This window comes from Podarcis pityusensis (genome assembly GCF_964106645.2).
Source record: "Podarcis pityusensis genome assembly, chromosome: 15".
NCBI lineage: Eukaryota > Metazoa > Chordata > Lepidosauria > Squamata > Lacertidae > Podarcis > Podarcis pityusensis.
This window is the reverse complement of record NC_138040.1, coordinates 20,790,019-20,862,107: the sequence shown is the minus strand read 5'-3', so window position 1 is coordinate 20,862,107 and position 72,089 is coordinate 20,790,019. Positions and strand designations below refer to the sequence as shown.

The following is a 72,089-nucleotide window of genomic DNA, read 5'->3' as shown; positions in this document are numbered from 1 at the left end:
AAAACAAAAAACAAACTGCCTTGCTGAACCCACCAGGTTAAATCTCCAACTACAGCTGGCCAGATGCTCCGAAAGCTCATTAGCAAGGCATGTGGGCAACAGGCGCTACACCAGCCTCATCTGACTCTCCTTTTGCAAGCAGAAACTCCTCTATCAGCATATCTTGTACTGTCCACCCTCCTTTTTTTGCTTTTTTTTATTTTGTTAATGCTACTGCCTCCTTTCCTCCCCCACCCATGCACTAGGGTTGCTGATGGGAAGCAGGAGGGATTGGGCAGATGGCAACAATAAGGGTCAGCGGCCGGAAACATCAAGGGAGACAATGGATTTCCCCCCAGTTTTGTTTAGTTTTCTCACACACAAACACAGCATTCCCCTAACCGGGCTCGCTGGTTTCTTTTTGTACTCTGGGGTGAAAAAAATCTGAACATCCAGGATCAGGAGAAAGGAAAATTCCAATTACATGCAAGAGAAATCGACCAGGTGAGTGTCAGTTTTGGGTCACACCTGACAGGATCTGAAACGGGGCTAGTAGCTCTTGGTGGAAATCTGCAGTGGGGGGGGTATTTGGGGAGGGGCTTATTTCACTCTTCAGACGCCCAGCCAGTGAAGAACCTGGGGGGGGGGGGGACAAAGATAATGGGGGCACTTCCACCCTTTTTGCGGGTTCACACACATACATGTCAATTCCTTGTGGTTTACAACATCCAGTGGTGCCTTGTATATGTAAACAAGCCATCCCTGTGGTGTAGTGGTAAATTTCCAACTGCTCATCATGCCAGCCCCCACAGCCAGGCCGTTAAAGAGAGTCCAAAAAAAAATTAGGCAGATGTGCTGATATGTTGATGCATGCACACAAACAAGATACACACCTAAAGCACAGCAGCACATAGCACAATATCCAGTTTATTAGGGTCAGTAGACTGCAATCTTAAACACAGCGGTGCTTACTTCTGGGCTGCCATAGGTTCAACTTGAAAAAACACATGGAGCTTCAAATGTAACCTTTAGCTTTTAATTGGAAATGCAAACCATCTTGCAAAGACTGTTACTATTTAAGTTGGTAGCACGAAAGGAAATAAATGTACAGCCTCCGATTACTATTTTCTCCATTCTCCCAATATCTTCTATGCTCATCTCACAAACAACAGTAAAACTTGAAAGCCTCAATATCACCTCACTCATTTTCCAGGGCCCAAAAACTCTGTAAATCATCCCAATATTCCAGAAGATGCTCTGAAAGGTCATATAATCACTCCTGCTCTGAAAAAAACACATCCTGGAATCAGTGCCCCCCGCCCCCAGTCTTGCGATTGCAATCCAATATACCATTGGCTATCACAGTTCAGACACCATAAACGAAACGAAACTTTCATGTTACCTTCTAAGCAAGGCTTTTCGATTAAGGTAGCTTATACATTCATCTGCCAATCACCAAATGCATCATGAAGGACAGAGAAATCAAGTGTGAACTGACTTTCAGTCTATAAAAAGCAAAGGTAGCCATGTTGCCCCATAAGGGGCGGGGGGGACGGACCAAAATCAACAGTGGGGCAATGTTTTCTTGCCCAATTGCGGATTTTGGAAGTTTTATCCATTATAAACTGCAAAAGATGTCATTAGTCTGCTTCAGCTCAGATGGGCAAAATGCATTCCTGCCTGTGCCAGCATTTCCCAGGATAAACTCTCTCACACACAACAAAATGCGAAAGCGGAATGTCTTCAGTTCAAGGACAATGATCCTGTACACTTCTGGCCTCTCAATATTCGTTAGTGGGTGCCTGAGTTCCAAGCAATAACGAAGGACTAAAATGTCAACGTTTAATCCCCAATTCCTATGCGTACTAACCTCCTGCATCCCTATTTCTACCCATCACAATGATGGAATCGCAAAGTGTCAGTGCCGGGCTGCAAGGCTGCAACTTCTCCCTCTCTGGGGTAAAATACAAGATGCAAAGCTTAAAGGGGTCAGCATTCTTGGGCATCTGCCAATGCCTGCCCCGAACCCCCCTCTCGTTACATTTTTCTAACCCTTAAATCCAATCAGCGTGAGGCAGCTGGGTCTAGCCACCTTTCCATTTCCCACAATGTCCCTGTCCTAGCATCACTCTGGTACATTAGTAAAGCTGCCACCCCCTACAGGTAAGGCTACGAAAGATAAGTTTACCCAGAGTCCGCAGCATTATTATTACTTTAAATCAAGAGTGGCAATACTCACTGGCATTAATCATGTTCAAATAACTGTGCACACATGCACATACACATTTTGTAGTGTGGGAATCAAAGCTGGCCCATTCTCACGTGAGGTGGTAAAAAACACAGGTCTTGGGGTTTGCACTGCAAAATTACATGCCCCTCCCCCAAGCTTTCCGCAAATACAGTGGTACCTCGGGTTAAGAACTTAATTCGTTCTGGAGGTCCATTCTTAACTTGAAACTGTTCTTAACCTGAAGCACCACTTTAGCTAATGGGGCCTCCTGCTGCCATTGCACCGCCGGAGCACAATTTCTGTTCTCATCCTGAAGCAAAGTTCTTAACCCGAGGTACTATTTCTGGGTTAGCGGAGTCTGTAACCTGAAGTGTATGTAACCTGAAGCGTATGTAACCTGAAGCGTATGTAACCTGAGGTACCACTGTACAAAATCATATTGAAGGGAAGAGAAAGGGCTGTAGTGTGTGTGTGTGTGTGTGTGTGTGTGTGTGTGTGTATACACACACGCATGCAAAGATCTTTTCTGGGCTCTTTTGTTGTCTGGAAAATATTACAAATCAGATATTCATGCCAAGAACCAGAAATCCATCAGAATAATCTATGATAGGAACACCAACAGCAGGAAAAGAAATTGTTAGGAAACAAAAAGAGCTTTCAAACTGAAAGAACTTGGGAAAATGAAAAGTATTTCCTACTCAGTTGTGGACCCCACCCCGCCTGACACTCCTATATTAGGGCTGTGTTCCCTGCCAGAAATCCCATAATTAGTCTAGCATGAAAGGAGTTAAAAACTGCCTCACCAAAGCGAAGTCAAAACAGAGCATTTAGCAATAGAGACAAATTCTTCCAAATCCTCAAGCTCCTTGTCCCCTTGCTCTCTCCTGCTATTTTTAGCCTAGTGTTTTCCAAATGTGCCAAGTGTTCCTTATGTTATCACTGTCAGAGGCCCCCTTTTCCCACAGTCACTCGGCTCGCGCCCTGGGATGAAGCAAAACTACCCCTGCATTCATGGTTCGGCCTCAAATGTTGAGGTGCCGTCATTCCTTCATTGTGAGCAAAGGGCATTTCAGCAAATCCACATCAGCGATTTGATCACGTTTATTTGACAGTTAATTCTAAATGCATGCATAACCCCAGTCAGCAACTAATTATTAACCTGGCCACGTTTTGAATTGTAAAGGGATCGTAGGAAGCTGAATTATACTGAGCAAGACCACTGATCTATCTAGATCAGTACTGCCAACACTGACTGGCAGCAGCCCTCCAGGATTTCAGGCAAGGGACCTTCCCATTCCTATCTTATTAATTTATTGCATTGCATTGCACCTTTTTCTCCAAAGACCTCAAGGCGATGTACGTGGTCCCTCCCTCCTCATTTAATCCCCACAACAACCCTGTGACGTAAGTTAGGCTGAGAGACAGTGAGTGACCCAAGGTTACCCGCTGAGCTTCGTGGCCAATGTGGAGATCTGAGCTCTGGTCTCCCAGGACTTTAACGACTACATCACACCAGATCTCTGGAGATGCCAGAGATCAAACCTGGGACTTCCTGCATGCAAAGCACTAAGTTGTAGCCTTCCTCAGGACAGCTGAAGAGCAGACACAGCTGCCAACTGAGTCATTCTCACACAAACTGAAGTGGCACAAAGGACTCTTCAACTCCCACCACGAACAGCAACGGTGGTTTTGGCACAGAGGCCTGCCTCCCTGCTTTGTGCATCACAGCTACGGAGGCTTGTAAACAGCATCTTGTTCTCACAGCGGCCAACCAGATGCCTGTGGCAAAACCTGCAAGCAGGACCAGAGCACAAGAGTCCTCTCCCATCATTTCCAGCAACTGGTCTTCATAAGCATTGCTGCCTCCCAACTGTGGAGGCAGGAGGCAGAGTATAGCTACTGTGGCTAGTAGCCATTGATATCCTTCTCCTTTGTGACATTTGACTCATCTCCTTTTAAAGCCATCCAAGTTGGTGGCCATCACTGCTTCCCATGGGAGCTTGAAGGAAGCTTGAAGCATCTCCACCTCCATCGTTCTGCCCGGAAACTAAGGTCCAGCGCCGAGGGCCTTCTGGCGGTTCCCTCGCTACGAGAAGCCAAGTTACAGGGAACCAGGCAGAGGCACCTGCCCTGTGGAATGCCCTCCCACCAGATGTCAAAGAGAAAAATAACTACCAAACTTTGAGAAGACACCTGAAGGCAGCCTGTTTAGGGAAGCTTTTAATGTTTAATAGGTTATTGTATTTTAGTGTTCTGTTGGAAGCCGCCCAGAGTGGCTGGGGAAACCCAGCCAGATAGGCGGGGTATAAATAATAAATTATTATTATTATTATTATTATTATTATTATTATTATTTCTTTGATCCGTCCTGAATCTTACAACTTTCATCTTCATTGGATGTCCATTGAGTTCCAGTGCTATGAGAAAGGGAGAAAAACTATTCTCAATTCACTTTCTCCATTCCTTGCATAATTTTATAGGACTGTGTTCTATAAAACGTGTTGGATATGACTGTTTTAATAAAATAAGATAAGATAACATAAGATAAGATAAGATAAAAATAATAAAATAAAATAAAATAAAATAAAATAAAATAAAATAAAATAAGAAGACAATGCAGCACGGTCGAAGCCTTGTTTGCAGTCCACGCTGGGAGCGATCGCTTTGACAGGGCTGGGCCTGCCCTTGCTCTCTCTCACAGCATCAAGTTCAGCAGAGGTCTCGACCATGTGAAATCACCACGCAATATTTGACATCTGTCTTTGACGGCAGAGATGCACGCAGCTGGGAATGTGGGCACCTCTCCCTTTCGGTTTCCTTTGCAGCCTCCGCAGCTGCGAGGCTTGAAGGACTGGCATGTCCTTCTTCTCTGTGGCGTTTTCTGCAATCTAACACAAAGGGATGCCCTTATGCCACATCTCCCTTGGCCAAGGAACTAAGGACAACAATGGGTCCTTCTATCTGGCGTCGGATCATAACGTCACTTCCGCCTCACAGGGTGGTGTGAGAGAGTTTAGCAGTTTTGCGGAGATGGCAACGTGCACTGTGTGGGGAATCACGGTCCTCTTGGGCCTCATAAAGAAGAACATTTCACCACAAGTTCTGCCACATGGCTGCACCTGCTGTGTGGTAACATTCAGGGTGGTGATTCAGACAACCAAGTTAACCCTGGAGGTAACCAGATCGATTGTCTGTATGGGTTCTCTGACAACAAGATCAACAAGAAGGCATTGTTTGGGCAGGCTCAGCTTTTCCCATGAGTGCAGCTCTCCATGGTGAGAAGTGGCACGTGCCAACATTCTCACTTCTGCTCCACTGAGCGATCTTTGTCCCATATGGAAGATGACATTCCAAACAGTCTGAGCTCAGATGCTACTGGACAGAATCCACTGTCGGCATCACCAAAGATACACTCCAAAGTGAAATGGGTGAAGCAGGCCATGTGAATAATGTATGAGCTCATCTGGTAAGGGACATCCTCTCCTTCCGATGGCCTGTCACATGTCAGAGCTCTCCTCTACTTGGAGCCCTCCTAGGAAAGCGAGCAGATCTGGGAAGCTCAATCTAATTATGAGGAGCTAATGAGAACCGACCTGCCCTTAAGATACCCAAGGCCGACTCCACGGCACTCGCGGTACAATCAGGGCACCTGACCTGGAATAGCAGGACAGCTCAGCAGGTCATATGGCCAAGGAGCCCAACTTGATTAGCGCTAATTCAATTGTGCCTGGGTGCCTTTCTTAGGCCCACCAAGGTAGTAGTTCTCATCCCCTCCCTTCTTTCTCCCCCCCCAAAATTATAATAGCAGTAATGTTTCAAGGTGCCAAAGCACTTCACATACTTTAAAGCGATCTGCACAACAACCCTGTAATGTACAAACTAGTATTATGATCTCCACATTGCAAGAGGGAGGATCATGGCTTACTCAAGGCCATTTAGCGAGTTTGTGGGTAAGGAAGGGCTGCCAGGTTTTAACTGTTCCAGTTCCAGGGCCTTCAACACTTGCTCAACACACAAAAATTAAGGAACTTTAAGCTTTCCTTATTATTTTATCCTCATGCCAGGAAAAGCTTTGTTCTATAAACTTCTATGTTGCTGTTAAAAACCGAGTTGAAGAGCTAGGAAAATGTTGGCAACCCTTCCTTTGCTGGAACAGGAGTTCCTCCTAGCACTAACACAGAAATTATGTCAAAACAGCTGCATTCTCACTACATAAAATAACTGCATGCCAGTGCAATGCAGCTACTGGCCGTATCTGGCGAAATAAAAGGGAAATTTGGGGTTAGGTGGCACAAAGCAGGGCAGGGCATTGAAGGAGTAGCAAGGGGCTGCCACAGAGGATTTAGCAGCAGATCCTACATTCCATTGCTCATGGGAAAATATGAAAGTGGGTGATAGGGCAAGTCTTTATTTTGAAAAAATAACCATCTCCAGAATGCAGATGGTGCGATGGGAATGTTTCAGCTGCTGCCTTTCTCCCAGTCAGGCAGCTGTTCAAATGTACAGGAGCCCAGTTAGGAAAGGGGTGGGAATATTGCAGTCAAATGGCAAAGGGATCGTGGTGGCAGAATTAAGCGATGCAGTTAGGTGGCAACATTCCACCATCTTCCTTTCGCAGTGGATGCTGTGAGGCTCCATTATACAGAAACAATGCAATGACTCAAGGAATCACTGCTCTATACCGGGTGTCCCTCTCTTAGCCACCCACCAGCTGCCCATTGGAGATGTCAATGAGATAAGTAACTACACAACTTTCAGAAGACATCTGGAGGCAGCCCTGTATAGGGAAGTGTTTAATGTTCGATGTTTCATTGTGCTCTTATATCTGTTGGAAACAGCCCAGAATGGCTGGGGAAATCCAATCAGATGGGTGGGGTACAAATAATAAAATTATTATTATTATTATTATTATTATTATTATTATTATTATTCCCTAGGTAGGGCTCGGAAAGGCTTATCTATGAAGCCCTAGAAAGCCTGCCTGCCTGCCAATTTACATAATTCTGAGTTAGATGGATAAGCAAACAGACTCCGTATGAAGGCAACTTCCTATTTTGCTTGCGACAAGGGCTGCAGCTCAGTGGCACACGCTGATGGTCCCAGGTTTGGGCCCTGGCAGCATCTCCAGGTAGCACTGAAACCCTGGGGAGCTGCTACTAGTCAGTGCACACAATACTGGGCAAAATGGACCAATGGTCTGGCAGCTTTCTATGTTCCTATCTCCACCTTAGTGGTGTGGCCGTTTTTAGACTGAAATGCGGTGTACACACACTTTAAATAAAATAAGAATGGCCTCTTTGGTTAAGAGGCCATCTGGCAGAGAGGAATAAGTAAGGGGTTTTTGTAATGCTTCGCATCCACCCCTTGCTTATCTCAGGGCTAGTAACCAAACCACAAGCAAAGGAAGTCTAGAGTAGGAAGAACGGTGAAAAAGTAGCCCACAGATACCAAATCGCAGCTTGAGGGAATGCAGTACAAAGTGTTCTGTACCAGACACAGAAAAGCAGAAGTGTGTGCATTTTATTTTTTTAAAAAAATTCTCCAGCTTTCCCCCCTTTCTTTTAAGAAAACTTCAAAGGGCTTATCCACCCCCCTTCTCCCAACCCCAAGTGGGAGAGAAGCTTATTAAATCACGCTGGGACTTTGGGTGAGGACAGCTGGCCTTGAGTCTGGCATATCAGAAGAGCCTTTATAGAGAGAGGAGGAAAAGAACACGTTAGCAACCAGCATCAAACACGCACAGAGAGTCATGCACAACACACCCACAGAAGGGAGGCATGCTCTGGCCCCAGGCAGGCAACGCACAGAAGGCTACCTCAGCAGCCAAGTGAGATAATCTAGCCTGGTATTCCTCTACACCTCCTTGATGGCAGAACGAAAGCATTACATTGTAAAGTCAAGGCTTTCCAAAGATAAACAGCCTCCATCTGGAAGGATTACAAAGGGCCTGGGCCACAGAAGGCTTAGAGGACATACCAGTCAGCAAGCTAGAGAAGAACTTCCGTTGCTTTCCTCAAAACAAGAGCAGAACAGGAGCAGGGAAAACTCCTGATTTCACCTCAATAAAATTAAGTCCAGCGGCAGCTAAGGTGCTTCCACTCTAGTGGGATTGCTATCCGCCGTTCACCTTCCTTTCTTTTTTGGGTGACTCCAGGATGCAGAACCTGCGACCCTCCATCTGCTATTGTCCTTCAGTTCCCATCAGTTCTGACCGCTGGCCAGGCTGGCTGGTGCTGATGGAAGTTGGGAGGATCACAAGGTGTCCATCATCCCTGACAAGATACCGTCATACAGTCATTGCTATTGTGGATTTTCTGTTCTCAGACCACCTAAAGCCCAACTATTTTTTTCAAAAGAACAGAAGGCCACAACCACCATGGGTATAAAAGCCCTTAGGGTTACTCTTCCAACTGTTTAAGAGGTAGAGGTTTTTGATTTGGCTTGGTAAATCTGAAGAGGCAACATTTTCCAGGTCAGGCCACTTGGGAATAAGGATCTATTCAGTGCTATTTTTCTAGAAAAAAGAGGTGCCAAAACTCACCATAAACATCTCCTTTTTTTCCTCTTATAATAGCAATGGCACCTACCTGAGAGGTGCTAGAACTCAGTTCCAGTGAGTTCTGGCTGGGTGAAAAACCTCTGGATTTACTCCAGAGTTGAAATTGATCTTCCAATTTGTTTTCTCATTAGTGATTAGGCTTTATGGTTATCAGTGGTGTTGGCCTGTAGTTTAAAAGAGCAATATATGTGGGTCACCATGACCTGAATCAAGCCTTTGCAGTCTTCACTAGTTCCCTCTGCTGTCCCGTTTGCTTGAGAATAGTGAGGGTTACGGTCTGGGGCCCCACGTGCATAAGCAAAAACCGTGTAAGTGGGGAACAGCCTCTAAAAAGCATCCAAAACACCAATTTTCTCCTGCTCTCCGACTTTCTCTCCATACAACTCTCTAGAGTTCAAGTTCTGGGGCTGGCTGGAGGACTCATGGAAAAGAGGCTGCTGCTGCGCTACCCCACAAGCCAGCTGCTAGGCAGGGAGGCTTAGCAGCCTAAACAAAGCCCTGCTGTACCTCCAGTCTCTCTGGGGCTTCCTTTGCCCTCACTGAAGTCCTCCTAAGGCTACAGGGAGGGTCTCCTCATGATCCATGAAGACTCTCCAGCTGTCTCCCGCCATTTCCTGGTTTGAATCTATCAATTTGTTTGCTTCCTGGCGTCACACGTATACGCGGTCACGCGTGAGTCGGTTGTGCATAAGTGGGGGGGGGGACGCCTGTATAAGGTTGTTTTTAAAAACAAATAAATGTCCACAGTCACTAAAAAATTTTTTGTTACTAGAGCAGCATCCCAGAATGCAGAAATTAAGCACAAGATGCTCCTCACCTTCATCTGCATGCCTGATGTCTTGGGGTAATTTGTGAGTCTTAAGTTAATAGTTTCCCTTTGAGATTAACTTGTATGACTAACTGTGGCATATGTTCTTAAGCACCTGCAGGATCAAGGCCTTGTTTCCTAGAGTTGACAACCCAGCTATGAAATCTTTCCCCAGGCTAAACTTGCTCTGTTATATATAAATACAGCTTTGTTAATTTTAAAATACCTGTCTGCCTAGAGGATATATATATATTGGACAGAGTTCTGGTGCTCTTTTTATTTTAAGAGAGGCAAATAAAATATAATTAGTTTTATGCCGCCACTCCTCTGTTCCAGGATGGGAAATTATTCCAGAAATCTGATCTTTTGCAAGAGATAATGAGAGGCCAAGGTATTATTATGGAAAATAAAAGAAAACCACACCTACCCACATGAAATATCACACTAAAAAAGCCTGTTTGTTCACACATTGCAGGAGGTCACAAATGTAAGAATTGCCTTGATGAATCGGACCAAAGTCCATCAATGGGTATGTTCACACATCATGCGATAAGTCAGGGTTGCTGGCTTCTTGTGAATGACAGTGATTTGGGGAAGAAAATTTTCCATTGCTTGAATTTTGACACAGAAGATTTGCTATGTCTTAAGTTCATTCATAACAATGAATGGCTGTCAATTACAAATACAATTATTAGGAAAGATTAACATTTCCAAAGCTGTAATTAATGTTTTTTTCCCAGGTGATTATCACAAGAAGGATGTGAGTCAGCGTATATGCACAATTCTTCAGGTTGCTAAAACATATTGGTGTGCCAACAATTTTCAATTATTTGTATTTTCTTAAATATGAACAATGGAAGATTTTCCAAAAATCCCCTCACACATCACTAGTAAATGAGCACTACGGTTGTACACATAGTCCAATCGTTCCTGCTTTTTTTCTCCCCAGCACAAGCAGGAGAAATAAACCAGGAAACTGCATTTAAGATAGAGTCACTAGGATGTTCACATTTTGTTATTCCTTTAACAAGTCAGGAAGGATCTCCAGCCAGCCTTGAGCCACGGTTTGTTATTGGCTTACAAATCCTAGCTTGATGGGGAGAAGCAAATCATGACATCAGGTCCAGATGTGACAGGAAGCCAAACTTAACTGCAACTTCTGGTTTTGTTTCTCTTGCTCATTCTAAGCAGCAAAGTGGGTATGATTTCAAGGAATCATAGGGCTGGAAGGCACCCCAAAGGCCATCTAATCCAACCCCCAGCTAAAGAATCCCAGGCAGATGGTCATCCAATGCTTGTTTAAAAACTACCACCTTCCAAGGGAGTACGTTCCACTGTCAAACAGTGCTTGATATCAGAAAGTCCTTCCTATTGAGTCAAAATCTCATTTCTTGTCATTTGAATCCATTGGTTTACACCCAATGGATGTAAGTATTTTCTGTTTTCTGGATGTTTTCTGGAGCAGCAGAAAACAAGCATGCTCTGTCTTCTATGTGACAGCCTTTCAGATATTTGAAAATGGCTGTCGTATCAGCTCCAGTCTTCTCTTCACCAGCCTAAGCACACCCAACTCCCATTGGGTTTCATGTTCACAATAAACCAGGGTAAGCCAGTACCGTATTTTTCGCACCATAGGACGCACCGGACAATAGGACGCACTTTGTTTTAGAGGGGGGAGAACAAGAAAAAAAATTTCTCCCCCTCTCTGCCCAGCGCCCCTTCAGCGAAGTGGCAGGAGGCGCTGCGCAGAGAGGGGGAGAACTTTCCCCCTCTTGTTTTCCCGCTCTAAAACAAGGTGCCGTTTAAGGTGCGTTCAGGCGGCTACCTTGGAAGCCTGGAGAGCGAGAGGGGGCGGTGTGCACTGACCCCTCTCGCTCTCCAGGCTTCAGGTTCATTTCGACCTGCTCTTTGGGGCTGGCGGGGGGAAGCCCACCACCAGCCCCAAAGAGCAGGTCAGGGAGCAGCGGAAAGGCGCAGCAGAGAGGCTCCTGCCATAGCCGCCCATCACCTCTCCAGCCGGGAGAGCGCGCGCGGGGCTAAAGCAGCCCCCCGCGACCCTCTCCCGGCTGGAGAGGTGACGGGCGGCTATGGCAGGAGCTTCTATAGCCGCCCGTCACCTCTCCAGCAGCCCCACGCGTGCTCTCCCGGCTGGAGAGGTGACGGGCGGCTATGGCAGGAGCTTCTATAGCCGCCGGTCACCTCTCCAGCAGCCCCGCGCGCGCTCTCCCGGCTGGAGAGGTGACGGCCGGCTATGGCAAGAGCCTCAATAGCCGCCCGTCACCTCTCCAGCCGGGAGAGCGCGCACAGGGCTAAAGCAGCCCCCCGCGACCCTCTCCTGGCTGGAGAGGTGACGGGCGGCTATTGAGGCTCTTGCCATAGCCGCCCGTCACCTCTCCAGCTGGGAGAGCGTGCGCGGGGCTAAAGCAGCCCCCCACGACCCTCTCCCGGCTGGAGAGGTGACGGGCGGCTATGGCAGGAGCTTCTATAGCCGCCCACCACCTCTCCAGCAGCCCCACGCGCGCTCTCCCGGCTGGAGAGGTGACGGGCGGCTATGGCAGGAGCTTCTATAGCCGCCCATCACCTCTCCAGCAGCCCTGCGACCCTCTCCCGGCTGGAGAGGTGACGGGCGGCTATGGCAAGAGCCTCAATAGCCGCCCGTCACCTCTCCAGCCGGGAGAGCGCGCGCAGGGCTAAAGCAGCCCCCCGCGACCCTCTCCCGGCTGGAGAGGTGACGGGCGGCTATTGAGGCTCTTGCCATAGCCGCCCGTCACCTCTCCAGCCGGGAGAGGGTCGCGGGGCTATGGCGTCTTCGCTCCATAGGACGCACACACATTTTCCCTTCATTTTTGAAGGGAAAAAAGTGCGTCCTATAGAGCGAAAAATACGGTAATTCTGGTTTAGCGTAATGTGCAAATGTGGCAGTTCTGTATTCAACAGTAGATGCCAAATATATCTGAACACCTACAACCAGGACAGGAAGGCAACAGCCCTCTCCTATTGGCTGTCTCTGCACCTAGTATGCAGAGGTTTTTGCTGCCTCTAGATCTGGACATTCCATATTGCTAGATTTTGGCTGCAAAACACAATAAAGGAACAGATAATGGGATGTGGCCATAGCTAACATCTAAGTATAATACTCAGTAGATCTTTTAGAGGAAAACGACTGGGAGGCAATTATATGCATGTTGAAAAGGTTGTCATTTTTCCGAGATGAAGGATAAAAACAGCCGCTACTGATTTGCAAATGTTAAAGGGGTGTTTATTTTGAAATGCTAATTTTAACCACTGCTGTGGATGAGTTGCCAGCACACTGCACACACAGCATGAGGCAGGGTGTAGCTCAGTAGCAAAGCATCTGTTTTGGATGGGGATGGTCCCAGGTTCAGCCCCCAACTTCTCCAGGAACCACTGGAATCGATTCCTGCTTGAAGACCTGGAGAGCAGCAGTCGGACAGCGGAGCAAGTCGCATTTAATTAAATGGAACTCACCTCCGAGCAGACCCTTACAACATTGCATTGTAAGCCCCCCCCCCATGTGTGCATTGTTAAGCAAACTAATAATTTGCTCCGGAGAAGAGAAGCAAGGAACGTCCAGCACGCATTGTCATTTCCTGACATTGAAATCCCAACTAGGGAGTGGGGGCTTTGCGCCTACATCTGCCATTGGCAGGACTTAAGAAATTCTGCTTGTAACCATATGTCTGATTGTTTAAATGTCCCCAAGCTGAGCCTATCAGTCTTTTTTTTTTTTTTCAAGCTCTGGAGGATTATACTTTGGGGACTCAAAAACGGCAGGGGAAGATGTGTAGAAACACGACAGCCTTAGAGGTGGGAGAAGAAAAGTATTTCCCCAAAAAACTTCGCAGTAGGGATGGTTTTGCAGTACCTTTAGTCACTGTGCAGGAAATAATACTTGGGAAGTCTGAGTAGACTTTGACTGGAGATCCCTTCAATAGAGGACGTGAAAACATAAGAAGAGCCTGCTGGATCAGGCCAGGGGTCCATGCAGTCCAAATCCTGTTCTCCGAGAGGCCAACCTGATGCTTCTGAGAAACCTGCAAGCAGGTTCTGAGCACAAGGGCACTCCCTGCTCCTGTGGCTTCCAGCAACTGGTATTCAGAAGCATACCTGCTTCCGACTTGGAGGTAGAGCATTGCCACTGTGGCTAGTAGGTACGGACAGCCTTTATCCTTCATCAATTTGTCTAACCTCCTTTCAAAGCCATCCAAGTTGGTGGTCATCACTGTCTCTTGCGTGAGGAACTTCCATAGTTTAACTATGAGCTGCATTAATAAGTACATTCCTTTGTCTGTTCTGAACCTTCCAACATTTGGCCTCGCCGGATGTCCCCAAGTTCTAGCATTGCATTATGGGAGAGGGAGAAAAACTTTTCCCTATCCGTTTTCTCCATGCCATGAAGAATTTCCCTAAATAATAGGTTAAAAACTTCTCGTTTTTGGAAGTGGGGAGGCAGAGAAGGTCCTCCTCTGCAGTTTTAATATGAAATCTTAGGCGCAGTATCACGCCCAGAGCTCAGAAACGGCTCAAGCTAATGATATTCCCTGTCGCAAAGTGCGCCTAGCAAAATGGGAGTTTTGAACACTAACTGGGCAGCGGTGATGCTTGGGCATACATTTCTGATGCAGTTATGGCAGGGAAACAAAGTACAGACAACTTATGCTTTCTTGTCCTCTTGATCAGCAAGGAACAGCCGAAGCCACTCTCCATGCCTCTGAAAGCTCAGCTGCCACCTGCTTCTACATTCTACCAATCACCCATATTTCAGAAGCTTTGACCATAATAATCAGAAAGCATTATGGGAAGTGTTTTGTCCGTCACAATGAACAAAAGGAGCTTCACATGAATGGCAAATCTGAGATGATGTATTTTTGCCACTTAGTAGCCTGAATTAATCAGTACATCCTCGTTCAGTATTCTGCAACGCATCTCGCTATCGGCCTATGTTGTACTTTGGCAATAGTGCGTTGACATTGTCTTTTCCAGAAGTGCTTGTGCTGGCTTTGGCTTAAACAAATAAGATACCTAAGTGTAATTATTTCAATGGAATGATGTACCTATGATTAAATTACAGTTACAATAAGCCCCTTGCTATTCTACTTGTTTTGTTCGTCTGATAGGTCAAACGGCTGTGGCACCCATAATCTGTGAAGACAAGTGGCGGCAATCTCTTGTGAAGATTGTTTGGGTTGGGGATAACCTATGACAGAGTTGTTGTTTTCCCCTCCAACAGAAATATGCCTTATGCTTTTAATCTTCCTGCTGGAAGAGGAAACAGATTGAGAATGGAACCACGTTAATTAATTTTGTGTCTTTGCTTCATCAGCTTTTATGGGATGCGACTTCTAAACAAGCCTCCAGACAGCATTAAATGTTCAGCATCTCAGGCAGAGAGAGATTTAGTTTACCCCAAACCATTTTGCAACAAATGGTTTCGCATAATGGGAAGACGGGAGATGTGGGGGATTCTGAATCAGCACTTACTGGCCTATGGGAATCGAGTGTCCTATCTCTTCCCCCCACCCCAACCCCACACTACAGCTCACCCCTGCTTTGCGGGGTGGGGGTGGGAATGATTCACTGACATTCCTTGGATTAGTGGGGATGGGTGCAATCAGCTGTGAAACATTACTTCTAAATTTACAGCAGCATCCAGTTCTGCCTCAACACACATGCACAAAAATAAAGGGGGTTTGCAAAGAATGCCAAAGAAAAGATGTGGTTTGCTAAAGAGCAAAAGTTAGTACAAACAACTCACCATTGTTCTACCCCAGTGGTTTTTCAAACCGTGTTCCAGAGAATGTTGGTGTTGCTTGGCAGTGTATCAAGGGTTACTCAACAAGAAGATTAGTGATGGTAGACACTCTCCCACCACTGACTACAACGACTCATGCTCATTGTTACCAACCTGTCCCAATACAGTGGTACCTTGGTTTTCGAGCATCTTGGAAGCCAAACATTTCCGTTTTTGAACACGCCTCGGAAGTCAAATGGCTTCCGCTGCATGTTTTTCAATTTTCTCAATGGACATTGCAGACAGCCCTTTGCACCTTGGTTGTCGAACGTTTCAGAAGTCGAACGGTCTTCTGGAACAGATTACGTTCGACAACCGAGGTTCCACTGTACACAGTGGTTTGGCAGTGTTGGGTGCCTTCTAGGTGCACTATTAGTTTGATGAGATCAATGAGGCCCGAAGGGAAACAGCGCCGGTTGTGACAAATACAGATCAGAATGGAAACTGCTGCCTTCTTACATCCCTCATGGCAACCCTTTGCTGCATCATCACAAAGGACAGCTGTGAACAGAACTGGGGATTTCTAGTACTATCCAGAGAAACTCTTGACTGGGATGTGATGTGGGGAAAGTTGCCTTGAAAAGAGAAAATCTGAAAACCACTTTTAAAACTTGAAAATGGGACGGCTAAATGGACAGCAGAAGAGCCTTAAGTGAACCACAAGTGACCCGAATGAACTTGGAAATTGGAAAGAAGTATATTTATACTTCAAAACCTCACAGACTTTGTTTTGTTTTGTAAGCAAAGCAGCAGTTATTTATAGCTCAAATTATAAGCATGCCAATGAAATTGTCAACGAGGTAAACCCACCACCACTGGTATCCATCCAGACAATGCAACATTAATCCTGGGCAATATTAATAAAGACGGGTCAAAAAAAGAGAAAGGAATCAAAGTTCATAGCTGGGTCACTTGACTTTCAGCACAGAGAAGGAAAGAGACATGGGCGGTGTTTGCACACACTTACGCACACCTCTCCACGAATTGAGGCGTATTTGAGCAACAAAAAACAGTTGCGATAAATGTCAAGAGGGAGAGGCAGCTTGCTAGTATCACACATTCTTTGCCAACAGCTGTAGAGTGGACCCAGGCAAGAGGAACGCACAGATGCTTCTCTTACTGTTTGACGAAATTGCTGGTTATTTACTGCTGGATGAAAAACACCAAATCCTGCCTAAAGGATGTTACTGAACTTGCCATTTGAAACGCCCAATTTTGGCTCAGCTTGATGAGTTTGTATTTGCATGCAACTGCCCTGGTTACTGCACATTAATGATGCATGCAGCTCCTTGCCCTAATGACATTCTTGGCATTCAAGTCCCCCTTCCCAATTGAGAAGTCTGAAAGTCTAAATCTACAACCCCACAAAAGCTTCCACGGGCCTAGACAGCTGGCTTGGAGCATTTGCTTGCTTGAACGACAGCTGGATGTTACTTTTTTAAAAAAGGGGGTGGTTGCAGGGACTCTCAAGATATTCTTACTACAACGCTACAAAAAGATCTTTGTGGGCACAAAACCCACTTGTGACTCTGGAGAATTTCATGACTCTCAACTATCTTAGCACACCATAGGATGCAAATCCTCACTGACGATTCTGTCCCAAGGTTGAGGAGTTGGTGGGGTTATAAGAAATTAGGAGTGCAGGGCAGTGGCCAAACAGCTGGTTTTAAGTATAGGACACCCCATAAAAATCACTACTTCATTTAGAAGTTGTATGGAATGGGCTATAGCAAGTCACACACTTTTTGGCTTGAATTATCTGTCTTGCGGTTATAAAGAAGCAAAGAACAGTAAAGCACTTTGAACATTGCGCATGTTGACTTGGAGATCAGTCTCACGGATTCAGTAAAATTTACTCCCATGGAGAAGAGGATGTAGTATTTCTAGTAGTATGCAACATTTTTAAAGAATCTTGACAGAGGAGAGACAGAATTTAGGTAAAATTCCAAAACCCACATTAGGGCTGTACTTTTTTGTCTGGCTGACCAAACTGTGACAGAATAATATATGCAAGCTTTCAAGTTCTCCAGAACTCTTAATTTGGCTAGGTGCTATATAAAACAAGGGTGAGATGCTGGAAAAGAATGTGACAATTGGAGCCATGGATGGCGTCTGCATTTAGTCACAAGATGGAATGTGGGAGAGGTAGCAGACATTCAACTGAGGCTCTGTTCATCGCTTTGCAGAACCTGCTGGAAATGAGGAGCATACACTGGCTGATCCCCCATATGGGAGGAAATATATAAACCAGCTTCATCAGATCTAGCCTGATAACCCAGAATTCCTCTTGGACACGGGGACACAAACCCCTCCTCCACTTGATTGTTTTTATGGTTTAATATGGTTGTGATGGTTATGTATATGGTTATGTCTCTCTGTTCCCTCAAATCCCTCCTCAAAATCTGTTTTTTCTGTGAATCCATAATCTCTACCCCAAACTGAACCCAAAAGCCTGACATATGCATGGACCTTCTTCTATGTGAACTCATCTGATCCACTGAGATCTGAAACAAAATGCCTTCTTCAGGAGCCCCCACCTCAATAATAATAATAATAATAATAATAATAATAATAATAATTTATTTATACCCTGTCCATCTGGGCTGGGTTTCCCCAGCCACTCTGGGTGGCTTACAGCATATCTAAAAACAAAAAAAAGCAAGCATTAAAGTAAGTGACTACACTAGTATCCTAATTAAAAAATAATTATTTCACCTATTATTTTTAATGGTTTTGCTGGCTGTACGTATTTAAATTTTTTTCAATTGTTTTTATCAAGCTTCTATGTAAAGGCCTGCTGCAGCTATAGATTTTTAGATGATGTTGGCTACCTTATTGTATAAGATTCCACTATTAGAGTACTATTTGTTTTATTGTTGTGAACTGGTTTTTAGACTGGTAAGCAGAAAATTAGTATATATCTATTTCAATTTATTAATTTTCTTGGGTTCATCCCTTATCTTCTCTTTCCTCTCTATCACTGTCCTTTGTTGGGAATGTAGATGTTTTATTTAAAATACATACATGTATAGTATACATATAGATAATGTACACAGACCAGCATTTCTTGTCTTTTTGTCAGATTCAGTCTTCAAGGCAGCTAACAAAAAAGAATCCTAAATTCCAGAATTAACAAACTAAAAACCATTCAGTAATGTGGCATAGAATTATTGAGGGGGGGTATCCCTCCAGTCCTTTCTTTTTCCATGGATTCCCCCCCCCCCCCCCCATTTCATAAGGTCAGTAGTGACAAGGAAGGGCTTCAAATACAGTATTAGACAACCGTGGTATCAGAAACTGTTTTGATGCAAACTGAAAATATTTTGCTGCAAATTACCCTAGGCAAATCATTCTAATTTATGTACACAGAGATAACCCCCCCCCCCCCCAGACTTTTTTCCAATTAAAATTGGAAGATTCAGGGAATGCTCTGTCTCCAATATCCTCCAGGGCAGGAGCGATGATTCTAGCAAAATGCAAGTTTTATGGGAGAAGGTAGTTGTTTAGAAAAACTGGTTTTAGATTTATTTAGAGCTGTATTGGTTTTATTTTTATTTATTTTATTTATTAAATTTGTATACTGCCCTTCATCTGAAGATCATGGGGGCAGTTAAAACTAGCACCTTTAATTCTGTCCAGAAAAAAAAGCTAGTGAAGATCTTCAAATAATGGCAAATGTGGGTCCCATGTTCAGTAACCTGCCTGACAGTTACTGATGTTTGCAATTCACATTGTGAAGAGCTTAGGGCAGGAACCTTTTAATGCCACTCTGTAAAAAAACTATGAGTGCTGAATGCTATATGCGCCAATCTGGTATCAGTCAGAATTTTTATAACTTGTTCCACAATCTGTAACAGACACATTTTGGTATTTCACAGCTGTTTTGCAAATAAGCTCAGATGTGTTATTTAAACTGTTGTTACTGTCCCAGACCAATGGCATAATAGACTGTAGAAACTGAAATAAAGTTTGGAAAAGTAGTATCAGAAGATCTTGGAGAGCTACCCTTCAAAATGCCCACTCCAGAGGGAAATTTCTTTGTAGAAAGAAACCTATGTGAGATTGTATATTTTTCCGGCAGTTGCAAGAGAAGATGCACATTTGTGTGTGGTTATCGCAAGCAATAATTTACACAGGAGGTAAGTATTACTTCCTACACTGAATGATTTCGATGTAAGAAGCAGGATTAAAAACACCACATTTATCTCTATTTTGCCTGTCTGTCTGGGGGTGAGGACACAAATGGTTGAGAGAGACCCCCCCTCCCCCAAACTGTGACTGCCACTCTCCAACTCCCTCCCTGGGGCCTTTATTAATAGCCAGACGACAAGCAAGTCCCAACTCATTCGTGAATGGAATTAACAAATGTTTTTGCAATTAAAGCTGCAAACATTTGCGTGGGGCTCCAGGAACAATGGGTGTCTCTGTTGCCAAGTGAATAGGATCCAGTATCAACTCTGCCTGCCTGGCCAACCATCACATTCCTGATTCCCTCATCCTCTGGAAAGGTGGGGGTGGTGCTTGAGTTATGGAAAGAGTTTTAGGGAAGCAAGGTCCCTTATTTCTTATTGGGGTGGGGTTCACTGTCATATTCTTCAAGGGTACCAAGACAAAAAACAAGTCATTGGATTGGGGAGGGGGGGAAACACGCCTTTCCCTCTTGTTTTATAATTAAATCTTGGGGTTGGGGTATTTGTGTGTGTGCATATATTCTGAATACACATACACATTACATGCAGATGGGAGTAATGAGTGCTAATGCCAATTTTTAAAAGGGACACGAAACTTTTATAAAAATGGTGACCCACAATTTCCATTTTTCTACCTGTATTGTACTAAAACAAAGTCTACTCACTTCCATCAAAACTCCTACCCCAACCCTAAAATAACTACAGGTAAGTAGCTGTGTTGTTCTGCTGTAGGCGAAACAAAATAAAAAAATTCCTTCCAGTAGCACCTTAAAGACCAACTAAGTTAGTTATTGGTATGAGCTTTCGTGTGCATGCACACTTCTTCAGATATCTGTTTACTTGGATGGGATAGACTGAGCTAGGGAGAATCTTCATTAGTACTTTATTGTAAGTGCAGGGAACCCCCCTCCCCCCCCCAAAAAAACCCTTTCCCTTTTGTCTCAGTGTTTTTCAGTTTATAAACCCAAGGGCAGGGACTATCTCATCCTTGACATTTGTAAGCAGCTATGGGAGCCTTTTGGGGGCTGAAAAGCAGGATCAAAACACTTTAAATAGATAAACACATTTTTAAGTGTAATAAATATGCGGAGGGACAGGGGACTCTCAGCTGCGGAAATGTTTCCAAACCTTACACCCCGTTCACTTTTAAATACTTTGTTAGTACAATGTCTTTTACTCCAAGGCTGCTGTGAGGTTCCATACCACACAGACATCAACATCTTATTTTTAAGTACGGTCTTATCAGCACAGAGCACCACCAAAAAAAAGGGGAAAGACTTTCTCTCATCACTTTAAAAAAGTGGGTTAAAACTTTCCCTTTCATCCCTCCCTTCTAGTTTGAATAAATGTTGCTGCCCTCTCCGTTGCAAAACTCAACATCCCCCCCACCTAAAAAAAAAAACCCTCCCCAAGCCACACATTTGTGAATGCAAAAGCCACCCTCAATAGCCTCTATTGTCCCAGGCAGCCTTCGCTCCTGGATGATGGGAAGGGTGCAAAGCTCACGCATGACCCCCGCCCTGCTTGCACAGCAGCCAGGCACCCCCGCCCCTTCAAATTTCCAACTCGTGGCTGCTGAAAACAATGATGGGCGGAGGAGGGGGCTGAAGTATAATCGCCCCACTCCGCGGCAAATCGCTCAGCCTCGTTATCCCCCCCGCAAATAAAAACCGGGGTCCCTCTAGGCAAAGCCCGCGCGACCCGCCTCCCCCAAACCCCGGACCTCTCCCGCTCCCCAGCCGGGCGAGACTCACGGAACATGGGAAGCAACAGCAGGAGAAGGAGCGCCCGCCGCCTGAGCGCCATGATGGGGATGCAACTAAGCCGTCCGCCTGGCCGGGCCGGAGCTTGCGCATTCCCCGTCTGGCCAGGTCCCAGCGCCGGGTGGGAGGAGAGAAAGGGAAGGAGGGAAGGAGGGAGCGAGCGGGAGATGCCCGCCTTAGCAGCGCTCGGCAGCTCGGGCAACGGTTGCTAGGAGACGAGAGATGCTGGGGCTCCGTTGCCTCGGCAACCGCATCCACAGTCGTGCGGAGGGGCAGGAGAAGCCTGGAAAGGATGGATGCGGCGGTTAGCTCCATGGGTTGGTTTGTTTCTTCCAAAGCCTCCCACGTCCCACAAGGAAACAGTTTGGGAACCTGGGCCCCGGGGTCGCGGGGAGTAACGGAGTCGAAGCGAGTGGTTGAAGGTACCATCGAAACAGTATCCAGGTGACAAGAAATGCTAGGTCCGTCCCAGAAAGTGACCAGGAACTTAGGGAAAGTAGACTGTGAGAACTGGTTAGGGCGCTTTTACTATTTGTTATTACAGCTATTAATATTAATCATGCATGTGTAGAGTTAAAAAATACATCACACACATGCATATTTAGAATAACACAAACAAGCTTGTGTACTTGAAATTGTTTAAATTGTTTTTATATGTAAAATGGTTGTTGCCCCCTCTATGTTTCATTGTCCTTTATTGTGGCATTGCTTTGAGATGCTTCATAGAAAGCAACTTATAATTGTAATAAATTAGTTTGAATATCATTCTAAAACTTATTCCAGAGCATCACAGGACCCTTTTCAGAAGAAATGAGATGTTTAATGTGGTTTAGTTAATTACTTTTATCTCACTTCTCTACACAAAGGGTGTTTCCAATGAGGAGCTTAATACTGCAAACAGGCCATTCAGATGTTGCAAACAGGTTGCTGTCAACAGGTGTGTTTATGTATGTTAACTAATCATCCCACCCACCCTGATTTCCCTGGAAAGAATAAATCTGGATTAAATGAGGGAGTGGGAAATTACAGGCTGACATTTTGATGGCAATGATACCATCAAAATGGTGCTGCAAAAAAAAAATTGCATCCTTGATAAGCACTGAGCTCACAGTAAACACCTATCTAGAAGCACCCAAATTATTCAAGAGTAGCTTATAAAATAGAACCTGAAATACATACCATAAAAGAGCAACAAATCAGAACAAATCAATAAATACCAATAAGTAATCCAAAATACAGACCCAGTATTGCAGCTGGTAAAATGTTAAATTAAACACCTATACAATCTCAGAATAAGTAACAGGCTTCTATTCAGCAATAGGCATGAAGGAGAGTTGCTTCTAAACCTGGCTTTCTGTAAGAAGCACATATTTTTTACAAATTATGGGTTAGTCCCATTTCATGTGTTCCTCATGTTTTATTTCATAATAGATACTCATCAAAGACAACATAATGCGTCAAATGGCCATTTGGTACAGGGGTCCTATGGAACCTGATTTTTTTTCTGTGTAGCACTTCAACCCTGCAATGTGAGAAACAATTCTAAAGAGTGACTTTGAGCATGTGCAGTGTGCCATTCTTTTAGCTTATCCTTGATTAAAAATAGAACTAATCATCACACATCTCAGTTTATGGAGAAATGACTCTAAATCAAAAGACATTATTTCTTGAAAGTCTCGAGGTCCAGCATATCTTATTTTAGAAATTAAGCATTGCTCACTAAGAATAAAATAGGATTTTATGTACCTATCTGATAAAGAGGATCCAAATATGAATGGATGTCAATTGACAATTATAGTCCAGGGAAAACAGACCTGATCATAAGGATGTTTTTATACCTCTAATGATGAAATGAAACTATTCAGCCATTTTGTACAAGTTGTAATGGGAGAAGCAACATCTCTTGGCAAGGGACTGACTATGGAGAACAAAGGAGAGAGAGAGAGAGAGAGAGATTCAGCCCAGAGACAGTTGAAGATAAAGCCAGGGTCATTTGCCTGTTCAACGGGGTGTATGATAACAATGTCAATGGGTAAGGAAAAAATATGAAGAAATGAGAGCTAGGGAGGAAATATTATTAGCTAAGTCTTACATGCAGATTTCCACTTCTCCCATCATGGATATAAAACTTTCAAATAAACAAAATTAAATAAGTGTAAGGCTGCTGGCCCTTGAAATCTCATCAAATATTAAAAAGTTAGGAACTGTAGAGAAAGATTAACAAAACTGATCTATTTTAGTAGCGTCTAACATGCAGTTCCTTACAGGGGTAGGTATACAATTACAGGCAGCAATAGTCATTTGCATCCCAAAGACCCACTTTTTGGAGTACAGACAGTGTAAACACATCTGATCTCAATGTTTACAAGATCTAATGGCGGAGCTAAGACTGAATAACCGCTCTTCTGGCTCTTGTCCACAGCACACACAAAAATGGACACTCCAGAAATATGATTGCACAAAGAAATGAGCAGATTTTGGCTTGAGGCTCTGCTGCACCTCAAGAGCCAAGAGTCAGAAAACTGTCCATTTGGGAGAGGTGTTTTCAAGTCTTCCCTCTTCCATATGCTCTTTGTGAGGTCTTGGACCGGTTGCTATCTCTAGACCTTAGTTTCCCATCTGAAAAATGGTTTGCAGGTTTGTTGTGAGGAGGAAACATGATAGAGATTATTGCAATTCCATCTGAAAAATTTAAAAAAGCAATGTGTGATAACAGTACCAAAGAACTTATTTAAACTAGCCATAAAAAAATAGCCAACTCTCTTCCCTGTGATAGCTCTTTCTTTCTTTCTTTCTTTCTTTCTTTCTTTCTTTCTTTCTTTCAAGGTGTAGATTCATTCGCCACAAAAGAGTTTGATTTGGTCGATTTTCTTTAGACAATTGTTTTTTGGTATTTGCAGAGAATTATTGATGAGACTAAGCCAAGAAGTGCCTCACAGTGGCAAACTGAGTTTCCTTTAAAGTTTTGCTGCATACACTGCATTGTGATGGCTTCCCATCAGCTTTTTTATGGCTAACTGAGGTTTATTGAGGCAGCATCAGACTTCTTTCCCATCTGTGTTTGCTTTCATACTCCACTTGCAAACTGAAATCTGAGTTCATGATAATCTGCACGATGAGGCCCCCCTTTCTTCCCAACCCTATACTGCATATAACACCAATGTCTCACAGCAAATGTAACTGAAGAACCTGAAGAAGGAGACAATGCATGTGCTTTTGAAAACGAGGGGAAATTATTGTTTTTTAAGAAGAAAAGGAGTGTGTGGCAGCCCCCAGTCTTTAAAGAGCCCCCTTCCCTATTACATCATTAGAACCAGAACATAAACCTATGAAACTAGAAAAGAACAAAAAAAAAATCAAAATAAAAAAATCAATGTTTGTCCAGATCCTAGGTATTGCACCCTCACTAAAGGAGGCTGTATGGATGATTCTCTAAATGATTGTAGGATGGCGTGTGTACCTGAGCTTATGGCCTCAAATTCTCTTTATCGTACATGCTGCTTTATTACAAAAATGATGACTAGACTACTTATCCTAAACTGAATAGTTAGTTGCTCAACCATCCCCTCCAGAACCCACTGCTCTCAACTGACTCTCAACTGCCTCACATTCAAACTCCCTTTCAAATCCTCTTCCAATCATCACTCACCACCAGAATTCCACAATCTCTCTTTCCCCCTCCCTCCTTAACATTCCCTCAATAATTCTGATACAATTATCTTAATAACCCTATTACATTCAATATTTTATACACACTGCTACCTGTAACCATACTGTTAGAAGAACTTGAGCTTCCCATTCCTGGTTCCTATGAAATGGGGGTGAGCAAACTGCAGGTTCTCCATCCCTGTCCTAAAAACCAGGTGTCTTCCCCAAAACGATCCTAGGAATTGTAGTTTGTTAGGGGTTCTGGGGATTGTAGGTCTGTGAGAGGGAAGCCACAATGGCACAAATCATTTCGGGGGAAGTCATGTGCTTTAAAGGCGCATTGGATGCTCTTTAAAACATAGCATCATGTGTCAAATCAAAAGGTATATAAGGAATGGAAAATATTTAAAGAATACTTAAAAACGTACTGTACGAACAATAAGATACTTGCAGAAATAGGGTGATACTGGCAACCAAGAATTACATAAACAACAGTGGATTATATATCTATATACAAAACACAATAATACGAATCTGCGCAAGGAATACAGATAATACAAGTAGTATAATGAGAATTATTGGAAGTTATATATTTTAATCTGTCATGTAAGTGTAATATATTGTATTTGTTTATGTTTGTTTATCTTTTCTTATTTCATTGTTTCTATTCTTTTGTATTGTTTTCTGTTTTATATGTTATGTAATCCATGTATATTTGTTTATGTGAAAATTAATAAAGATTTTCTTTTAAAAAACAACAACACATAGCATCGTAGAATTGTAGAGTTGGAAGGGATCCTGAGGGTCATCTAGTCCAACCCCCTGCGATGAAGGAATCTTAACTAGGTGATCCATGGCTGATGGCCATCCAAGCACTGCTTAAAAGCCTCCAAGGAAGGAGAGTCACTGCTTCCGGCCCCAAGGGCCTCTGGAGCAGGAGAAAGCAAGCTTGCTCCATGTGACAGCCCTTTAGACTTTAGTTACTGAAAGGGCTGCATGGTGTGGATCTCATATCAGTGTTATGAGAGTGTAAGCAACACATTTCTCTCTCCCCTTTCTCCACACCATGCAGAATTGCAGTGGTAACCAGAAGGATGGAGTTTGCCTTGCATTGCCGGGGGTTTGACTAGATGACCCTGGGGATCCCATCCAACTCTGCCATGCTATGATTATATATCAAGCAACTAAAGAAACAAAAATATGCTTCTGAAACATTTGGGAATCATAGGAACACTCTCCCCACCAGTAGCTTCCAGCAAGAGCTTGCATCTTCCTTAGGAGAGAGGCAGTCCAGAACAAGGGAGGAAAGGCTCAGAGGTCAGGTAGGTTGAAATGTCAGTTGAGTGCCCTATACTACAGGAATGCTTCCTTCCATGTCCCCCACCCTCATGTGCCAGACTAGTGCTAGCATGGCTGGGAGCCAGGTGCCTGCTGATTCCTCCATTTTCTTTGCAGGGTGGGGGCCATTCCCCAACATATACTGTATTTTTCACTCTATAAGACTCACTTTCCCCTCCTAAAAAGTAAGGTGAAATGTGTGTGCGTCTTATGGAGTGAATGCAGGAGGGAGGCTCTGCTCAGCGCTCCCTTTAAAGAGCAGCGTGGAGCGTGTGTGCGGCTCTTGGGGGCTTTTCCTCCTCAGGAAAAAACCCCCAAGAGCCGCACCCACACTCCATGCGCTCTTTAAAGGGAGCGCGGCTCTTGGGGGAGCCTTAGCTGTGTGCAGCCTCTCCCAGGCAGGGGGGGAATTCATGCCGCTGCCTGGAAGAGGCTGCGTTTGGCTATCCCATAAGCCAGGATCCCACTTGCTGTCCTGGCTTCTGGGGTTCAGAATATTTTTTTTTCTTGTTTTCCTCCTCCAAAAACTAGGTGCGTCTTATGGTCTGGTGTGTCTTATAGAGTGAAAAATACGGTACTTTGTTCTGGCTAAATCCCCAGAGAGACGTGACGACCCTCAGGTACTGGGGCAGAGGGAAGGAAGGGGTCCTTGTGAAACACGTTTGGGGAGTCTGTGGCTTCCAGCAAGTGCTTTTCAGAAACATGGCTCCCTCCAACCGGGAAGGCTGAGCACAGCCATCACAGCTAGTTGCCTTTGATAGGCCTCTCCTCCATGCAATTGTCTAGCCCTCTTTGAAAGCCATCCTATCCAAGGTGCTCTTGTGGTGCGTCTGATTCTCCTATGCTTCCTTGTTCCTGCAAGATCCTTTGGTTAACATATATCTGGGCTGGAAAATATTAAAGAATCAGAGGACAAAGCATGCTATCATACCCCACAAGCGTCTCAGAAAATGCTCCCAAGCTGATGGAGAAGAGAGCAGTTAAGTGGTCAGTGGGGCTCCAGGCTGCCATTTCTGGATCCCACCGCAGCTCTTCCATGTTGCCAAAGAAATCAATGTAATAATAATAATAATAATAATTTATTCTCCACCCATCTGGCTGGGTTTCCCCAGCCACTCTGGGGGGGTTTCCAACAAAATATTAAAATACAGTGGTCTGTTAAACATTAAAAGCTTCCCTAAACAGGGCTGCTTTCAGATGTCTTCTAAAAGTCTGGTAGTTGTTCTTCTCTTTGACATCTGGTGGGAGGGTGTTCCACAGGGCAGGTGCCACTACTGAGAAGGCCCTCTGCCTGGTTCCCTGTAACTTGGCTTCTCACAGTGAGGGAACCGCCAGAAGGCCCTCAGTGCTGGACCTCAGTGTCCAGGCAGAACAATGGGGGTGGAGACGCTCCTTCAGGTATACTGGACCGAGGCCGTTTAGGGCTTTAAAGGTCAACACCAACACTTTGAATTGTGCTCGGAAACGTACTGGGAGCCAATGTAGATCTTTCAAGACCGGTGTTATGTGGTCTCGGCAACTGCTCCCAGTCACCAGTCTAGCTGCCGTATTCTGGATTAGTTGTAGTTTCTGGGTCACCTGCAAAGGTAGCCCCACATAGAGCACATTGCAGTAATCCAAGCGAGAGATAACTACAGCATGCACCACTCTGGCGAGACAATCTGCAGGCAGATAGGGTCTCAGCCTGCATACCAGATGGAGCTGGTAAACAGCTGCCCTGGACACAGAATTGACCTGCGCCTCCATGGACAGCTGTGAGTCCAAAATGACTCCCAGGCTGCGCACCTGGTCCTTCAGGGACACAGTTACCCCATTCAGGACCATGGACACAACAGTTTTTTCCTTGCACCTCCTCCCCATGATCCTTTGTGGGGCCTTCTCAGACATACTGTATGTTGTGTCTGAACCAGCAGATCCCACCAAGCCAAGTAATCGAGGACCCAGTCAGAAAAGGAGTGTGCGCAGTCATACCAGAAATAAGCAAAATAACTACTGTAAACAGGTACTAGAAGACACCCCAGAACTGGCCCTATGCCCACTCACACTAGAAAGAGCTCATAACCCACCAACAACATATGATTCAATATGGCTAACTTGACCCAACAAACCCCCTCACCCCCGCACAAACAAATCCCACTTGAGCCAGCCAAAGACGATCAACCACACCCTAGCCCACCTCAACCTCTCTCACCACCAAGGAAACATAACAAGTGAATAGAAAGAGAACTTTCCCAAGTGACGCTGACACAAAACCCCCAAGTATACACTAAATAAAAGAACTTAAGCTTTGCCACCCCAGCCGCTTTCTCCCGTCCCCCGCCGCCGCCCAAGGTCCCGTGCAGGGCTGTATTTCTCTGGAGAGAAGGGTCAACCAAAAGCAAACAGGGTTCAAAACCACTCTTCCTTTAGCAGTTGCCTCAAATATCCCTTACATAAGGAGGCATTTGATGTCACTGTTGGTCTCAGAAACCTCCCCCTGTACCCAGGTGAACTGCTGTGTTTGCATTATAACAACACTTGGCCTTTTAATCTGCCATCCCTGCTGAGAGCCCATCTGAAATGTGGAACTAGACAAGCAAGCCCATTTGCAATAAATGTTATACACAGGCCACGTTCTCACTTCAGCCACGATGCCAAATCACTACTGTGTGAAACATTGATTTTCACACACAAACGGAGCTTCTGTTCCATTACTTAATGCTAATACAAGTGACTGGAATAAAATATGAGCGGAGAGCCAGCCGCTGTGGGAAAGAGACTCTGTTGGGGATGGGGGGGTGGGGTAGATCTGTCTCTTTCTATTATGTTGCTTCGTTCTGATGAGCTGCTTGGTCCTCATTAGACTATACAAAGGGAGAGGAAACCACAGGAGAAATCAGAAAGCACCTCATATTATCATATTAGTATTCCCAACCACAATTCAAAGCTCAATGGTATTTGTTTGGGGCTGTCCCGTTTCATCTTCATAACAGCCCTGCGAGGTAGGTTAGACTTGACTCACCCCATCAGTTTAGAACATAGCATTTCAGCAGTTGCGCCATTATTGTACTATCCTTCAAAGTAGCGTGGGCCTGAGGAGTTTTTTTTTTTGGGGGGGGGGGGAGAATCAGGGACATTGAACTATTCAGATTTGATTTGATTCAAACAAATCCCAAAGCGCTTACAAACAATAAGTAACAGAACAAAACATAATGGAATCCCACAAATGATGTATTTCTAACAGCGCCCAAACAGGCTACTCCCCGCCGCCCAGACAGTCAACCCACACCAGAAAGCTGCCCCTTGGTGATGACATGACCCAGCTCTACATCTGGGCGAAAGGCTATCCCTTGCAACTACCTTTCTCTGGAAAAGGGTTCAAACATATAAATAGCAAGGGTGTCTAGGTTTTGCTTGTAACTTTATAGGAACTGACTTTTGAATACTTAGGCCTTCTTTTCTAACTGTCTGGTGCTAAACAGAAACTCAACAGCCTCTCTTGATAACATCATCCAGCTGGTCAACTCTTCTTTCAGCCGCACCCAGTGAGGTACGAGGTGGGTCTGTGGGGTGGAGTCAATGGCTTTGGGTGGGTCAGGGGTGGGGCCCGACTGCTCTTGCCACCTCGTGGGGCAAAGGATCATCTTATGGAGTATGCAGGAAAGTTTCTCTTGCAAATTCCAAAGATCTCTGTCATAACCTTTTGACACTTGAGGCATATACATTTTAGGACCCTCCCACCAGATTTTTGTGATTGTAAATTGTTTTGAACTGTTTTTAATATTGTGTTTTAATGTTGTAACCCGCCCAAGGACCTTAGGATGAAAGGAGGGCAAATAATAATAATAATAATAATAATAATAATAACATGGAGCAGTGTGGCTATCCCTGTTCTGTAGAGCAGCATTCTTGTCGAGATATGGCAGGTGGCCACTATCCACTCTTTCTGGAAACAACTGAATACATTTTTGTTCCGACAGGCTTTCCCAGCTGGGTAAAGGAGTCTTTGCCAGGAGAGTCTCTCTTGCATTGTTTCGGTTTTGTTTTAAATGTATTGGCTGATTTTTGTGCACACTTTTGAGTTCTTGTTTTGTTTTCACTGAGGCATATGTGTAGAAGGCAACCGAAAATTTGATGGTGATGATAATGTCAAATGGGGGGGGGACCCTCCCCCACGTTTAAAATATTTGGGTTTATTCAACAAAAATCTGTGAAACCAAACTGGTAGCGAAAATACTGAAAGGAGCTGGCAAACTATTTGCCATTTGACCTTCTTAGTAAGCACACAAAATGGCAGTCACGAAGGAAGAAAAGGGAGAAGAAAGAAGAGGCTGTGTATTTTGTCCGTGGGGATTCCTGTCTTGATGCTGCTGGGGAAACAGATCCCTGCTTTTGCTGGGTGCAGGGGCCATTTTAAGCCTCCCAGAATATCCTCACATGCTGGGTTGGTTGATAAGGCCACAGATTTCGAGACAGCTGAACCAGGTTCAGGCTGAGATGTGAGACCCTAGTTCTTTTAAGTGGTTCTTTAGAAGATAAGATCACAAGTGACAAAACAGGCACAGGCTTTATGGGGGTAGAGCAAAAATTCACGAGATGTTCCAGGCACAAGTTTGTGATGGATATGTTTACAATGAGGTCTGTTGATCCCCCGTGGAAAGAAATTGCTTCCACTTCCCAACATACCCTTCAGAATCTACAGATCCTGAGGACCTCAAACAAACTTCTAGGGGCAGCATACCAGTGGTGGACAGGGCCAGAGGCAAAAGTAGGCAGATAAATCCCCCCTCCCTTTATATAGTGGGCTAGTTTCCAAGGGCATATTCCAGGCAGCAGGCAAAAGCACATGACAAGCAATGCAGGGCCAGTAAGGGGTGGGACATGGGAAGAGGTTCAAGGGCCAGACAGTGGCTTAAAGGGCCGTATTCGGCCTCCAAACCTTAAGCATCCCACCGCTGCCTTAAAACAAGTAAGGAAGGTAGTCCACTGATTATCATAAGATGAACTCATCTTGCTCCAAATCTGAAACCCACAGTATGCTGGACGGGTCCAGTGGGTGGCTTTTGACATACCTTGTCTGTCTTCTAAGGAAACCCAAGAGGGCCAAACTACTAAACATATGACACTGCGAAACCTGTGACTGGGTATCTCACCATGTGTGTTTATTATAATGCATTTGTTTCTTCGGGGTTATGGTCTTTAAAATGTGGTGAGTCGTTTGGAGAAGTTCATTGTATAACAAACAAATTACATGTTTAATAGTCGTAGTAGTAATAATAGTAATAATAATAATAGTAATAGCAGCTGCCAGAGACAAAGTTCAGATTCCGTTGGGACTGAGATGCTGGGGAAGTGAGGTTTTCACTGAAGCTGCTATTTTATTGTATTTATTTTTTGGCATTCATTTTCCACCTTTTTCTCCAAGAAGCCCAAGCTGGTGTAAACATGGCTGTCCCTCCCCCTCCTCATTTTGTCTGTAATGCTATTATTATTTTTAAAATCCTGTTTTTAAATAGTGACTGTAAGTTGCTTTCAGAGCTGTCAAACTGCTAAATGTTAGCAAGACAGGGAGAAGCCCATGTTTCTGCTCTTTAAATAACCCTTCCAGGAATATCCAACATGCCTTCATCTCTCAGAACAAACAACCTCTGCTCATAGCAGGCTCTTTCCCCTTCATTCCTTCTCTATGCACTATTATTCCTGGCAATTGGCAATCCAGAGAAAACATATGTATTTTTTCGCTTTCCCGCTCAAAAGAAGAACAACAAGAAGAAGAATTTTGCATTTCCCAAATTGCCAACTTCCACCATTGTTTCTGCAATGCCAGGTCAACCAGAGGTCTCCTACCACCCAAGCACAGGCTTGCGGTCAAAGGTGGAGCTTAGTTTCCAAATGCACAACCACAGAGCCGTGGCTAATTGCCTAATAAGCCTTTGGCTTATTAATGATGACTAATAGCTGGTGCCCCCTTGTCGGTTCTTGCTGCTTAGAAGTGCTGTGCCTATGGTGAGGCTGTCTCATTCTTTCTGCATTGCCCATACAAATCCCAGTGGTAGGAAGGAAGGGTCAGTGGCGACAGAGGCACATGCAGAGCTAGCACAAACATTGTGGTAAATTAGGGCAGATGCTTGGGATATCGATATTTCAGGGGAGCCTACCTTGGCTCTGCAAATATCCTGGAAAAAGAACGAGTGCCTACTTTTTAGAAGGAGGTGTAGAGAGGCAGCTTAGCATTAGTTGATGGGGGGGGTATCCCCTGCATTTGGAAAGTGGAGGAACAGCAGCAAGATATTTATGATCCTCACCAACCATCTAGAGAAGAGACTCAGGGCCCCAAAGAAGGAAGTCTGGGGCTGAATCTCCCAACTTTCTAAAAGTACATTTAAAGCCCTTGTATACAACTTTTAACAGTCCTGGCTCTCTCTCTCTCTCTCCCCACAAAGTATCATGGGAACTGTAGTTTGTTAAGGATGCTAAGAGTTGTTATAAGACCTCTCACCCAAAGAGGCTGGTTATTGCTAGTTCATACCCCATTAGTGTCAGGTGGCAGGATCTACTGCACCCCACTTTGCAGGGAATTAAATATACAGTGTGAATTCCTGTGGATCACATGTGTGGATGAACAACCAAAGAACCAGCTGCGTGTCTAGTTTCAAAATGTGGGGTTTGCACACAGAAAGCCCCAGCAGAGTCTAAAATCAAGTCGCAACTTGTGCATTATGAGAATAGGCTGTTAAACCTGCTTAGATACCCTGTTCAGTCCGCTGAAACAGTACCCTCTTAGCACTGAACAGATCACACACTGTTAAGTAAGTTTAAAATGCTTTCTTTACAGATTCAAAGGTCTGATATATGCATTGTTCCATGCAGCTGGAAGGAGAACACAGGCAAAATACTATTGGGTAGAAAATACAGTTCCAAACAAAGGCTCTAAGTTTGGGAGCAAGCTCACACTCATCCGCCTTTGTTGGTTACATGGTGCAGAGAGAGAAAGAACAGGGGAGGGAGATTGACTTCCTTTCTTCCAGGGTGAGGGGCGTGTGATAAACACTTTGCCAACCCTTTCCTCTGAAGGAGATGGAGTGTGATCCAGCCAGGCCTCGGAGGACTTACACTATGATCTTAACCCCTTCATGCAGTAACTAGCACTCATGCATAGTTATGTTTGACTGCAATTTCCCACACACTCCTCTTCTGCTCCCTGTGTAGAAACCAAGAGGGCTGCCAAAGGATAGAAGCCCCTTTCCTTCAGGCTTTGCTCTTGCTCTTCGTCCCTGCTTGTGGGCTGCCCAGAGGCATCGGCTTGGCCACTATGGGAAACAGATGCTGCACTAAATGGGCTTTTGTTCTGACCCAGCAGCCAGGCTCTTCTTATGACCAAATTAAAAATGGAGATGGAAAAACAGTATGTCAGTGAGCTCTGGATTTGGGTGAAGGCAAAACTTTAACAATGTGCTTACAGCAGCAAAAAAAAACCTCGGCCGACCTTGGGCTCACGTTGCAGTTGCTATTCTGAAAAACACAAGGTCAAGATTCACTATCAGTTACTGTTAAGGGTGAATTAAACAGTGGGGTTGTACAGAGTTTTATAGCTGCCGGAGGATGGTGCTTTGAAAGTTTGAGCAAGAATCTGTCGAATGATCTAAGACCTAGATTTAAATCTTGTCACCCATCCCTGCTGCACCAGGGCAGGAAAAGGATATTCCCACACCCTATCCCCATTTTCTGGAAGTTTGGTGGTATGTCCAAAATCAGGTCAGCAGTCTCGAGCCAAATAATCCCTTTTTATTTTCCATCTTTTGAACTTTCAGATACGCTGCCCTAAATAGATAATTTGATTTCTGCCGGTTTTATTTAACACAGCTGCATTTTTCATTGGCCATTTTTAGCGTGTTTTATTGTTAGCGTATTTTAATCTTTTAATGCAAGCCACTTTGGTAACGTGGCTTAACAGCGGGACATACGCAGCTAGGAATAAATGTGGTTATTAATAACACGTAAGCTTGTCTGCCTGCAATTCCTCAGTTCCTATTAGGTCTGGGGAGGGGGCTATCAGGTGCCGCAATTAAACACTTGTGTGAGTCGTCATAGGCACTAAGGAATAGCATGTGGACGGGTGAGCAGTCTGGCAGAGAAGCCTCCTTCCTTCAGGCTCAGCAGAGTCATATAGCAGGATGATACTAAGGGGAAGAGCTGTAGCTCAGTGGTAGAGCACCTGCTTTGCATGCAGAAGGTCCCAGGTTCAATCCCCAGCATCTCTAGGTTAGGGCTTGGGGAGACTTCTGGTTAGAAACTCCTGAGTACCATTGCTGCCAATCAGTGTGGACCACAGATCTTCAGCCAGTGGGTTGGGAAGTACAGGTGGGTCGTGCAGCAATCCAAGATGGGTCACAGCAAAGCCACTGCTGCCATGTTGGACCCCAGCTAAGGCTGACCAAACCAAAGGACACTGCGTGCGGTGTCTGGGCTATAAAATTTTACCATTTTTATCAATTATTTGTGCTATTAAATTTAAATCAAAAGTGAATACAGTGGTATCTCAGGATGTGAATGGGATCCGTTCCGGAGCTCCGTTTGCATCCCAAACAGAACGTAAGACGTGACAGTGCGTCTGCGCATGCGCGTGATGTCATTTTGACCATCTGCGCATGCGCGAGCAGCGAAACCCGGAAGTAACGCGCTCTGTTACTTCCGGGTCGCCGTGGAGCGCAACCTGAAAATACTTACCCTGAAGCATATTTATCCCGAGGTATGACTATATGTGAAAGTGGGTCTCATGGTACAGGTTGGGAATCAGAGATGGGTCTGGGGCCTGGACCAGTTGAATACCACTGGTGTAGACAGTACTGACCTAGCTAGATTAATGGTCCGACTCTGACACAGTATAAGGCAGTTTCCTGTGTTCTTATGGGGAAATGGTGTTCCCTTTTCTTAATCTGCAAGCTCCCATCAGTGTCCACCCTTAGCTCTGTGAAATTCTGGAAACAGCACACTTAAAATTATGATGAGGCCAGCTTATATACAGAGGGGGGCAGGCAACCCTACTGAGAAGCCTTCCTGTGACTGGATGCCCTGTGGCGAGGAAGGAGCCAAACACTATCTCTCACACATGGACACAAACACAAACTGAGTGTCTGTTTCACTGCTGCGTGCACCTAGCCCTCTCCTCTTCGCCTTCAAAGTCTTGGCAACGTGGTGTGGATAACAAGCACTCCCCTCGCCCTGAAAGCTGAGCTCAAAGCAACAAGGGATAGGAAAATAAAGCTCACAGGGGGTTATTTGGGTTGGCCATTCTACCGTTCTCTCTGCACAAGGCATTGGCAGAGCCATAAGCCAAAACTCCCTAGGGGTTCATTTGCTATAGACACTCCTATAAATACCTCTTATGACAAGCAAACCAGACTCAATGGCATTGGAAGGAGCCACCTTGATATCATGATGCAGCCACCTTCAGTCTTTTCTGAATAGCTTGCAAAGTCTTCAACTGCTCCAGACCGACCTCTGACTCCCAACCTGCAACATGAAACTGTCACATATTCATTTTTGTTTTATACTTAACAGCGCTGATAAGGCACATTATTAATCCTAAAAAGGAAATTCACAAAGCAATATACATAGCTCCGCTTTAGCATTCACACTACAAATGAAAACCCGTGATTTTTACACTTGATCTTAATCAAAAAGCTAAGCTATTGAAAACCAGTGGTTTATTATTATTTCCAAAGGACATTTTTGATGAGACTCCTGGGCAAGTTAATTCTTCCAGATTTCATTCCATTGAGGGGTGATATCAGGTTAACTTGCAACTCATTGCATAAGGCTAAACTTTTATTATTATTATTTTTTATTTTGAATGTCAGTGTTGTTGAGGAGCCTTGCTCAGAAAGATGCCAAATGGCAGCAGGTGGGTGATGGTTTTGCTTGCCAATTCTGGGTATTCTTTAGTAACTGAAATCCAAATCTTTGGAAAATGGTAGTTGCTGAAATTACACTTTTAAGGTCGTGTCACAGGAGAGCTCAAGGAATCATTTCTGCAACTCATGTTAATTCCAGGTAACTCTATGTCCTGTGAATGATGACTGTACACATACCCTCTCATGCAAATTTGATTTTTAGCTTGTGTTCTTGTACCAGGGAAGGATCCTGTGCTGAGCTCTGTGTGTGTTTGTGTGTGGTGGAGTAGATTTCAGCCTGAGAAGGATTTCTTGCTCTTTCTTTTTTGAAGAACAGAAGATACTTCTGCATTCTATAATCTGCAGTGAACTCTTACGTCTTCTCGTCTCCAGTATCCTTCCATTCTGGGAGAAACGTAAAAATCCAAAGACATGGCGCATGCATGCACACATACATAATTTTATTTGTATGCTCCCTTTCCATAGTTCAAACCATGCTCAAGGCAGCTTGCAACATGGCAAAAATACATAACTGCAACATAACAAAAATAGTCATAAACAATAAATAAAACATTTAAAAACATGCAACCAAACTGAAAAGTTTCCACATAAATCACTAAATCTAAAATTAAACACCCCCTCCACTAAACAATACCCCAGCCCAAGAGTCTGTTCAGCAGCCTCAGCTTTTGTAGCTGAAGTCAATCAGGGCCTCACCCAGGCCAGGTAGAAAAGGCCTACAAGGCAAGGAGCAGGTCTCCCAGGCCTCACAGCTAAATTGGTGCAGCCACCGAAAAGGCCCTTTCACTTGTGGCTATGTGACTAACTCCCCCTGCCGATGGAAGTCAGAGAAGGGTCTCATCTGAAAATTTTAATACGCACACAGCTATCCCTGGGGACAAGGGACAAGGCAGCTTTCTGGAAGGCTGGGTAAAAGCAAAAAGACAGCGAAGGTAATTGATTCCGAAATTTGATTCTGCCAGTTTAAAACAAGGCTGTTTGCTTGACCTCTTCAGCACAACATGCCAAGATAACATTTGGATCTCACGTGTTAAACCTCTGTAATGACCGAAGGCCTTCTCCTGCGAAAATAAAGCCACAAAAATGGTCGGGGGGGGGGGGTCAGGCCACAGTGTTTCGTTCCGCTTAATGCAGCAGCCATCTCGATGCTTCTCTGTTTCCTTTATGCTTCTCTGTTTCCTTTATGCTAGCTCTTAAAAATCTAGAAGCAGGACTGTGACTTTCAGCGATGGAGCCCTGTCTGTGGAATTCTCTCCCCAGGGAGGTACTCCTGGCGATAGCATTAGCAAGTTTTAGGCGCCAGGCAAAGAGGTTCCTGTTTAGCCAGGAATTTGGCATTTAATTAGGATCATATGGCACGATGATCTTTCTTGTTACAGTGTTCGTCTTTTTGTAGGGCAAGGTAGGAATTGTCTTTCTCTCTAATACTTCATGGTGAATACTTTTAGTAAACAATACTGGTTTTTATGATTGTTTACACTTGTGAAAGTGTATGTTTCCTTGGCTTTTAGCAACTGTAAGCCACTTCATGACAATTTATGTAGTAGATGATTAATAAATGTAATAAATAATGACAATGCGATGGAAGTCACCACCTCTGGTGCTTTTAAAGAATGTGGCTCCAGTAGCTTTGTGGAGAAGAGGGAATTTTAGCAGGCAGGTTTGTCCTGATAAAAGGCATCTATGACCTTTGGAAACTTCCTCTGCTATAAAAGCATCAAAGAAATGGGGGGGGGGGAGAGAAACTGCTCCTCCTTTTTGCATCTGGTCACTCTATCTATCTGTCTATCTATCTATGCCAAATTAACATTCTGCACACAGAACAGCTGGATTCTGCGACCTGTAACAATGGATGCAATTTCAGCAAGTTGCAAAACTTCCATCGAACTTTGAACAATTAATTCTGCCCTCCTGGTGTCTCATTTGTTTTGCTTTTTTATGCTCTGCGCTCTTGATGACATTGGGCGATGACATATGCGATCCTGCTTTCAATATTGTTTGGGGGCAAAAGTTTTGGGGCAGAAACCTGCTGTTTCATTTCCAATCAATGCATGTCCTGTAACTTCTTGCTGTAATCCTGTAACTTTTTTTTTTTACACCAATGTTGCAGAGATGTGTGCGTTTTGTCTTGCTATGGTGCAAGAGTGACCCTCCAAGATCACAATAATGCAGTGACATCGGGGAAGCATTGCAGAACAACCAAGAAAGCAGAATAGCATGTGGAGATTGCAGTACAAATCCACCACTAATGCACTATTACTGTGCCAATGAAAAAAACGACAAAAGAAAAACACCAGTCTGAAGGGGGTCCTGTGCTTCTAAAATTTCAAATTCACCCCCTTCCCAGCTACTGGTAACTATAATTTAGACACATTTTACTGGATCCTGAGATTTCAGAATGCATTGCTAACTCACTTCTAAGCATATTTTTGCATCCATAAGGACTAGAAACTTGTTTTTTTTAATAAAGAAATGAACAGTGAGATTTTCAGGATGTACTTTTTCTTCAGCCTGCTCCAGACCACGCTCCCCTTCCACTTTATGTAATCCTAAGGCCCTAAGCTATATCAACAACCCTGAATATATGCTCTAACACATACAGTGGTATCTTGGGTTACAGACGATTCAGGTTACATACGCTTTAGGTTACAGACTCCGCTAACCCAGAAATATTACCTCAGGTTAAGAACTTTGCTTCAAGATGAGAACAGAAATCGTGCTCCAGTGGCGCGGCGGCAGCAGGAGGCCCAATTAGCTAAAGTGGTGCTTCGGGTTAAGAACAGTTTCAGGTTAAGAACGGACCTCTGGAACGAATTAAGTACTTAACCCGAGGTACCACTGTACTTGGGAATTTCTTAATGGTTTTTAAGAAATTTAAAAGATGTAAGGGGGATCAGGGTGTTTGTCACCACTCTGCAATGATTCCCCCAAGAAGGCCTTTTGGGACCCCTTATTAGGAGTCAGTCACGTTAGGTGTAAATACCGGAGGGAAAATTCATTATTTGAAAGGCGATATCAAGATCTTGAGATTTAGCTGTCATTTACGTTTGCAATGGTCTGTTTCTGTCAGCGCCATGGCTCCCCCTTGTGGCCATGCCGTTCACTTGTAGCTCACCCTCTCAGCAGGGAGCGCTGCAGTGAAGTTCTTTTTTCAAAATTAGTTGGTTAGGAATAAAGAAATGTCTTCTAACTTGCCTCATATTTGCTTATTGTTTAGATTTCAACACGCACAGCCCCCCCCCCGCAAAAAAGAGAAAGGCTATTGAAGTAACTAATCTTCCCCATTTAAAACAACTTAAGAAAAAAACCAACCCACTATCATTTGCAATATGCTAGCTCTGACAGCGACCAATCCTGTTTTGCCTAATTCAAAGAGACCAACTCTAGACACAAAAAGCCCAATCCAATGCATGCATACTCACTAAGCCCCCACTTCAACTGGATAAACTTGGGCTTCTGTCACTCTTCAGTAGCTGTCACCACTCACTGACTTCCCTATGCCTTTCTTGAGGGGCACAGAGACCCCTCTGGCTGACTCCTGGGGTTTGGAGATGAAAACCCCTAACTTTGGGTTTCTCCTGGAGGGTTGGCACCTGCACATTTTTGGGCTTTTCCCCTCCCAGGACCCTTCTTAAGGCACTGGTAGTGGGCAGAGCAGGGGAGACTGGGCTTTTAAACAAATAACAAATATTTTTTAACTATCTACAAGTAACAGGATTTTAAACACAAAGGGCACTTTAAATTAAACACAGAAAAGGAAAACACCACTGGGCACAAATAAAATAAGACAAAACTCAGTTCCTCTGACCCTGAACTGATCTTTATACTTATTTCCCCTCGGGATGAGGTCCAGTTACCAACCTGCAGTCTGGCCTCCTGCCTTCTACAGGTAGTTCTTCCCACTTACTGCCTTCCCTGGTCCCCAAGGCCACTCTCTGCCGGTGGGCAATTTACAGTGCATGCTGGAGGCACCAACAGGGCTGTGTGAAGTGTGAAAGATAAACTTCCCTGCCTGGGAGGGGTGAGGCCAGTGCCAGTCACATGTGCTTGCCTTGCTGTGTTCAAGCCAAGGAGGGAGGAAGGAATGGAAGAGACCTGGGAGAGCTTGCTTGCCTGGTCTATCTGCCCCAGCCGGACCCCCCACCCACACTCTCCCACTGATTAAAGTGCAGCACGTACCACTACTGACCTGACCCTTGAGCTGGAGAAGGTTGTGCAGCTGGGTGTTGACTCTGGGCCTGCGGGCTCTGGCTTCTGAGATGGAAAATTCTTAAAAAAAAATAAAAAAAAATTATTACTTTTATAGATTACAAAAAGAGAAAAAAATAAAAAAATAAAAAAATAAAAAACAGGGGAAAAAACAAAGGAGAAAAACAAAAAGAAAAAGACAATACAATACAATATATAAACAATACAAAACACAACCTAAACTCAAAACTAAACACATTAAACTAAACTAAACAAACCCCACTCCCTAACCTTAACCCTGAATGGAACAAAACAAAAACAATTTAAAAACATACATCATCTCTTTTCCATATTCTATCTTTCATTCCCTTGTTTCCTCGACCTCCTCTCACCTCCCTTTTTGTATTCCACTTCTATTAATTGTTTCAGCAAATCCTTTCCATCTTTCTCCATTTTCTGTGATATTGTAAATAACATATTTTTAAACCTTAATTTCCATTAAAACTAAAATACTTATATGCGCTTAACTCCTTATAACATTTCTGTTAAACCCATTAAAAAAAAAATCATTCCACCATTTTTCTATCACTCATTTTTTCTATCACTCAGAGAAGGACGCAGGCCTGGCCAGGACGAAGAAGGCCTGGCCAGGATGCTGAACACCTGGCCAGGATGAAGAAGGCCTTATTCTTTGCGACGCGCCCAGACAACAAGGGCTGTCCATCGATGGTTCGCATTTCTGGGGGGTGGGGGGGGTGGTCTAACTTCTGTGTGGCTAACCCCAGCCTCTCCACTAAGTTAACGTCCATAATGTCTGTAGATGCTCCAGCGTCTGTGAGTGCACACACTTGCTCGCTGCTCCCCTGGGAGTCATATTGTGGCTCACACTGTAATTCCCAGAATCACTGGTCCTGGCGGAGGCCCTTCTACTGCCTTTTCTCCCAGCCCTGGACCTCCGGAAGGGGCTGGGACTGGTCGTTTCCCAGCAACACATCCTTGCGCTGGGGTCCACACTCATCCCTGACAGGGATCCCTGGGTCTTCCTGTCTGCACACTGTCAGGCCAAGTGTGTCTCTGAGCTGCAAACAAAACACAGCTGCTTTCTCCCTCTCAGCTGGCGAAACTCCAGGAAAGCGCCTCCCCCTGGTGGCACCCAGCTGCATAGGTTCCTCCCCCTCCTGATCCTCTTGGGGCTGGCGGCTCACACCCTTAGGAATGGCAGTCGATAAGAGAATGACAGAGAGCAAGCCAGAGCACTGCCAATGCTCTCAAGAAGTGCAAATTACTGCAAATAGAGAAGGAAGCAGTTCAGCAGGTGGGAAAGAGCGAAGAGACAGTCCCTCAGAGAATGAGGAAACAGTGGGAGCTGACCCTCTTAGTCCCAGGTCTCGGCGAATGGGAGGGCTACAAGATAGGAGGCAGGGCAAAAGACGTCAGAGGAAAAAGTTCAGTTGCTTCTGGGACAAGCGCCGCTCTGGGTGCCGGAGCAGATTGCTTCTCCTTTGCCCGCTGGGGAGCGGGCGGGCTGGTGAGGCCCCCTAGATTTAGAGGCCCTAGGCTTCAGCCTACTTAGCCTATACATAAATCTGGCACTGACAGTGATGAAGAGTGGGTTGCCAGTGCCCGGGGCTGCACGGGCAGGGTGGGTGGGAGCGAGGAAAACAGCTGGAGTACGCATGCCCATTCAACTGTGTAATTGTGTTTGTGTCACCCAGGAGATCACAGCCACAGAGTTAAGAAGAGTCATTCTGTTGTCTAGAGGGGTCACTTCCTGGTTCGGAAGGCAGAAGTTCTTTTCAACAGAGCCCATGACAGAAGCGCACAGCTGTATGGAGACAACACTGGGTGTTGAAATTTTGTGCCCCTAACAATTCTGAGCCTGGGGCAACAGCCCCTGTGCCCTCCCCACTATACCACTGGTCAGGGATGACGGAACCTGTGGTCCAGCAATCTCTAGAGGCCCACAGGTCCCTTGCTTCTGCTTGAATAGCTTAGGAGGCAGAAATCCAGCTGGGGCAGCTTCCTGCATTTCTATGAGCAAAATCTCACCTGCTTTTCGCACAACAGCTGAGAGCTCTGCATGGGAAAAGTGGCACTGCTATCGGCTTCCATACGGAAACTGCCACCACATGGAGGAGTATCGTGTGACACGCGTGCCTCATCCCCGGCGAGGTGTCTGTCCCCCTAGGGTGCATGTCGTGACTGCACATGGTCCCATGCAGCCTGTTCTTGTGCCTGAGAACTGAGCAAATATCACAACAGTGGAGATGAGTGAGTCAGTGTGTTTTGCCCCTTTAATCATCCATGATGTTTATCGGCTGCCTGAACACCACGCTTGGTTCTCTCTCGCTCCCCAAGAGGGATGATGGTTATCTAATAACTGTATTTGGGAGGATGCTTAGTCACCAAGCCTGATGTGAACCCCTATCTGGCTGTCACAGGGAGAGGAACGCAGCAGTTAGGAGGGAAGCGTCCTTAGAAGACTTGGAGGGTTCCTGCTGCGCTGTTCTTCTCAATTAGGTCAACAGTAATAGCAGCATCAGGAACTACTGTGGAAGGGGAGACTCTATTTCCCCCAGAACTGATTGGAACTGCTGTCTGAAACTTGAACTTACAGGTACACCAACTTTTTGTATGTTGGCATTTTGGAGGAAGAGAGAAAAATGCCCTCACGGAAGCTGGTTGAAACTCACATGGTTTAAAGATACTGCATTGAGTGTTCTGCATCTTTTCAGTAACGCTCCCCCAAAAAGCCATCTCAATACAATACGGACCTTCTCTGCTCAGTTTGAGCTCTCACTTTACCTATGAGATCACCTTACTTCATACATGCCCTTGGACTGTTTTGATCAATGGAACTGGCGCTGTTACAGGTGCCATGTAATACCCATTCCACAATTGTAAGAACTCAGTCATTTAGTGTGGCTGCACTTTGGAACTCCCTGCCTATTGATATCAGGGAGAAGCCTTCAGTGCACTCCTTTCGGTGCCTGCTAAAAACATTTTTGCTTAGACAAGCTGGCCTAGATTTGTAGAAAGTTGATATGAGCTTCAATCTATTTTTCGTCTATTGTTATTTTAAATGTTCAAAAGCTTTAAATTATTGTTAATTTTTCCTGTTGGTTATTTTTATTTTTCAGTCTGTTTTGTGTAAACCACTTTGAGACTTTTTTTTTTTTTTTGCAATCAAGCAGTGTATAAATTTTATGAAATAAAACGAATAATAAAAATAATTGGGTAGGTGTGAAACTTACAGCCCCAACATCACATATTTTTGTCTTGTCCCTCCAATAAACATCCGCATCATTAAGGCGTATTTTTCCCGTGAAAGCTACTCATTACTAGCATGGCTAATAATTTTGCTAAAAAGGGGCTGTTTCGTTTTTGCACTTTATAAAGAACCTAAGGAGAGCCTGCCAGTTCAGGCCATTGGCCCATCTAGTCCAGCATTCTGTTCTTATAGTGGCCAACTGGATGTCTATGGAAAGCCCACAAGCAGGACCCAAGCACAAGAACACTCTCTTCTCCTGCAGTTTCCAGCAACCGGTGTTCAAAAGCATATGGCTTCCAGCCACAAGGTTTTAAACAAGGGATGTCCCCAGCCTACCTGAAGATGCCAAGGATTGAAGCGGAGACCTTCCACGTGCAAACGGATGCTCTTCCGTGGAGTTCTGGCCTTTCCCAAATAGGAGCCTAGGAAACCTTCTACCAAGTTAGACCACTATTGCATCTAGAGCAGTAGTTTATGCTGACGGGAAGCAGTTCCCCAAGATTTCTCTCAACCCCTACCTAAAGATCCCAGACATGGAAGCTAGGACCTTCTGCCTGCAAAAGGTATCTTCTTCCACTAGAGCTCTCCTCCCTCCCTGCTCTCTTGCAATAAGCACCAAATTGTAGCACACAATATTTATTCCTCTGTGTTCCCTGCAGTGAGGCTCAAACCCTATTTCGGGGTTCTTTGCCTGCCTGCCCTAATAGTGCTTTTCCAGTGCAGACGTCGGTAGTGCTATAAAACTCACATGAGGTTTGAGTTGGGATATAAATAAAAGAAGTGCCTTAAAATCATCTTTCTCCCCCCCAACTTTCTTTAGAAAGTCCTCAGGCACCTGGAGCGAAGCAGAGAGTGCAGCTCTGCATCCCTTCTTAGCATATGAGGGCGTCGTCGCTTTAAAGGCAAGATCCCACATCTCATTCCCGCCGCGGCCCATCCTGGAGGGACCCAGGCGGTTAGGCTGCGCTCCGCGCTTGCAAACTGCAGAGACAGCTGGCCTTTTTTGCAAAATAGCAGCCGCTGAGCACCCCCATCATCGCGCTGACATCACTCAATGCCTGCCTGGCTGTAGGCAGGTGATATATAAGACAGATGCCACCGTGCCTCTGCTTAACACGTGAAATGCATTTCTTAATTTCGTTTTCGCGACGCACGAGTGGCACAGCTCCTGTAAGCGGGGAGGGATCACAAGCTGCGAAGTAAGCGGCGAGCACTTTAAACTGTTTGCTTCTGTTTTTTTCCAAAGGAACAGAGCGGGCTTCTGGGTTGCCTGCTAAATCGTTGCTACTGATAACAAGCTCCACCCTGCACGTACTAACTTGATTCGAATTATTAAACAAGGTTCTATACAGTGCCCTGGCAGTGCTCTTAACACCAGCCTGCAGCAGGGTTACTATCAGGCCACGGAAAAGAGAGCAGGAGATCTGTCTGTACTTGAAGCATCGGTGCACAGTCTGCACGCAACACACATTCAGAACAACTCCCTGAGGAACCTGCTTGACACTTGGAATGGGTGACTAACAAGTAAAGTGTCCCAAATCGCATGCAACTCCCATCACCTCTGAACATTGGCCACGCTGCCTGGGCTGGTGGGTCCAGCAAGGTTTAGAGGGCCACACACCGCTACTGCAGGCACAAGTATAGTAGAACAGGTTTGACAATGAACAGACAGGGGCTTCGTCGTCCATTTGGAAAAGTTCCCCAGCATTCCACCAGAGGGCGGTCCCAGCTCCTGGCAGTGCCGGCCTTCAAAAAAATTGCAAAACTCCCATGCACAAAGCTTTAATTAAACATCCCTTTGAAATTCAACGCGAATCTGTGGAGCTCCGAGGAAAGTACTTCCCCAGGGGTGATGGGTGTGTGTGTGTGTGTGCAGGAAGTGGGACAGGCGTGGTTTCCTAAGCAGAAAGACATTGCAAATTGCTCTCAGGCTACTTTTGAGTGGTTTTGAGAGGGATGAGGGAGTGGTGTCCAAGGCAGGGACACAGGGAAGGGGGTACAAAGGAATCTGTTTGGTGCGGCTCTCAGAGCTCAGGGAAGGAAGAACTTAGAGAAAATCTCATGGCTCCTCTTATCTGAATAATGTACCGAGCGTAGAACATCTTGTTGATAGGAAATATGTCCTTGCTCTACATTATTATTATTATTATTATTATTATTATTATTATTAATCATTTGTTATCATTTACCAATCTCTTACCATCCAGTCTGTTATAAAAGCTGGATTGTAACCCTGCTCTCCTAAACTACTACTTTGTAAAAAAAATATTATTGGTTTTTACAAATTTAAAACAATAAAGAGAAAAAAACTTTTAACGTATCCATATATGAGATTCTCTGAATCTTGTGACTTCCCCCCATCCCCTGCATGGGTCCTTAAAATAATTTTTCTAAAACTACATATCATTATGTTCACAGTTTTCATCCCTCTAAATTATCCATATATTTCGTTTCTTTACAAGTTATTTCTAAAGTCCAACTAACGTTTTTATTTGTTTACAATGGTCTCCTAAGTACCCTAATTTATGAATTTCCCCCATTCTTTTTAAAAGTCATTATCTTCTTGATTCCTGAGTCTCCCAGTCAGTTTTGCCATTTCAGCATAGTCCAGCAGTTTGGCTTGCCATTCTTCCCTAGTAAGGGACTGTTGGTTCTTTCTAACTTTGGGCTAGTAGCATCCTTGCAGCTGTTGTCGCTTACATAAACAGTCTTTCTGGTCTTTTGGGTTGTCAGAACCTTTAATTCCTAACAGAAATGCTTTTGGGTTTTTTAAACAAAGATTATTTTAAACATTTTTTCCCCAATTCATTGTATATCAATTCCCAAAAAGACTTTGTTATCTCCTAAACTTCTAAGCAGACCTGATTAACCACCATTCTGCACATGCTATAGAATAGGAAGCCTTGGAGAACTGGGGCCCACCTTGGTCATGGAGATGCTGGCACAAGCAAACCTCACGGGCCCTGCCCACTTGTAGGAGGGCCCATTTGCTTGTCCAGAGCAGAGACGCCTGTCACTTGCCATGATAAGGCTTGTGCCTCCCCCAAGCTCTGTAAAGAGCCAGTGTAGTCTAAAGGTTAGAGTGTGGGACTATGACGTGGGAGACCAGGGTTCGAATCCTCACTCAGCCAGGAAGCTCTCATTGGGTGACCTCCTACCTCACTGGGTGGTTGTTGTAAGGATCAAATAGGGAGGAGCTGAACTATGCACGCCACCTTGAGCTCCTTGGAGGAAATGAGGAATATGGAAATGAATGAATGAATGGAAGAGGCCGGTGGGGGAGCGCATTGTTGAGTCAACCACTTCAGCTCCTGCTCAGCCATGTAATTCACCTGCGGTGCATCACTCAGATGTAGGCATTAAAATAATTTTGGAGAAGCAGAAAGCCAGGGGTTCAAGTTTGTTTGTTTGTTTGCAAATACATATATTTATATATCATATAAACATATCGCAATGGTTCACAACAATATAAAAAACCATACAGTAAAATCTTCTAAAAGTTAAAAGCCAAAGGATTAAAAACAAGCCTTAGTAGACCATGGTGAGGTGTGTGTGCGCTTAACTGCTTGCCTAGTGGACAGAACAGCTTTCAGCAGGCATTTAAAAGTTGGCGAAGAAGACTCCCACTGGATCTGTAGTTCTTCACCCGGCAGCAAAGGCCAGGACAAGGTGGGCCGATGATCTGACTCAACCCTAAACGGATCATCATTTTGTTCTCAGGTAGCATTGGGAGTGGGCCGTGATTGAAGGAGACAGTGAAGAACAAGCCAGTAAATCTCTCTCTCTCCCTCCCCCCCAAACATACACGGAAATTACCACCTTGATAAGAACACTGGGTTGCATCCGTCATCTTCCACCAGCCTCCGACTGATGCTTTAAGTGACAGCTTCATTCAGCTTAATTACAGCATCCCTTTCATCCCTCAGTCTGCTCCCGCTCCTCCCATCTCTGCACCACGTAATTGCCAAGCCCACAAGAGTGGCTGCCTGGGGCTCTGAGCAGGGGCTCCCTCTTCTTCCCCAACACTCACCTCTCCCTTGTAAAGGAGAACTGGCCTCCTTCACAGCTAAGAAGGATGGCCCTCTCCCCAGCGACATCTCTGCCGGTAACCTATGGTCTCAACCCAATGTCCCACTGGGCCAGCAGATGGCCATCCAGGGCTCTCCATTGTCGGGTGGACAGGGTCCCAGGAATGCCACGCCACCGCAACGCAGTTCTTTGCTTATTTAAAGAATAAAAAAATCAGCCCCACTACCAAGACTTCCTATAGCAGGTCTAGGGGCCAAATGTGGTCCGCCAGGCTTCTCTGGCCCTTGGAACTCTGTCCCCGCCACACACTTTGCCAGCCTCACTTCACACCCTCCTTGGGTGTTTTTGCCTGGCTGGACTGTGTCCTTGAACTCTGATAATGCCACCTGTTAGGTTAAATGGAGGATAGATGTGTGTATGTGCCTAGAAAGTTGTCTACTGTTCCAAAAGGAACATTTATATTAATTGCTCCAAAAACGTTCCCCTCTGGCCCCACCCACCATTGGCATGGGACCCCCAGAAGGTTGATCAGAAGGGAAAGTGGCCCTCAGACTGGAATAGGCTTCTCTGGGTTCCACTGGCCCGGAAGGTCAAGGAGCTGCATGCTTATTCTGGTTGATTTATTGAAAGTGCCAAAGCTAAAGGGCACGTGCCTGGTACCAGGGAGGCATTTAGCTCTGGGAGCCTTGTAGGCAGCATGTCAGAGGCTGAGAGATTGCCAGCTCCATTCCCCACGCTAGCTCTCTCACCTTACCTTGCATGTCCCTTCCTGGGTCACTACGATCCTCAGGAGAGTGCTGGAGATGGGCAAATCTGTCAATTTCGGTTTCTTATCTTTCCCCTATCTTACATTCCATTCCTCACATTTTCACATCCGTTTGCACTTTTTAAAAAAGTCCTCTTGCATTTTTAGTACAAATTTCACCTGCTTTTTAGCACAAATTTCTTCTACTATGCACAGTTCGTGATACTCATGCTTTTGCAAAGTGATTTTCTCCAACATGATGCATTTTTACATGTTATTTTCATGAATATATACAATGTACACTTTACCCTCAAATATGCATCTTTGTGCACAATGCACAGCTGGAGAACCGCATTGCAAAATTTGGTTCACACTGCGTTTCAGAAAGTGTGGATTGCCTTTAAACGCAAACTGAATCTAATTTCTGCCCTGCCTCTAGGAGAGACAAGACTTCCTTGTGCTTCAAGGCTTGTCTCCTGTCCACAAACACCAGAGCCTTAAGTGTGGTGGCACCTTCCCTTTGGAATGTACTCCCAGTGAACATCAGGCAGGCATCTATAGTGTTGGCATTTAGGTGCCTGCTTCAAACTCGTTTGTTCGCTCAGGGCGATCCAGCTAAGCTGACTTGTTAAGCTGATTTACAGAATTGCTGATTTTTAGCTATTCACTCCAAATACATTTCTTTCTTAATGTTGGCAGTATAGATTTATTTTATTTTATTTCAAATGGAATAAACAAATCAATGTATCTGCTCTCTTAAGAAGGGGCCTGAAGGAAGGATTGCATAAATTGAATTTAATGGTACTTTTCCAGTCTCTCCATACCCAGAAATGTGACATCCACCTGTGGCCTCTTTCTGATAGAATTTGCTCCGTGACAAGGCTGCTCCTGTGCAACCGAATCTGTCCCTTTCTGCAGCGCTGCCCTTAATCAGCCACCCTGGTGGCACGCTAATGAGTGTTTGTATTATTAATAACATTTAGTACCAGCTGCCCCACATCCAAAAGGGCTTTGAAATCTGACCCTCCACATGTAGACTCCCCTCCATGCAACAGCGGTATTAGATGAGTCACACAAGATCCGAACTTAATTGAAAAATGTCCCTCCATATCCACAGCTGTTTGCTACTGAGCTGCCTCAGGAATCACCTGTACAGGTAGGGCAATGAAATACAAAGGATTGTTTGCGTACTACCTTTGATTGTCTTTTGGAACTGATCATGTTAGCGGCCTTTGGATTCTTTCTTTCTTTGTGGAACAGCAGGTTATAAATACTTTAAGCCCTAACTGATCCACGCTCACCTAGATCCAGGCCTGCAGCAGATCTTGACCTAGTGACTTTGGCCACAGTCAGGAGGGGTGTCAGCCTGTGCACCCCCCCCCCACTGCGGCCAAAGGAGGAAACCTCAGGGCCCCTGACTTGCCAGCAAAGGAAGCCCACTTGCGCCAATAGGTCAAAGGAGGTCAGGTGAACATCCCTTAAGCACTTACTTAAAGGCTTCTGGCTTGCTCTGTGGAGCGAGCAACCGGGAGACATAGTTTGTGCATTGCTGCAGAGAGCCAGGCGTGGTCCTGCCCTCTTCATAGCTGAGTCAGGACTTGAACTCAGGCCACATCTGCAGCATACGTTTAAAGCACTCTGTTTAGCAGGCATGGCTTCCCCCAAAGAATCCCTGAAAGCATAGTTTGTCAAGGGTGCTGAAAGATGTCAAGAGATCCCTGTTCCCCTCACAGAGCTACGATTCCCAGAGTCCCCTGGGAAGAGGGATTGATTCCTAATCTTCTGTAATATCAGCATCAAGTAGACAAGCACCCAGGTGATCAGTGATGTAGCACCGTTTCCCCAACCAAGTGCCCTGAACTACAACTCCTTTCAGTTGTACTGGCTGGAGCTGATGAGAGTTATAGTTCCAAAAATTTGGAGGGCGCCACGTGTCTGTCTGATTGCCTGCTTGATGCTGATGTTACAGTCCCAGCAGGAGTTGGGCTTCTTGTCCTGTTAACTACCTATATACCATACCAGGGGTGGAGATTCTGTGGCCTTCGAGATGTTTCTCCAGCTCCCATCATCCCTGACCATGGGCCTGTTGGGATCTCCACTCAACCAAGCTGATAAAGCTCATCCTCCTCCGGCCGAGTCCTTCGGAATCGCCTCCGACATGATTGACAATCTGAACCTCTGATAAGGCTCCAGGCACATCCCCCATTCAGCAGAGAATCAAACCAGCACAGGGAAGAGACGAGAGGTTTGGGCTACATTGCTAGGAGTTTTATTACTAAGCTATGCAGGCAGAAAAGACATTCTCTCTCTGTGAAAGACAGAGAGCAACTGGAACAAACAAAGGAACAGGAAACCACTAATGTCACATCGGTCTCCCGTGAGACTTCCAACAGTATGGAATGTGTGGAATGTAAACAGAGTCTTGTGACTCCAAAGCAGCTGCACAGTAGCGAACAGAAACTAACAGGGCCTTGCTGGCTAGGACTGATGGGAGTTGGAGTCCAACAAAGTCTGAAGAGACAAAAGTTTCCCCAAGGTCACCCAATGAGCTGCATGGCTGGGTGGAGGGATATGAACCCTGGTTTCCCAGATCCTAGGCCAGTGCTCTAACCACCAACTACATTGCTCTAACCAACTACATTGTCTGTGAGCTAAGGAGCACGGTCTCTTTCTATGTCATGCCCGGGTGACCACCTGTGAGTAAGAATGTGGATCCACTGGGTCCATCTAGCTCAATATTGTTGACACTGACTGGCAGCAACCTTCTAGAACTGCTAGCCTTCAGGATTTCAGGCAGGAGTCTTTCCAAGCTTCACAGGAGATACCATTGGGGGATTGCACCTGGGCTCCTGAATGCAAGGCATGTGCTCTATCACTGAGCTACAGCCTTTCCTAAAAAAGTTGCTCCTTCCCTGTGGTGGTTTAACTCCACAAAGCTCTTTCAACTGCTCTCAGGCTAGCTTCCCTCCGGTTTCCATAGCAATCAGGGCTCAACAGACTCTGCTACTTGAGGAGGATTCCTCTCTCACATTCTGGCTTGAGAAGAAGCTGAAGCTGGAAGAGAACTGAGCCACTAGGGGGATCCCACGCACATCAGCTAGTGAGGAAGTGGGAAGGCTAGGAGCCAGACACCAGAAACCTATGATTCTGGAACAAGTTTTCAGCTTGTCAGGAGGAAATCAAGAGAAACCAATTTGACAGGAAACTGTGCAAAGGTTGCCACCTTTTCCTCTCGGCCCTGCTCTGCTGCACTTTATCGGCTGAAGCTTTTTTCTTTCCATAGAGAGGAAGCAGTGGGAGCAAGGGAAGCTTTGCCTGCTTAATCTGTGTGTTGGTCTGCTTTATCAAGAAACCCTAAGAACAGGACCGGCAAAACTACTGGCTAACTTGCACATGTCTGACGAACACTCGGGTGTTAATTCAGAGGGTGAGTCCAGTGCCTGCATGCTTGAAAGTCACATCTTCTGACAGGGGGCATCCTTCCCTGTGCCAACTGCATGTGGGCTGGTTGTGGTGAGGGAACTGCACATGATCAGAGGCAACAAAAGTGACCATTTGACCACATCATTCCTTCCGGGGAAGAGCCCCAGTTAAGAGAATCCGGTCCAGAGCTGAGCCCTGGCTCAAAGGAAGATGCCAGAGGCTGGATACCTGACTTGTCCATTGGCTCTGTGCTGCATTGCAATGGTCTGCTCTAGTGCAAATGCGGCCCTCCAGAACTCTCCACCTGGCCCTCAGGACTCCCTTGGGCCACACCCCTTCCCACCCCTGCTCCATGCCTTCCTTGCTTGCTTTTGCCTGGCAGGAGTGCACCCTTGTCCTTTTATCACGCCTCTCACTTACGCAAGCCTTGATGGAGTGTGCATGTGTGGAAACTCTGGTTTTGGAAAACCGGGATGCGGTCTGTTGTGCAAAGGTAAAAACCACACCCATTGCCCCAGCCACCACTGCTACGCGGCCCCCAGAAGGTTGACCACGAGGGAATGTGGCCCTCGGGCTGAAAAAGGTTTCCCCGCTCTGGAGGGATTTCACCAGGGATGCGTACAGAGCAATCCCATGCATGTTTACTCAGAGAGAAACCCCAGTGTTCAATGGAGCTTGTGTCCTGGTAAATATGAACTGGATCACTGACTTAATCATGACCTCAGCCATGTGCTCTGGCATCAAGCATGGGAGGTAAAGGTAAAGGGTAAAGGAACCCCTGACCATTAGGTCCAGTTGCGGATGACTCTGGGGTTGCGGCACTTATCTCGCTTTATTGGCCGAGGGAGCCGGCGTACAGCTTCCAGGTCATATGGCCAGCATGACTAAGCCGCTTCTGGCGAACCAGAGCAGCGCACAGAAACACCGTTTACCTTCCCGCTGAAGCGGTACCTATTTATCTGCTTGCATTTTGATGTGCTTTCAAACTGCTACATTGGGACTGAACAACGAGAGCTCACCCCGTAGCGGGGATTCGAACCACCAACCTTCTGATCGGCAAGTCCTAGGCTCTGCGGTTTAACCCACAGCACCACCTGCGTCCCAAATCAAGCATGGGAAGCACCTTTTAAATGTGTCCTGCCATCAAGTCATTCCAGACTCTGGCTTTCATACCCTTAAGATGGTATTGTTGCTTATTTGGGGAAGGGCCTAGCTGTATAATGGCAGAACACTTGCCTTGCATGCAGAAGGCCAGAAATTCAACCCCTGGCATTTCCAGGTAGGGATGGGAATGTGCCCTTCCTTAAACCCTGGAGAACTGCTGCCTGTCAGTGTAGCTGATTCTGAGCTATAGGGAACCGTGATCTGACTTCCGATGTGGTAAGCCCTGCTGCCTTTTCGGGGGGTGGCTGTCCATTCTGCTGAACGGGGCCCTGCGTCTGTGCTCCAAAGTCCTCATCTGATGCTGCCGCCCGCTTGGAAGTGTCCCTATGCAAGCTGCCGCCTCCGTTTGCAGTGCATTGGATGTACCCCCCTCTCCTTCAGACCTCTGTCCCCGCTCCCCCTTTGCATTTCCTAATAACTCAGGGAGCCACGGCGACGCTTTGCCCAGTGCCGGACCCCTTGTTGCAGCATTGCAGCAGCCGCCGGCCGCTCCTGCGAGCTGTTGCACGGCGAAGGAGGGGCTCTGTGACCTTGACGGCGCCGGCCAGAGAAACGGATCCGAATGCACTGCTGCAGCCGGGAGGGTCTCTGCCTTCCTCCCGCTGCTGGCATTGCACAGAGCCGGTGGTCTGCGATGAGGGCCTGCGCCGCACTCCCTCCTCCGCCCCCGCTCGCCACACACGCAGCCAAACACTTTCCATACAGATGGGATCTGACATTGTTCGCAACACTCGGCGTCCTCCTGAGAGCTAATTGATCGCAGGGAAGGCTGGCAAGGAGCGGGGCCGGCTCGGCTCTCTCCATGGACATCCCTCTGCCTGTCGCTTGTGGCTCTGTAGCCAAGGCTCAGGCATGCAGCCTGCTCCTCTATGGACCCGTTTAAGGCAGGGGAAAGAGACTCCTGTTCCCTCGCAGGACCTGCGCTCCCCAGAATGATTTCACAACCTCTCTTCATAGGGATGTCTGGAAACTGTAGCTCTGAAGGCGAAATAGGGGTTCCCTTCCAAAGCTACAATTCCCAGAGTTCCATGGAAAGAGGGATAGATTAAGCCTTTCTGGAAAATGTAGCTCTGAGAAGGGGAGGGAGTGTCCTAACAACTCCCAGCACCTTTAACAAACTACAGCTCCCAGGATTCTCACAAGGGACCCATAACTGTCTAAAGTGGTGTTGCAGCGCTTTAAATCATATGCCATGAAAATGGCCATTATCTCCATAACGAGGGAATTCCACAAGCCTGGAGTCACTACCGAAAAGGCCCTGCCTTTTTTGTGCTTGCTGCTCTAATAGATCTTGATGGCAGGGCCTCCAAGACGGACGTCCTTCCAAAGCACGCCAAGGCAGTGTCTTTAACCTCCCATTCTCCAGCCATGAGCGCAGGCCTCGAATCCAGTCACACCATACACAGACCTGATAACAATCTCCTTGACACTTTTATTATTATTATTAAAGCCACCCATCTTTCAGCAGCGTCTCACTATCGCTAGAGAATTCTCTTTAGATGCTGGGATGATAGTGCTCCTTCCATTCAGGGAAAAGTCAATAGCATCGCTCTCGGATGCTCGCCTCCACTCAAGCACGATAAGGCCAGATAGGCAGAGATTGCGGGGGGGGGGGGGGCAGTTCTGGCAAGTGGCCAGTCAGGAAACTTATTAAACCAAACAAACAAATAAATAATGCGGCTATGCAGTGAGAATTAACACAACGGCATGGGTTGAATTCACCATCACTACCACTGGCAGCTCTGTGTAAAAGTGGAATAACTTTTACTGTAGTGGAATCAAAACTGGAGACGCAAGAGAAGTGGAGGCTGACCCACTGGGGCAAATAGGGCACTGCCCCACTGCCCTCAGCCTGCCCTCAATCAGACCCCACCCGCCTGCCTTCCTACTTGCAACTGGTCCAGGGGGTGGCACTGCCTCTGTTAGCTTCCTCCTCCTTAGTCTGAACTTTGTAGAACCCAGCAGGGAGAAGGACAGAGGGGGAAATTAGTTGAACTTGCTTGTCACTGGCTCTGGCACCACCTGCTGTTGGGCTCCCTGCCTTCTACCCTACCAGTCCTAATGATCACCAGGGACCAACCGCTGTGATAGAGCAGGGATGGGCAATCCGCAGTCCTCCAGGCATTTTTGGATTCCCAACTCTCATCAGCCCCTGCCAGCATGGCCAATGGTCAGGGATGATGGGAGTTGTAGCTCAACAACATCTGGAAGGCCATAGATTCCACACCCAGAAGGACCAGAGCTGAGTGGGGCAGCACATGCTTTGCTGCACAGGATGCCAGGTTCAGTTCCTGGTTTCTCCTGTCAAAACTATATTAAGGGAGCAACTGGTTTTCATAAGCAATACTGCCTCCAACCATGGCAGCAGAGCTTAGCCATCATGGCTGGTAGCCAATCATAGCTGCCTTCTCCACGAATCCACCAAGCAGATCCCAGTTGACTGATTTTCTCCAAAGGGAGAAGGCAAAAATACACCAGGGGGAGGGGGGTGGGGGACAAAGATAGGGTTGCCAACTGACTAGTGGAGAAAGCTGCTTGGCCTCCTCTAGTGCAGTTTGATGTGCAGAAAACCAGGCAATGATGCATTTGATGGTATGGAGGAAAGCGAGCTGATCTGATATCTGCAAGCTCTTCTTAAAGGCAACACTACAGTTGCCCATTTGCCTCTTTGCAGGTATTGGAAAACGGGGCCATTCTGGTAAACAGGGATACTTGGGAGATGTGTGAACTTGTGACTGGTCCTATGTTCCTGCTCAGGATCCCACTGTCCCTGCCCCACCCGCCAGATTGCCAGACTGCCCTGTGGCAGCCACCTATGGCATCCTGGCTCTGTTGGGAAAGTGGGTGGGCAGCCGGGGAGAAAAATAGCTGCAGCTGATTCCTCCACTTATTTTTTTGTGCCGTTCACAAGTGATATAAATAGAGCTAGGCCCGGTGCCTTTTGTTGTGATGGCTTCCAAGCTGGCTCTTTATAAACAATTCTTTGCACTTGCCAAGTTTCTGCCTCAGAATGAAGGACGGGAGGTAGAAATGGAGATCTGTGCCAGCCATGGCGCATGTTCAAAGACGCCAACATTCCTGTGTGGGAAACTCTTCCGTGTAAGAAATAGCATCCAGTCTGCGTGCAGCTATGGGGAAGGCCTGTGGCTCAGCAGTAGAGCATTCGCTTTGCATCTAGGAGGTCTGGTACCTGCAGGCAAGTCTAAGAAAGACACCTACAGACCACATTCACACCATACATTTAAAGCCACACAGTGCCACTTTAAACAGTCATGGCTCCCCCATGAAGGATTCTAGGAGCTGTAGTTTGCTAAGGGTGTTGAGAGTTGTCCAGAAACTCCTCTTCCCCCTCCCAGAGCTGCAGTTTCCAGAGTGCCTTAATAATCTATCCCTGTCCCTAGGGAACTCTGGGAATTGTAGCTCTGCCAGGGGAATGGGGGCCTCTGACAACTTTTAGTACCCTTAACAAAATCCAGACCCCAGTATTCTTTGGGGGAAGCCATGAGAGATTTAAGTGGCATCATCATGTTTTAAATGTATGGAGGGAAAGTGGCCTTAGTCTGAGGCCCTGGAGAGATGCTGTCAGTCATTGTTGGCAATGCTGAGTTAGATAGACCAGTGGTCTGACTTGGTATAACACAATTGCGTGTTCCTAGCTTGTGTGTGGCCATTGAACACATCAGTATGTGTTTGCTCTCCATGGATATGTTGGGCAGGTGTAGCCAATCAGTGCCTCCTTTCATACAATCATATGCATTCCAGCTCATGGAGGTTCAGCATGCTGGAAAAAAAGCAAATACATTTTCTTCTCACTGAACTTCTAACTAATGCATGTGCTACTTTAAACCACATGAGGGCACTGTTTTGTTAGACAAACAGTGCCCTCATGTGGTTTAAAGTAACACATGCATTAGCTAGAAGTTTAGTGAGAACAAAATGTGTTTGCTTTTCTCCAGCATACTAGATTGCTGTCTAGCCAGCACTTGCTTGTAGCCTCTTTGTCTAATTTAACTCCGCCCCTAGAAGCTGAAGCATTTTTTCTTTCTCTCTCTGAACATTTTGAGACAAAATATGCTATTTCTCTCTCACACCACTATTCACCTTGTAAATAGTTCCTGCATGAATAAAGCCTTTGAACTCCATAAACTGTAAGTGATTGTTCCAATCCAATTCACCCAAGATGCAAGCTCTCCTAACACAGAGTTCAATATGGAGGGTCCTTTAAGGAAACTATTTCCAGCCTTACATCTCCAGCATATGCCTTCTGTTTCTATAAGGGGTAAGACGATTTAATCACATACCATATCACTGAAAACTTTGTGAGTCTGGTGAGGTTGAGAACTTCTCCCATTACTTACAAGCACTCTGGGCACAAACTCCTTACTTCTGTCTTTCGATCCCTGTCAAACAAACCACCCCCACCCCTGGACCAGATATGTATATTGCTTTGCAAGCAAAAATGCATTCACTACCACTCAAGTACCAAGTAGGTGGGTAGGATGTCCAATTTTTTTGAATTTATGTTGAATTTGTAACACCTATGCAGCTTACTGCAGAGGATCAGTGTGCAATTTACTTCAGAGGGTGGGAGTGTCGTTTTTCTCTTTCTTTTTATGTGTATCTATATTTACATTTCTTTGTCAAATATGTGTCAAAATGATCCTTCGTTTGCTATATTTATATTGTGGTTGCTTGTGCCTTTAAAGGCTAAAATTTCCTTTGTTGTTTCAGAGGAAAGGAATGCCAGTCCAATTTTGATGCCAGTTTGAAAACCATTTTTGAGTGTGATACACAATGGATGAGAGGCTCTCTCATCCATCTCTTCATGACATATGTCATGAAGTGACCCACATTTTTTGAGTTTTGTGGCTCCATTTCTGGGAAACCAAGAGGAATTAAACCTCAGAATGAGGTCTCAGGCTGCATGCATGCTATACCTTTAAAGCACATTTGAAGGATGTGTTACTTGCTCACCCCCACTCAAAGTGCCTTCTGGGTATTGTAGTTCCCTGCTCAGAGTTATAGCTCCCAGCCAACCTTAACAAACTGCAGTGCCCAGAATTCTTTAAGGGAAAGGATGTGCTAGGAATGTGCTTCAAAGATAGCCCCAGAAAGAACAGGGGCAAGCCCATTCTAAAATTGAAGCCACCTTCTTTCTGTGTTCTTTCCATGTAACAGAGTGGGATGGACTACTTTGGAAGGTAGTGGACTCTACTTCACTGGAGATTTTCAAGCACATTGGATAGGACACTTTGGCTGTGATTCCTGCATTGCAGGAGGGTCGAACTAGGACCCTCGAGGGTTCCTTCAAACTCCACAAATCTATGATCACGAATGCTCAGTCAAAATGTCAGGGTCATATCCTAGCTCAGTAGACCCATCAAACTGAACGGACCAAAGTTTTAGCCATGCTTATTCCTCTCAGTGAGACTGCTCTGAGTAGGACTAGCATTTGGCAACAACCCTGAGTGGGGTGGGGAGGAATAAATAAAACGAGGCCAAGGTTTGGACCTTCCAAGCCTAGTGAGAAGCTGAACACCTCAAGGCTGGTCTGTTTCAGTGTCAGGCAACCTGCAGCCAGAACTGTGCAGAAAGCTGGCTTTGAGTGGGAGGAGAGATGATGTCATCCTTGCTGTGGCTGCTTGGTTCATTGCAATCGGGGGCTGCAGAAGCAAGCAGATTCCTGCCAGCCCGGACCCCTTGAGAGACTTTTCGGAGGGGAGGCACTTCGCCTCTTCTTCCAGGGGGAATCAGCAGAAGCTTCCTTTTGCAAGTGTGTGTTGTATAGGCATTCATGCATATATATATATATGTATGTATGTGTGTGGTGACAATACTCTCTGGATTCTGGAGTTCTGTGCTGAAGAAAGAGGAGAATTTGTACTGCATTAAAACACACACACACACACACACCAGCGATGGCTACAAAGCAGGAATTTCAAATGGCTCTGAATGCAGAGAATGACAGGCATGGAAGAGGGACAATCGGGGCGGAGAAGAAGGAGCAATGGAGGTGGGGGAGATGGATGCATGAGCTGAAATAGATGTATGGTCAGCTCTCCGAGACAGAATAGCCAGCCAAACCACAGCCCTGGCATGAAAGCAGGCAGGCGTGTTGTTGCTAGTGTGTGGTGTGCAGAAAAGAAAGCCAAGTTGCTTTTCCAATTACAGCCCCAGACAATGAACCTGCCCTGGTTCCCCCCCCCCCTTCTCTCCCCTCCCCCCAATCCCTGCTGAACTGCTTGCTGGGTTTCTTTTTCTCTCAGATGAAAAGTTCCCTGTGTATACAGCCCAATCTAAAGCAAAAGGATAAAAATATCCCATCTGCAGCAGCAGAGGTCTCCTTTAGAACTTCTTTCCCCCTCTTTTTTGATGAGTCACATTTTTGGGGAGAGGAGGGGGGTGCACGCTCACCAACCCCGCAGCTGCTGTGCTGTGACTAATGGGGATCCAGGAAGGTGTGTGTGTGTGTGTGTGTGTGTGTGTGTGTAGGCCTGAAGGACAAGCGCACTTTTCCCTCCCTCCCCTTGCGCGCGCTCTCTCTCTCTCTCCAGCCTCTTCTCCTTCCTCGCCTCCTCTGATCTGTCTCATTATTATATCCCCTGAGTCATCTCCTTCCACCTCCACTTTGGTGTGGGGTAGCTGCCTTTCCTGAAGCCTTCAAAGGGCTCCGGCGCCACAGGAGCTGAAACATCCGGCAGGAGGAGAGAGAGGGGAGGGATTACCTGGACTTGCCGCAGGTGATAAAAGGACAAATTTATTACAAGGGGGTTGGGCTCCCAGCACAGGGGAAACCAGGACATGATCTGGCGGTCAGCAGTACCACTTTTGTGCCTTATGAGCCACAGGATAAAGTCAAGTGGTTTCCTATTGAGGTCTTACATCTAGGGACAAATGATCAATGGCAGGGATGAGCACAGAATTCCCTGGAGAGACAAGGTGACCTTTGAATGACCTCCAAATACAAGGCAAAAACCTGTGGCTGTAAACTTTCTCGGACAGGCATAGAGCTTTCAAGGGGTACTTCCAGATGGTCTCTTTATACAACATTGATTTGTTTGCACAGAGTTTGTATGGAGGTTAGATGATGTTGGCTTATTTACTGAGCATTTGTTCTGATTTGCTTGTGGGGCGGTTAGATTGCGTTGCATCAAAGCAAGCGTTAACGTACACTTTCCAGTGCAGTTTCCCATTGCTTTCCTTATTGCAAAAAAGTCCAATCTTCTGAAGAAACAGGTTTGTTGCGCAAGGCCTCCCAACTGATTTGAATTGTGCAATCTGAATTTGCTGCTATGGGACTAAATCCCACCTGAAAATAGCAATAGTCTGGAAGCACCCAGAGATGGAACTAACCTCAGCCTTTTGATCTCTTTGCAAGTCCAAGGAGTACATCAGCTGCTTGCATACAATGCCTCACCAATCCATCTGTATGAAAGGCGGGTAAAGTCGGTCATCATCACTGTCATCATCATCATTATCATCATCATCATCCCACTGGAGGAGATGGATTTAAGGGATAGTGGCTAAGAACATAAGCAGAGCCTGCTGGATCAGGCCAATGGCCCATCTAGTCCAGCATCCTGTTCTCACAGTGGCCAACCACATGCCCATAGCCCTGGAATAGCTCAAGTTGGTAGAACATAAGGCTCTTAATCTCAGAGTCATGGGTTCAAGCCCCACGTTGGGCAAAAGATTCCTGCATAGCAGAGGGTTGGACTAGATGATCCTAGTGGTCCCTTCCAATTCTACAATTTTATAGCCACCATAGCTAGTAGCCATCACAAGCCCTTTCCTCCACGAATTTGTTCAATCCTCTTTTAAAACCATCCTGGTTGGTGGCTATCACTGCCTCCTGGGGGAGCAAGTGCCATAGTTTAATTATGTGCTGGAGGAAGAAGTCCTTTCTTTTATCCGCCCTGAATCTTCCAACATTCAGCTTCAAAGGATGTCCAATGTAAAGTGGGATTTTCTAGCTCATAGCTTATTTGCTTAACTCAGGGGTAGGCAGTGTGGCTTGATGATCTACAGATCCCACCGTCCCCAACTGCTGGCCGTGCTGCCTGGGACTGGGGGAAGTTGTAGTCCAAAACATCTGGAAGGCACAGCATGCTTTACCCCTTTACCGCTGTACTAGCCGTCTTGAACATCCAGACTAATAATTCTCAGGCTTGAATCCATGTTGCGCAAATCATTTCCATGCCAGATCCACACCGTTTATGTCACTAACATTTACACATGTCTTTTCCCCAAAGAATCCTGGGAACTGTAGTTCATTAAGGGTGCTAGGTAATTGTAGGTGTGTGAGGGTGAAGCTACCGGCCCCATGATTCTTTGAGGGAAGTAATATGCTATAAATATGCATCAAATCTGATTTGAATTTATAATGTGGGTTTGCCTACAGTACTTTAGCTTGAGATCACCAAATCAGAAGAGAGCTAATGGGAGGAAACCCAACTGAATGGTCATTACTATGTTTATGGAGTATTCACCATTTCCCCACACCAGCAATTTGCAGATTTTTAGTGGTCTTTGACTTGCTTCCCTCTGTTTGGATGTGTTTTTGTGTTTCTGTGCCATTTTATATATGCCAGCTTCAGTCAGGCTTACTTACAGATGGATACTGGAGCTTTGCAGTTGTGCTTGAAGGCTTCAGTAGAAAATTTGGGTTTAGAGAAGGCGTTTTGAGGTCTTGCAGTTATTTGTCTGATTTATTTATTTGCAGATCTACATCTATAATCCCATTCTTTTGCCGAAAAGGACTCCCAGAGTGGCTTCCAGTGATCAGTAATAACATAATTCCTTCCCTTCAGGTTTGCAGTATAAAAGGCATAATAGAAGACGCAGCATCAAAGGGAAAAGGGATCAGGAGGGAGGAGGAGAAAAGAAGAAGAAGAGTTTGGATTTGATATCCCGCTTTATCACTACCCTAAGGAGTCTCAAAGCGGCTAACATTCTCCTTTCCCTTCCTCCCCCACAACAAACACTCTGTGAGGTGAGTGGGGCTGAGAGACTTCAGAGAAGTGTGACTAGCCCAAGGTCACCCAGCAGCTGCATGTGGAGGAGCGGAGACACGAACCCGATTCCCCAGATTACGGATCTACTGCTCTTAACCACTACACCACACTGGCTCTCGCTTTCAGCACTGGTTCTTAGCTACGGTGTTGTTTTAAGTGGTCTTTCTAGCAGGGGGCATGGAAGCAAACTCTCTGCAGATTTTCCTCTGTGGATGGGTGCAGTTTGGTCCCCCTGCTTTCTGCAATGTTCCCCAGTAACCTCACCATGGTTTTTCGTCCCCTTTTGGGTGTCAGGGGCTAGAGTGCGCTGCCCTTCGATGCTGCATTCCCAGGGTATTTCACATGCACTCAGAACCTTGGGCCTTTGGGACCCAGATGGCACCGTGGGAGGTGCTGCACATTATGACGAGAGAAGGTGGCGGAGGGCTTGCCACGGCACTTGTGCAGATTTCCTCGTTGATAATGAACTTTCCCAAGCAGAGTGGCTGTTATCTCAATGCCAAGCTGCAGGAAAGACTTCCAAGGGGGCAACTAGCAACTGGAAATGCAGGCTCCCTGCTGGTTCCTGTGTGCCTCTGGAAGGGGAACCCCACCCCTAGTCTCTCCCCAAGCAGAGATACCATTATGCGCAATATGATCACTGGCCTGGTGAGGGCTGTTAGGCCAGGAGCAACAGCAGTGCACATTAATCAAAAGCGGAGGGAGAACAATGCAAAGCTGCCAGTTGGCATTAAATGTTGCCCCCAGGAAATTAATGAGCAGATGACAGTCAGTCGTTCATCCCTCTCTGCAAAGCTCCCGGAATATTTATGGCATGCTCTTGGCCCCTAAGAAGGCATCAAGAACCTCAGGAGAAGAACAGTGGGAGGAAATATTTTCTCTCTCTCCAAGGAAGGGAATAGGGAAGGGGGGGAAAATCAAAGTAAGTGATCAAGGAAATATTGCATGAATGGAGCAGAGCAGGGTTGTTGAGATGCTATAGCTGTGTTTCTATGATGGAAGATGATTATCTCTAGGTCTTTGGAGGGTTCCAAAATGAGGAGTGAACAGGGCCAGATTTAGAGGAAGAGAGGCCCTAGGCTACTCCACCTGTGAGGCCTCTCCCCATCCCCCACCCTCACAACTAGAGAAAATGGAAGAGTGTTATGAACAAAATTGAGTGAAGCCAAGGATGATGGCGGGTATTTAAAATTCTGCAATTCACAATTTCTCCTCAAAAGGACATAAGATATTATTGTTAAATACCATGGTGATTTTTTAAAATGCATAAAATTAACACTGAAAAACTTTTGCAATAACTGAACTTGGTAAACCTTTTGTGCTCTGGGCAGGCCTGGAACTAGTTCCCATGTCTTGTTCCTCTCTAAGGAATCAAGTTCAGCCTTCATGGCATTTAACAATGGCTCAGCATCCTCTGAGGTTCAGCTTGCGACCTCTTGGAAGCTTGAAGGTTCCCAAACCTTCTCTGAGCTACTAACAACAGCTGTATCTGCTATGACTGCTTTAGCAAACTCTTCAGCATACCTTTTGGGTGGTTTACTCTTTGTGGCCCTTTCAGATCTGCGTACTATACACAAGTCTTCCATGTTAGGCTTCTCCTCTTTATGAGAAGGGCAGGGATTGACAAGGCATCTGACCCTTACCTGAATCTCATAGCTCTCCTGAGCTGCCTCTGATTAGTTATCATTTAATTCTTGGGGGAAATAATTAGCATCACATGTCATATGCATGGAAGTTGCTGAACCAATTAACCAACTAGAAGGGTTACTGTTAATAGCACCAGTTTCCCTATAACTTGATATTCCTAGATAGTTTTGATGAACTGCAAAAGCATTTTTAGTTTGCTTTCTGTTGCCACCCTAGAACTTTTCTTTATTAGTGCCACTTTGTTTTGTACGATTCCTTGCAAATGAAGGAAAACAACTTTTCTGCTTGTATATGTTGATAATATACAAATAATAATAATACAAATAATACAAATGTGACCTGTGTGCTTGCTTGCTCGATTAACAGCTGTTGGGAAATTCAAGGTCCCTGCTCTCCCTTCTTATGGTCTTTGTACTGGACCTGGAGACTCTAAAAGACAGCATTCCATGTCAAGAAGGAGGACAAGTGGGCACCCTATCAAATGACAGGGCAGGAGCTACACGGAACAGGGCCTTTTCACTGGTGGTGCCCATTGTATGCCTCGCTCTTTCCAGACCTGCTCTCTTTTGGCCCGTATTTTGGAGCTTTATAATTTAGGAAAACTCTGGAAGAACTGGTTGACAAGTCTTATCAGTTGCTGCCGTATGAGCGGATTTTATTTGCTGCTATTCTGGGCTTCTGGTGCACCAGGGTTTACACCAGCATAATAGAGTTGGGCAGAATGCCAGAAGGGATAAAATTTATGAGCTTTCTCCATTATCTTTTTTTAAAAAAATAATATTTATTAGTAGTTTTCAGAATTATAAGAAGAAAAAAAACATTAAAAAACAATACTATAATAGACAAAAAGAAAGGAAAAAACACAAAAACCAATACAACAATACAACAAAAAGATAAAAAGAAAAAAGAAAACAACACAAATCCCAAATTACATATCTAAAACTTTCATTTGCTTGTTTCATTGACTTCCTCACACCTCCCTTTTTGTATTCTAGTTTAATTAGTTATTTCAGCAAATTCTTTCCATCTTTCTCAATTTTTGTTAAAAAATTCATCCTAACCTAATTTAATCTAATAATTAACTCAACAAATCCTTTCCATCTTTCCCCATATTTCTATTATTCACATTACCTTAATTAATTTAACCTTATCTTACTCTAAAACACCTTAAAGCTTGAATCTTAGTTATCAAATATACATTACTCCTGATATCATTTCTGCTAAAGTCATATAGTTTCATTCCAACATTTTCCCTAATATTCATTAATTTTTAGCCAATTCCCCAAATATAAATTTTTCTTTATAAATTTTCTTCCAATCTACATCCAACGTCCCTTCTTCCTGGTCTCGGATCGTGTCAGTCGTTACTGTCCATTCCATCTAGCCCATCAACCTGGAAGCCTTATGTCTGAGGCCCTTAAGTCTCTTCCATGTCCCTTCTGCAATTCTTCTTCTTCTTGTTTATACTTGCCCTTTTCCTTGTCTTTTGTTGGTCTCTTTCTTAGTTTCTTTCCTTTCTCATTGAGGGGTAGGCCTCTGGGGGGTTCCAAGCCAAAATTGTCTCCATCTCCCTTCATCAAACCCACCCATTCCCCACAGTCCCACTCCCCACAATACTCAATATAGGCCAAAAAGTATTTAAAAGCATATTCCAAGATCTCGCCAACGTTGGGAACCTCTTCAACTCCAGACTCCCCCTGGCCCACTCCAACTTCAATCTTCAATGACAGCGGCTCATACTCCTGTAGGGCCTCGGGACTCTCCATTTGTATTATTTGGGGTGCCACCACATCCTCCTCCATTATCTTCTGCATTTGCCCAGTCAGTACAGATTCATGAGTTGGTCCCTGGATAATTTCTGTATCAATATTCCCTGTTTGCCCACAGTTATTAACTGCAACAGTCAAATCCATTTTCTCATTCATCAAGTCCATCTTCTCATGCATCTGTTCCAGCAGGGCACTTGTCTTGCATAAGGCAAGCACCCAGTCTTCTTTCCAACTCATCTTTAGTCAAGGTCAGAAAAGCCTGTTCCCACGGTCTTAATCTCACATCTGTTGAGCCCTCAAATGTACTGCAGCAACAATTTGACAAGCTCCCTCTAGAGGAGGCAATTTCTATTTGTATCCATTTTTTTTAAAGGCAAGTCCAACAAAGGAAAATTACTTTCGTTTTTCAGATATTTTTCAGATATTTTGTTTCTTTAGGATGCAAAAGGCAACATTGGAATCAGCTTGTTTCTCTTCTTTAGCTATCTGTCAAAATATTCCATTCACAGTCAATGAACCTCTCCAAATTTCTGTCTCTGACACCCCGTTCCCAGGTTAGAGACAGTGGAAACTTATCCTTCTTCACTCCCTCTCCTGCTAGGGTTGAACAAAGTTCCCCCCCTTTTCTCCTGCTTCCAAGGGGGTTTCAGTAATTCTAAATGAAGAAAATTTAGACTTTTTTGACAGCTTTCCAGGCTTTAGCTTACAAAGTTTTTGCTTTAGTCTATATACAAAAAGTGGAAGGCAGACTTCCTGTTTTGAACCTTCCCGCTTCATTACCAAATTAAGAAATTTCTTGATCCAATTTTCCGTTTCTCCATTATCTGCACAGCAGTGGGTGTTTAGTCAACAGTGCAAAGGCTGAGCTGAAGCATTCCCTGCTGGTTACCTGCTTTCAGCAATAGGGGTCGCTGTTTGGTAGTACCCAATTGGTTAGCTGTCAGATTCTAGAGCTCCCTATTGGTGGCTCTTAGGTAATTCACAAAATACAGAGTCCATTCATAAAACACAGTGTTCATTCATAAAGCAGTAACATAAATCTCCATTGCTACATATTGGGTGTATATTTCAGCGGTTGAACGTACAGGATTATGGCCATGCTGTAGTGTAGCGCTTATGCAACTGTGAATAAAAGGTGGCTGGGCTCATTGTCTCAGGGTTTGGAGGGAAGAGGTGACAAAACTGATTTCCAATAAGTGCTCCCCCTTATTTCCATAACAAGTCCTTCAGTCTGTACTCTGAATGGTGACACCAGGGACCTAGAAGGTGCAGGGTTTGTCAGTCAAACCCCTGCACAGTCTCATTATGGCTGACCTTAAGGCAATTGGAGCAATTGGGCCAAACAGGGCCCCGCAGGCCGCTCCTAAGGGGGCCCCCACACCAGGGCAATCTAGATGGATTTTATTTACATCTATAAGATTTTGCAGACTTTGGCTGTGAACTGGGGCCCTACAAAAAATAAAATAAAAATCAAGTTGCGCCCCACTGCTTCAAATTGGGCCCCATTGGCTAGCCCTGAGTCTCATAGTTGCTGGGCCTGAGCTGCCCTGTCTTTGCATGAAGTCTTGGGTTTACAATTTTGGGAGAGAGGAGACTGCAGCACTGGGGAGCGGGGGAGCTGGCAAGGCCCCCTAGATTTAGAGGCCCAAGTTGTCCTGCCCTCACATGAAGTATTGGGTTTGTAATTTTGGAAGAGGGGAGACTGTGGCACTGGGGAGAGGGCAGGCTGGTGAGGCCCCCTAGACTTAGAGGCCCTAGTTGCCCTGCCCTCGCATGAAGTCTTGGGTTTGCAATTTGGGGATGGGGAAGACTGCCCGCTGGGGAGTGGGAGGGCTGGTGAGGCCCCCTAGATTTAGAGGCCCTAGGCTTCAGCCTACTTAGCCTATACATAAATCCGGCACTGGGAGGGAATTATGGCATGAGGTTGAATCCTAATAAACTCATCCTGGAAGCAGATAGGGATATAGGAAGCTGCCTTACACTGAGTTAGACCATCATCTACCTAGCTCTGTATTTCTACACTGACTGGCAGCACCTGTCTGGGATTTCAGGCTGGGGGCATTCCCAGCCCTGTCTAGGGATTGATCGTGGAGCTCCTGCATGCATAGCAGATGCTCTACTACTGAACTACCACTGAGATCCTGCCTCAAATGGCAGATTTTGGGATGCCATTGAAGAATGGCAAACTGTCAATCAACCAAGCGTGCTTTTCACATAGTGTCCCAGGGTTTACAAGGGCTTTGCAGAAGCTTATTAAGAGATGCCTGGCAATGACAGGACAACCTTGTTTTTTCTCTCTGCCATGTGTGGCACCAGGGAAGGGACATCTTAGATTCACACGGGGCAATGGTTGTTCCCAACAAGCTCAGCCTCTGTCCCAGGCTGGTCTACTAGTAGGCAAAGTGAGGCAACCGCCTCAGGCAGCCGATGCCATAGAGTGGGCAGCAACAGGGAGGCATCTGAGCACATGCCACACAGCTTGTTCTACTCGAGCCAGTGTCACTCAGGTGTGGTGGAGGATGCTGCCCCCTTTATGCAGTTGAAGTCAGATGCAGCTGCCGATCTGGTTTGGTTTTGTACAAGGGAGAGAGGGAATATCTTGTCAGACAGCAAAATGTCTTGGGCCTGTCCTGCCTCTGTCTCATGCTCTGAAACATCTCCCCAAATGACCTGTGGGCACAGTGGTAGCGTGGCGCAAGCATGGTGAGGCTCTGTGATAACAAGACAAGATGATGTGGAAGGGCTTCCCTTGAAAGAGCCCACCCCAATCATGATTGCCATTGCCATGAGGGTGACCAGGACATGTCCTCTGAGGCTGAAAGAGCTGGGCACGTTTATGAAGAATATTAAGGGGAGTTGTGGTAATGGTTTTCAACTATCTGAAGTGGTGTCCAGCTGAAGATGGAGCAGACTTGACCCCTGCCTCTTCAGAGAGCTGGATGGCCAAAATATGGGGAAGTAGGTTTCAGCTGAATTTTAGGAGAAACTTCTTAACAGTAAAAGCTGTTCAACAGTGAGAGAAGGTGCTTCAAGGGGTGGTGGTGGGCTCTCCTTTGCTGGAGGTCTCTAAGCAGACACTGGGCCACCATCTGTCAGGGATGCTGTAGTTCATGGGAGAGGGAACTATGAGCCTTAGATGTTTTTGATCTGCAGCTCCCTTCATTTCTGACTCCTAGCCTAACCCTCCAACCCAGGAAATGTGGAACTTGTGGTCCTCCAAATGCCTTGGACTACAAATCCCATCAGCCCCAACCAGCATGGGTCAAGGAAGATGACCAACCTCTGGAGAACCACAGGTTCTCAATTCCTTCTCTTCCCACTATTCCACACTGGCTCTCTTGTTAAACATTATCATGCCACAGCTGATGGGATGAGCATTTGGCTTAGACCCCAGAGAGTCACTGTGAGTTGGAATTGACAACCCTGGACTAGAATAACCAACAGAGGGTTTAAAGCAGCTTCCCAGGATGTGTTGCATTAGAACCAGCCAGATTCTCTCCCACAAACTTCTATTCAAGAAGCAAGCCTGCTTATTTTTAGGTCCAAAGAACCACCCTCTTCTTCACCTTCTCATCTCCCATCTTTCAACATCCTACGCCTCTCCCTACCTTTCTTCCCATGCAGGAGGCAGCTCAGCGCTTTATCATTTCTGTAGCAGGGAGAACCAAACTCACTGAAAATGCCAAGTGACCAAAAAAAAAAAAAAAAAAAAAAAAGAGAGAGAGAGAGAGAAAAGTTTCCTCCCTCTTTGAGGAGACCAGAAAAGATGCACATGGATGTGTGCCAACTTGATAGAGGGCTTTTGCAGGCAATGTTTTCAGTTCACTCCTTCTACCCTTTATTGATGGACTGTCTGATCTTCAGTTAAGCGGGGGACTTGCCCTAGGCATGCAAAGTGGAGGGTGCAATTTGGGCATGGGTGGCATGGTTGAGGTGCTGCACCTCAGTGGACTTCTTTGCAATTACCGTATAACAAGAAGTTGAGTGCATGTTCACATGCACACATGCACCATCTTCAAGTATCTGAAGGGCTGTCACATGGAAGATGGAGCAAGCTTGCTTTCTGCTGCTCCAGTGGATTCAAATGACAAGAAATTAGGTTCTGGCTAAATATTAGGAAGAACTTTCTGAGGGTAAGAGCTGCTTGACAGTGGAACGAACTACCTCAGAAGGTGGTGGACTCTCCTTCATTAGACGCTTTTAAGTAGAGGTTGGACGACCACCTGTCAGAGATTCTTCAGGTGCAATTCCTGCATTGCAGGGGTTGAACCTGCTCACCATTGGGGTGCCACTTCCAATTCTATGATTCTATGCTCTGGAACAGCTTTGCATGATCATTACTCTGCTTTCCTCTTCTCCAAAGTTCCAGGTATTGGCAGCTTCCAGGCAGCAGGGCTTGTAAATGTGATGGAGCAGCCATCTGATCCAGTCTGACAAAGCCTGTGTGTTTCTCTGTGCCTGGCCAAGTCTCAAGGCGATGGCAGCACCAGCAGGAAGGGGAGAAAGGGGGATCCCTCCAACCTTTGCCTGTCTACTTGGCTGCATTAGGAACAGAACAAGAAGAGAACAACACCTTGCTGGCGGGCAGCAAAGGGAAACTGTCAGTCTGCAGGAGCCTGCCAGGAGAGAGGAGATTCCCCCCCCCTTTAAAAAAAGGGCTGCTTTTCTCTGTGTTTCTAATAAGCCCCAGGCTATTTATGCAGGAGAATGAGGTGGTGGAATCTTGCAGTGGTAGGAAGGACTGGACCACTTTAGAGTGTTGGTGGGGAGGGCAGAGAAGGGGGCCACAACTCGGTGGTCTTGCCCATGTCTTGCATTCAGAAGGTCCCAGGTTCCAATCCTGGCATCTCCAGGTAGGCCTAGGAAAGGTCTCTGTCCAAAAAACCACTGTCTGTCAACTCTGGCTGGGACTGATAGAAGTTAAAGTTCAAAGCAATTGCAGGTTAGAGATGCCACCACTAGAGAACTGAGACTGTTTTTGTTCCTCTAGCTTGCCATACACAGAGAAATGAAACCGAAATCAGAGCCCCCTTCTCAGCCCTAGAGTCTGCTCTGCAGCATGGCCAAAGGAATCACCTAGGCTGCAGGCCAAAAGAAATCTCCTGGGCCAGGAGCCAAGCAGAACTCCTGCAGGCCTTGGGCCAAAGAGGGCACTCCGGAGTTGCAACTGGAAATAATTTCATAAGTTCCCACCAACAGGCCGCCTTTATAGGATGAGATAAGATAGCCTAGAGGTGGGCTGTCTCTCCATATATCAACTCCCCCCCTCATCTTTGTGCATCAAATCATGCCTTGCTTCTAATTGTGCAATGCAAACATCTTCCACTAGGGGAAGCAGGGTCTTGACAGCTGTGGCCCCCGAGGCTGCGGAACTACTTCCTACTGAAACAGAAGAATTATTGCTCTTCGCTTGCCTTCTGGAAGGCGGCGAGGGTGAGTGGGGAGCCTGCAGTTCTCTAGACATCTAGACATTGGTCAGGCTGGCTGGGGCTGATTGGCCCTTAAGTACCGCAACATCCTGAGGACCACAGGTTCCGCTGTTACAAAGCCAACCATTTCTGCCTGACTTTGGGGATTTTGCTGTTTGAGGAAAGTTTTGACCTCTGGATAATATTTTTGTTTTGTATTTTTAATTCAGTTTTATGATTACAATTTCACATCTCTCTCTGTCTCTCTGATGCTGCAAGCTACTTTGGCGGCATGTCAGGAACAAGGAAGCCACTTTACACCTATCCAAAAAGGGAAGAAGTGCATAGTTAGAAAAAAGGACGCAGATATGTGTAGCATTTGCAAATGTTAATTTATACCTATAGATGCAAAACACAGAAATAATTACTATAATTTAACTAGAAACACAATCTATCTCACCATAGTGGGGGAGCCTTTGGCACGGAGACCTGCTTGGTCTGCTAAGTACTAGCTGTGGATAGGCAGCTCCAGAGTCCCTGCTCTCCCTTCCTCTAGTTCTTTGTTTTTAAGCCAGGCATGGAGAAGACAGATCTCTGGATCACAGAATCATTTAATTGTAGAGTTGGCCCTACGGGTCATCTAGTCCAACCCCCTGCAATGCAGGAATCACAGCTGAAGAATCCCTGACAGGTGCCCATCCACCCTCTGTCTTAAAATGCCCAGTTAAGGAGAGTCCACCACCTTCCATTTTTTTAAAAAAATGATTTTTATTAAGGTTTCAGTAGAAAGTTAAACAGAAAAACATAAAAAAGAAATACACAAATACACAATACATAATCCAAAAAAGAAACAAGCACAGAAAACAAAAAACAAAAAAAGAAAGAAACAGAACATTTAAAAACAATATCACCTTTTCATTTCCGTTTTTAAATTTACTTATTTTCTGGACCTCCTCATACCTCCCTCTTTTGTATTCCAGTTCAAAATGTTTGTCCAGCAATTTCTTTCCCACTTTTTTAATCCCAATCTTTAATCTTAATATAATATAGCATTAAAATTTTACCTCTTAAATACCAAATTTCCATTTCCTTAAACTTCTTTAATCCTAATCTTTAATCTTAGTCTACCTATAACTTTAAATCCTGTACAGCTGGAAACCACTTATTTTCAATCCAACATCACTCTAGCATTCTTTAATTTTGCAGTGTTT

At 45.5% G+C, this 72,089-nt stretch overlaps 1 protein-coding gene and 1 long non-coding RNA gene across 2 annotated transcripts in view; one reads left to right on the top strand and one right to left on the bottom strand.

The window, feature by feature from the left end:
- The window catches only part of JAM3 (junctional adhesion molecule 3), a 40,404-nt gene extending 18,909 nt beyond the window's left edge, over positions 1-21,495 (bottom strand). Inside the window, exon 1 of the mRNA XM_080983739.1 lies at positions 21,333-21,495. Coding sequence (XP_080839865.1) covers positions 21,333-21,384 — 52 coding nt within the window. The 5' untranslated portion in view covers positions 21,385-21,495. The remainder of the gene's footprint in view (positions 1-21,332) is intronic.
- A 6,519-nt stretch (positions 21,496-28,014) lies between these two features.
- LOC308464696 lies at positions 28,015-38,703 on the top strand. Its single transcript, XR_013980130.1, has 2 exons — positions 28,015-29,856; positions 38,331-38,703. It is a non-coding gene; the product is annotated as an uncharacterized lncRNA (long non-coding RNA).
- Positions 38,704-72,089: the final 33,386 nt, after the last annotated feature.